This window comes from Miscanthus floridulus, chromosome 5 (genome assembly GCF_019320115.1).
Source record: "Miscanthus floridulus cultivar M001 chromosome 5, ASM1932011v1, whole genome shotgun sequence".
NCBI classification, from domain to species: Eukaryota; Viridiplantae; Streptophyta; class Magnoliopsida; order Poales; family Poaceae; genus Miscanthus; species Miscanthus floridulus.
The window spans coordinates 102,660,403-102,732,491 of record NC_089584.1 but is presented as its reverse complement, the minus strand read 5'-3'; the positions used below and the strand labels follow the sequence as shown (position 1 = coordinate 102,732,491).

General features: G+C 45.7%; 2 protein-coding genes and 1 pseudogene across 3 annotated transcripts; 2 read left to right on the top strand and 1 right to left on the bottom strand.

The window, feature by feature from the left end:
* Positions 1-31,318: 31,318 nt before the first annotated feature.
* LOC136452821 (transcription factor MYB86-like) lies at positions 31,319-33,591 on the top strand. 2 transcript variants are annotated; one of them, XM_066453413.1, is made up of 4 exons: positions 31,319-31,731; positions 31,909-32,038; positions 32,239-32,354; positions 32,656-33,591. In XM_066453413.1, exons 1-4 carry the CDS (start codon positions 31,599-31,601, stop codon positions 33,213-33,215), a joined length of 939 nt encoding a protein of 312 aa, XP_066309510.1. In that variant the 5' UTR covers positions 31,319-31,598; the 3' UTR covers positions 33,216-33,591. The 2 variants fall into 2 exon arrangements, with proteins under 2 accessions (XP_066309510.1, XP_066309509.1); XM_066453412.1 differs by having other exon boundaries at positions 32,650-33,591.
* A 13,166-nt stretch (positions 33,592-46,757) lies between these two features.
* Positions 46,758-50,406, top strand: LOC136452820 (uncharacterized). The gene is made up of 10 exons (XM_066453410.1): positions 46,758-47,225; positions 47,438-47,532; positions 47,635-47,702; positions 47,809-47,852; positions 47,930-48,007; positions 48,111-48,264; positions 48,957-49,109; positions 49,195-49,305; positions 49,466-49,531; positions 49,613-50,406. Exons 1-10 carry the CDS (start codon positions 46,903-46,905, stop codon positions 49,784-49,786), a joined length of 1,266 nt encoding a protein of 421 aa, XP_066309507.1. The 5' UTR covers positions 46,758-46,902; the 3' UTR covers positions 49,787-50,406.
* Positions 50,407-50,661: 255 nt separating this feature from the next.
* On the bottom strand, positions 50,662-67,622 carry LOC136455038 (receptor-like serine/threonine-protein kinase ALE2; annotated as a pseudogene).
* Positions 67,623-72,089: the final 4,467 nt, after the last annotated feature.

Here is a 72,089-nt window from a genome sequence, read left to right as displayed (position 1 = left end):
ATGGCGCCGCCACGGGCCATCATCTCGGCATGATCCCTACCCTCGGTTTGCACCTCAACGTGTTCGCGTGCCTGTAGATCATCCCAGTAGGTTCGGTTTGCTCCGAGGAGGTCTGAAACGCCTCCCCCCATGTTCACCACCGCGCTGCCTCACCGTCAACCATGGCGAGTTTGCCGTAGCCACCATGCTACCGCTGGAGGTTCACCCGCACTCACCTGCGCCACCAGATCCTGGGTGAACGGTGAAGATTAGATCACTGGTTGGATTAAGTGGTTGGTCCACAGCGGGCCATGGACTCGGTCCATAGCGTCGGTCAGCGCATGCCCACGCACGCGCGGTGCACCGCACCAGTCCCCGGCCGCCACGTGGCTGCCCAGTCAGCAGCCACGGGTCAACCCACAGTCAGCCGCACCTAGTTTTGCGTAAAAGCCTCTCAGTTTCTAGTGAATTAACCCATAGTCCGATTCAGTTCAAAATAAATACATTTCAGCCCTATTTTTATTCACTTTAGACCCTGTGTTTTCTAGAATTAGTACCCGCAGTCCAGCAGCCGTGTAATTTCATATTTTAATTATTTTAATTCAAAATTGAGTTCAAATATTTACAGAAATGCCACTGAACCTTATTTCATGCGTAACTTATGCGTTTTAAGTCCGATTTGACCCGTTCGAATTGCGTTAGGACCGTATTTACACTTTCTATGTGTTTATACAACTGTTATGCATGTTTTCAACACTTGAAATTCATGGGTAGATTTAATCTATTATTTAACTAAAGTAAAACTTGTTTAAATCATAACTTATTCATTTTAACTCTGAAATAGTCCGTTCAAGTTGCATTTGTTTCGTAACGACATGACCTACGCATTAGTAGCAATAATTTCTATGTCAAAATCTCTAGAATTTCATGGTTTAAAACCCAACTTAAATAATAATGCCACTAGATTTATAAATAAAATATAATAAATTCCACTTCGATTTTTAGAACCAAATATAAGTTTGCCTTAATTCAACTTTCTCTGAAATATCATATACATGCTTTCATATAATAAAATAAATAAAGCTTATGGTTTCCTGTTTTATAAGTAAATCTTCTGGTAGTTATTACTTTTCAACTGTAGCTCCGATTAGAGTGCCTCTCGCGACTGTGTGTTTGTAGCGATGCGTAGAATCGTATTTCAATCTCTTTTACTTATTTTCTATGATTGGTATACTATTCTAATATAGATGCAATTGTATGCTATGCATGTATGTGTATGGATGTTTGTGTGGTGTTCTACGATTATGTCTAGTCAGTGAGATACACGTGGTGATCCAGAAGAAGAAGAAAGACGTTGAAGATTAAAGCTTATCGAAGGATCGTTGTGTAAGGCAAGTATAGCATAGGACCATCCTTGTTACCTATTCACATTTAATCACTTAATTCATATTGCATGTGTCTACCTTGATGCCAATAAGGATATCCTAGATATTTGATATCTTGTACCTTGAAACCTTTAGGTTATTGCATTGGGTAGTTTTTGCTAGTGCTTAATCAAAACCATAATCTTGTAACTTGACTAATGGTATATGCAATAAACATTAAAACATGACTTTTTAGCAACATGGAAATAGGGGGCTAGAGTATTTAGCTACTTTCTAAATGCTTCAGATTCCTCTCCCTAAGGACTTATCTGTAAGCGATCATCCGGGACTTATAGTACAGTTGTGAGGGCTATATGGCTCTGGCTTTAGCTCAGTATAAGGACCTTTTCTAGCTTGTTAATGGTTACCTTTATGGTGCAAGAGGGTATGTTTCCTTTTCTGCTAGGATGTGTGTACCGTGCTGCGATGCCCACGCATGCCACTCCTAGAGAAGGGCCACATACACCTAGCGGCCCTAACTTGTTAGACGAACCTTTGAAAGGCTTCATATGAACCCTATCGACCTTCCTTGGAAGTGGGTTAAGAGGTTAGCTACCTCAGGCAAAAGGGTAAATCATGACTCATAGTGAAAGTGTACAACCTCTGTAGAGTGTAAAACTATTATAACAGCCGTGCTCACGGACACGAGCAGCCTTGGACCCTTATGGAATAGAGATGATCACTAATAGATAATGATACTAATGATTAATTGTTTATGCTATACATTATTCATGTTTACCTGATCATGTGTTTATGGGAATGATAAATTCTTTGCCACTCAATTACTTAAAAAGATAACCTATTAAAGTTAATCGTAGTTAAACCAGTATCAGCATTTTGAGCCTCATGAACCCCATGATATAATTGTTAAGTATGACATGTACGTATGCTTGCTTTACTTTTCTATACTTTGGATAAAAATCCCGGATGGGTACCAGATTGCTGGTTTAGAGGAGTTAGGCTTCTGGTCAACTAGTCAGTCGTTCCTATGGATTTGGAGCCTTCGCTAGAAGATTGGAGTCAACTTTCCGCTGTCTATACTCTAAGGTTATTTTCCTTTTACTAATACATTATGTAATAAGTATTGTCTCTTGGTATTACCCTTATTGTGGCTATATGTGATATTTGACTTCTTGGGCTCACATATAGTGTGTATCTGGTTCTGTCTTTAAAACCAGGTGCTACAAATACACTAACAGATAGAGCATAATTTTAGGAACTTAATAAAAATTGGTTTCACAATTTTTGGATACCTACATGATTTTATATGATTTATCAAAGATTAGCTCAAAAATACAAATGAAAAGCTATTTCTATTCTCCACGAAAAAGCTAAATTGATTTTGGCCCAACGCGGACCACGTGACACAACGCGCGCGTGCGAGAGCGCATGGCAGCCCACGGTGTGGCCCACACAGCACCAGCCCACGCACGCGAGGCAACCCACAGCGAGGAAGCCCATGCACACTGGCACATTAGCAAAAATGCCCCCGTGTTATTAGAAAATAGCGCAAATACTACACATACTATTTCTAGGGACAGTGACTTAGCAACGGAACCCTTGGATCTTTCTCCTCTTTACAATGGCAGGGTCTTTGACCATCCCCGCACACACCGGCACGGCGAGTAGTGGCACTGGCACTTACGCCGGCCATATGGGACCCACGCTGACCTATCTATGAGGCCGACGCTCACCTAGGGTTCAACGTGAGACGATGGGCGGCGGTTGCACGAGCCAGGACACCATAGAAGGACCTCTCCGCGACGGCAGGCACCCTATGACAATGGCGATGGCATTCTGGTGAGCCATAGTAACAACAAGGCGGTAGGGGTAGTGGGGTGAGCAACGACAACTCACTAGTGACCTTACCGAGAAGTCGGCTTGGTCAGAGATGACACATGCGAGGCTAGCCATGTGCGTGCTATGAGGTGAACATCGGACCGCACAGGCACGGCCATGTCCGCGGTGAGGAGGCGTCACTAGAGTTGTGACTAGCGTGCGCATGATGAAAAGGGAGCCAAGGCGAGCTAGTGGTGTAGAGAAATTAGCGCGGGGTAAAGTGGTGGAGGCTGGCCATAGCGTGGGCGGTGACGGGCCTTAACGGCACGGCAGTGGGCAAAGCTCCAAAATTTGAGCTCGGCATGATGCGAGTCAAGGTGGGGTGGGGGCGGCTAGAGAGGGGGTGTGAAGGCAGAGACACAAGCACAAGGAATTGATGAGAGGTGCTCGCTCTCTGACTCGTCGTGACATGACTCGAAGGCGGCAGAAACTAGAGAGAAATAGAGAAATGGAGCGTGTCGGTGGGCTCGGCTTATCCTTGCCTTGGCTGGACACAAGCGGCGAGCATGGGAGGCCCATGCATCGGTGCTATAGACAACATATGCCCAGGTTCAACCGACGTGGCCCGTGCGCCATAGTGCCATAAATGGCATGGCGATGGTGGCTCGCCCATGTGCGCGCGGTAGAGACAACACGCATAGGACCGGCAACAGCGTAGAGATGCAGTGGACTGGTGTGGGCATGATGATGATGTGATGGCAGTGGCAGCATTGCGATGCGAGGAGTAGTGGCGGATACGACAACAGCGTAGCATAGGACGGGGCAGGTGGCAACAATAGCGGCTCTGCGCTGTGGGCCAGCGGTAGCCGAGCCATGGCTGTGGACCAAAGCAGCAATGCCGAGCGCCCCTAGCTGGGTACCCAAAAAACACACACCCCACTTGCACCCCGAGCACAAGCAGGACCAACCCATCACCCTCTTGTCATGGGGTCTAAGTCCCCGTCTAAACTTGGACTCCAAGCCCCCGCTCCTGAGTCCTAGACTCAATGCAATGAAAGGACCTCCATCCTCACCTCCAATCAACCGGTCTAGAAAGGGCCAGAACCCATGACAAGAGAGCAACAAGTCTTCCAAGCACCCATACCCAAGTATGTGCTCAGAATAATAAGTCTATGACTTGCCTAGAGCCTTATGCAATGACCGGTCCTTAATCGACACAAGCAGGGAAAGCAGTGTAACCAAGCTATGCCCCGCGGCCGTAAGACACAATCTCTTACACCCACCAATACCCAAACCATATCCCTGCCCGGTCACTATTTTTCCTTTCCACCATTTATATTTTCCAAGTCATAATAATACAGTAATATATTTCCTATATCTCGCGAGTGACAGGCAATCACTTGACTTCTACCGGAGTCCTATAGCATAGCAATCTACCCGATCATGTCATACTAGTAAGACTCATAGGATAAAGATATATATATATATATATATATATATATATATATATATATATATATATATATATATATATATATATGCAAGTGGGTTTCATTCCACTCCTTACAACTTAATGCACAAATATAATTTAAAGTGCAGCAAAATAGAGGTTATGCATCGGGGCTTGCCTGGGTAAGATTTAATCAGAGTTTAGCTTTCCATCATGGCGATGATATCTACAAAAGCACTATTTCTCCAGCAACTCCCGATGACTCCACGATCCATCGACGTCCCTATTATGATATGCAATGCGATGCAATGCACAGACATAATTAATCACTGCAATTGTGACTCATAATATACGATTTATACCTCTCATGTTAACGAGCTAGTTCTAACAACGACTGTACTTAGGTTACATATCCATGTTATCGAATAAGGCATTATTTCCCAACAAATGTTTTAGTTATACAAACCCAAGGTGTTTATTTATTCTATTCGGTCGAATTAATTTTTATTCGAAATAGGGCATTATTATCTATCTAGCAAACTAATTATTCTGGAGCTACAAAAATTATAGTGAGCAGCTAATAATATTAGTAATTTACTATAAAATTTTTAGAGTCAACACTATCACCGATTTATCATAGAAATTCCTACAAGTCCACCTTTTATCAATATTAAGCATGTTAAAATAATTAGAGCACCCCTAAAAACATATCGAATCTATGTGAACAAAATATACTATTAGATAGATCATGATTTTAGTAACTCAACAAAACTAGTTTCACCATTTTTGGACACCTACACAATTTTATATTGATTTTATAAGTTTGCTTCAGCATTAAATTAGAAAATACCTCAAAAATGAAAAAAGGACCGGCGGCAACTAAACTGGCCCAGCAGCCCCACGCGGCCCGTGCGGAGTGGCCAGGCGTGCAGCAGGCTAGACCAACGAGCGGCCCAGGCAGGCGAGGTGCACGGCCCAGGTAGGGCGCCGAGTAGGATGGCCTAGCGCGCGGCGTGGGCGGCCTAGGCACGGCGGCCACAGGCCGGCCCAGCGCGTAGGCGCAAGCGGCCCAACAAGCTGGCCCACGCATGGCCTACCCAACTGGCCTAGCGATTTCATGAAAACAACCCTATGTTTGTCCTTATTTAACCCAAGATCTAGAGCACTATTTAAATGAGTCACGTATTTTACACCTAGAACCCTGAACAAAAATTCTACTTCGATTCTTACCCTTCTCCCTCCTACGGTCAAGCAAAGGAGCATCGGCCAATGGTCAATCCTGGTCAGGAAGGACATGACAATGGTAGGAAGCCCGCTGGAGAGCTGCACGGGTGCCCACATGGGGAGGTATGTGGCTATGACCGGCTCACCTACCCATGGCATGGACCGAGGTGGTCCAGCCATGAGCATCAACAATTGGCTAGCCACAACAGCGGCAGTGGGCCATGGCGATGGTGCTCTAGGGGCCTAGTGGTGTGACTAGCTCTAGGATGGCGTCATGTTGCGAGCTCTAGCAATGACTAGCTGAGGGCGACCATTTCGATGGGGAGTGCTCAACGTAGAGGTGTAGAGCCATGCATGGACGACAGCAAGGCGGCCTGGTGCAGCAGCAGTGGCGGTGGCTGCGGAAGGGTAGTGCCCTGGCTAAGGCATGATTGGAGGTGGTAGGGTGCTGCAACACAGGCGCGCAATGTGGGGAAGAAGAGGAGGGGTGGCGCTGCGGCATGGGCGCATCGAGGGCTTAGCTAGGCTAGTAGAGGGATGGACCAGCGACGACAGTGGGTGACCTCGGTGGAGACACGGTAGCAGCGGGCGCGGTCGCATGGGAGGAGTAGCAGTCCAAAGCGGACCGAGGACTCATGCATGGGGAAGCTGTAGGTCCAGCGTGGGTCGAGGGGCTCACGCGCTCAAGGTGTGACTTGGCGGTAGTGGGGACACCAATGCATGGCATAGGAAGAGCCACGGGTGCAAGGATGAGCGAGGCGAGGCAGAGCCGCATGCAGGCTCGATGAGAGGTAGGAGAGCGGCAGTGCTCTAGGGCACGGTGGCTATAGGTGTGCTGGGCAATGGCATCAGCGGTCATGGCCCTATGCGGGTGCTCGCGTGAGGCAGGGAGCTGGGAGCATCGAGAGGGAGAGACCATGAGAGCAGGTGAGCAAGGTGAGCAGCGACTTGATGTCCTCAAGAAACCGAGGGTAGGAGGCAGCAGCAGCATGGAGCTAGACTGGCCTGCCCAGCACGGTCATGTCGATGTAATGGCACTATGCTGGGCGGGAGCTAGACCATGTGTGGCAGCGTGAAAAATGGTAGCAAACGATGAGACAAGCAGTGATAGAGGGAAAACAAGGACCAACTCGACAATCTTCCCAAGCAAGGATGCCAGAAAGCAAGCACACATGGCCACTATGGTTGCTTGGCTCGACAGATGCAGACAGAGGCAATCAAGGCAGAGAGAAGCAAAAGCAAAGGCCAAGTAGGAATGCGGATGGATGAGGAGACTTTGCAAAACAGAGCCATGATAGGAGACGAGACGGTGCATAGTTGCAATGCAAGGTGAAGCGATGGAACTGACAGTTGAACTATGGTGCTTAGCGGGGCATGGGCATGACAGAGCCATGTGCTCCCAAAATAAACATGTGAGTATATATATATTCCTATAGATATTTCTATCGGTTTACTAATTTAGACAATTAGCAACATCTAGGCACAAGGAGATTTTCAACAAAGCTCGAATTTAAATTAGATTCAAAAGCTATATATATCGTTCTATTTATTAATGGATTTTATTTTATTTATAAAAGTTGCTTTTCATGCTTAATCTAATAGAACAAACCATTCACTATCCATTGGCTAGAATTGTCATTCGACATTTCTAAATATCTTTACGCACTGAGTAATTTCACTTAGACGTTCATTTGAGTCCACAACTAAGTCACACATGATTCACTTATCACATCAAGTACACTTTAAATCAAAAATTCAAGAAACTCGTTTCAAAAAAAATCTTAGGCCTAAATCTCGGTGCTAAATGAGCTCGTAACACCAGAGGTGTTACAACCAACCCCCCTAAAAAGAATCTCATCCCGAGATTCCAAGCAAGGATCGGAAAAGGGGGAAAACGCGATTATATTTTGTAGATCAGGGATTACACGAAAGATTATATGACTTTGAATACTAAACCACATGGGGATTTAGGGATACATGGTTAAGAGCAACCTAATACAACTGAGACTTAATCCAAAAATTGAGATAGACGAGTGCAATGGAGAAGCAGTAGGAAGATGATTATCCAAATCATGGCGTAGGTCCAACAGATCCAAAAACAGTCGACTGAGAAGTCAAACATCGTGAACCCTAAGATCGACGAACCAATGGTAGGCTTGAACTTCTTTGATGAAACCAGACCCCTTCTTCTTCTCAGATTACACCATCACCTCAGACTGATGAGCCTAATCCCATGAGTGGTGACTGGGTCTCGTAGCTCTGCTCTAAATGCGAGGGGAATGGGGATGAAGAAGAAGAGCAAGGACCAAGGGTATCTTATAAAGCTAAACGGAGGTAGGGCACAACACACCGGAAGTGGAGAGGGCATGGATGGAATACACAGACTGTTCATGCTGTGGGGATAAAGTCGGATATGGTACGCTCACTACGTGAGCGGGCAGAGGATAAGGGAGAGGAGAGGAGAGAGGGTCCGCTCATCGAGGCAGGTGTGCGGGCAGTCGTGTCCCCAAAAAAAGAAAGAAGGGAGGGAAAGGGGGTTCGGTATGGGGATGAGGCATGAGGTAGAGAGCCAACTAGATGCCAGAGAAAAAGGAAAAGCACACAGTGCACAAGGACGGCAAGTGCGGCACGATATCATGGCCACATGAGAACAAGGTACTAAAGGGCCCAACATAGACGGCGTCCGTAGGGCACGTAGCTCAATATCCCAGCATGTGCAGTGTGGTCAACTAAACATAGGGCTTAGGACATGATATCCACTCGGGCTTTTCCAAGCACTCCCTACTACCCGAGACTAATTTTCCATACTACTCTTCTTTTTCTTTCCCTTCCTTGACCACATCCGTCTTTCATGTAAACTAAGACCATGTCATACATTCTTCCTCCAACACCACCTCCTCTTGTTTACTTTGAGAGAACACTATTACACCAACCCATTGTGGATTTCCCATTTGAACACCCTAATATTTCCAAGAAAAATATTTTGTTGCAAAAGCAGTATGGCAGTGTAACTTGGTAAAGGTACTTGGTCAACAACCTTGATACCAGCGCGTGTCGAGCAGCGTCACCATATGGCAGCTGTTCCATAGGGGGCCCTCAATTTCATCGTGGCACCATAAGCCATTAACCAGGCAACTATTACCAACTTACAGGCCATGAAGGTGGTGGGGTCATAGACCACAGAGTAAGAGGAGTATTGCAAGGGAAGATTCAAACAACAAGGGTTCCCTTCACAACAAGGGACAAGAAATTCAAATCCAATGGCGGATTTGATTTAAAGAGATTCAAGTGTTCTGCTAGGACATCCATAATTAGTTGATACAGTGTCCAATATTATCCAATCATGGCTGTTATGCTAGCATCCAAATGATAACTTCTCTTGTAACCCTCCTAACATTGCCCTTGGAAACTTTAAGCACGTCTAATGAGACCTAAAGGCAAATGGATGCAATACACACAGTGAAATAAATAAAACGTATATTCCAACAGTCTTATATGGGTACATCATACAGGCATCCAGTCTCCCATTCACAACATAGCATTCACCTTCCCTACGGCTGATGATCTCAATAACTACGGACGAAAACAACGGCAAGAGTATAATACTAGAGGACAGCGATGAAAAACACTACTACTATGGGTACAGCATCCTAAGGCAACTAATCTACTCAAGACTACGCATCTTTATTCTCGGGCTCGATGAATTCTTCTACCGCCCTGGCCATGGATCTACATCTTCTCGTGGCAATGGCTGAGTGAGAGGAATCAAGGGTTCTACTTCTAACACTTCTAAGGGTGGGGGTGCTAGTGGCACTGCAACACTAGTTTTTCTTCTTTCTAGCAGATGGACAGGGATCCCCTCCAAGATCGAGGAATCCTGCCCTTCCACCACTAGCGTCCTCTACTTGGCCCTGGTGACAAGGAAGGCCTCACCCAGCTGATGGACATCCAATCTTCAGCCTGCTTTAGAGCTTCCGACATGGCAGTCTCCCAACTTTCTCTGGCTACCACACTAGCATGCGCTTCGATGAGCTGCAACTAGAGTATCCTAGAGAAGATCTCGGCTTCCTTGGCTCGACAGAGGCACGTCCTTAGCTCTAAGGCTTGCCAATCATACTACTCATCCAGAGCAAGCAGGTATGCGGTCAAGTGCACCATGGTGGGGCTATCTTCTTGCGCATCTCACCCTTGCAAAGCCTCCATGTGAGCCCTCCATGCCTACCAATTCTTGTCCAAAGGTGGAAAGAACCTCATGGGGGTACGGGCAATGGGATCTTCATAGATCTAGCAAAGGTACTATAAGGCTTTGCGGGCCACAACCTGGTAGGTGTTAATGAAGCGAGACCCGGTTGCGGTCATATTCTAGGCTTTAGTGAGGTCGAGGAACTCTTCACTCTTCCCAATGTAGATGGTAACCTCACACTTCCTGGTGCCATGCTTCTCATACTCACAACCCTCATACTTAGGATGATCTTTGACTCCAAGCTTTTGAAGGGTGGCATGTAGGATTCTAGAAAAACCCTTAATGTTCAGGCAGTAACTACTAACCTAGGCTCCTACCATTCCTAGCGGTGGTAGCGAGGAAGGACTGAGCAAAAAGCTTGCTCAAAAGGAAAAGCTAAGTGAGCTAAAGTGTGTCGAGTGGTGTTACCAATGGCTAAGCTAGGCTTTGCTTATAAAGACAGAGCGGATAGTGGTCCTAGCGCAGTCCACCATGATTCCTGCGCGGGATCACTATGAATGAACCAACCAAAATTCCACACGTTCAAGGCAAGCAATGTCTAAGGCCATTACTGACTTATACGATTGTAGGGCAAGTGTCCGACAAGAGCATAGAAAAGCATATGGGGAGACATGGGTCACAACCGGCGTTAACCATGGGCAAACGCGGAGCATGAAGCCACAGTGTAGAAATAAATCCAGAACAAGAACGAGTCAGTCATGCACAATACGACACGCGTGACACCTATGGATGGCGTATCTACAAGCAATACGAGCACTACCTTGCATAACAAGATATGCATGAATGCACGTCCTATATATCCTTTCACTGTTGCCAACATATAGGGCAACCGTTCTCAGATTTTTGGCACATCGTTCTCTCCCTGTAGCTAATTGATACTATCGAACTATGCTCGAGGTCAGTGTACCTATAGAAAACTTGATTAAGCCTACCTAAGTCAGCAGAGTGCCATATATCCTGGATACATAACCATAGTAATAGGGCTACTTATATTACTTTGCATAAAACGTCCTATTCTTTGAAAAGAATTTGTTGTCAAATTTTATTTTAGAAAAGGTTTTCTAAGCTTTATTTCCTCATTTATGCTCTGATATCACCTGTGGCAGAATCCCCTAACCTAATGCCTCCTAGGAGTGCTTGTCTTCCATTAGACACTAAGCACCCAAAGGAGAACACTAAATTACATGGTTCCGTTAGGCACACCCCAGGGGAGAACCCGAAAATCCACATTTTTCCATTAGGATCACAAATGAGAGAATAAAGCTTACATCATTTTTAACCATTTCTTACATCACTTTTAATACAATATCAAAGTATAATATTTATTATTATAACAGTGGAATGTAATCATATTATCAGAGTTGTGAATAATTTAATTTAACAGCGGAAGATAAGCATTTGATAAGAATTACAACGGAAATAAATAGTTATTAATGGCATGATAAAGCATTGGTAGATAACTAGGACAACATATTATAAAACTTTCATTTATGAAAACATTTAGTAAGAGTTATAAATAAAAACTACAATCGCAACGTAAAGGAATCATCGCTGAGCCCACTAGGAGGAGTCCACACATAAGAGTCAGCTCTAGCATCCGCCTGTCACCTGCAACAGGGGGAATAAAATCCTAAGTACTCAATTGTACTCAGCAAGACTTACCCAACAGGAGGAAAGAAAAGACTCCAAGGATATACAAGGCTATCTGGCTTGTGGGTTTATTGCATTTACAGGAGCATTACTATAAGTGCGTCCTTATATTTGATTTTTATTAACAGTCGCATCAGTTCATTAACCAACCATTCTATGTAAGCACATGTGTTACTTTCAAGCAGGTGGTAAGCAATTAGATTTTATTTTTCCATCTTTCATCTTCTAGTTCTTACTATGGTGCTAGACTGCAGACAAGCTGTATCGGATCGCCCAGCGATTCGCGAATCAATGCCCCCAGCTGGGTACCCTGAAAACACACGCCCTGCTTGTACCCCAGGCATAAGCAGGACCAACTCATTACCCTCTTGTCATGGGGTCTAGGTCCCCGTCCAAACTTGGACTCCAAGCCCTCGCTCCTGAGTCCTAGACTCAGTGCGGTGCAAGGACCTCCACCATCCCTACCTCCAATCAACCGGTCCGGAAAGAGCCAAAACCCATGACAAGAGAGCAACAAGTCTTCCAAGCGCCCATACCTAAGTATGTGCTTGGGATAATAAGTCTGTGACTTGCCTAGAGCCTTATGCAACGGTCAGTCCTTAATCGACATAGACAGGGAAAGCTATGTAACCAAGCTATGCCCCGCGGCCACAGGACACAACCTCTTACACCCACCAATACCCAAACCATATCCCTGCCCGATCACTATTTTTCCTTTTCACCATTTATATTTTTCAAGTCATAATAATACAGTAATATATTTCCTATATCTCACAAGTGACAGGCAATCACTCGACTTCTACCGGAGTCCTATAGCATAGCAATCTACCTGATCCTGTCATACTTGTAAGACTCATAGGATAAAGATATATATATATGCAAGTGGGTTTCATTCAACTTCTTACAACTTAATGCACAAATATAATTTAAAGTGCAGCAAAATAGGAGATATGCATCGGGGCTTGCCTAGGTAAGATTTAATCAGAAGTTAGCTTTCCATCATGGCAACGAGATCTCCGAAAGCACCATTTCTCTAGCAACTCCTGATAACTCCACGATCCATCGACGTCTCTATTATGATATGCAATGCGATGCAATGCACAGACGTAATTAATCACTACAATTGTGACTCGTAATATACGATTTACACCTCTCAAGTTAATGAGCTAGTTCTAACGATGATCGTACTTAGGCTATATATCCATGTTGTCGAATAAGGCGTTATTTCCCAACAAATGTTTTAGTTATACAAACCCAAGGTGTTTCTTTATTCTATTCGGTCGAATTAATTTTTATTCGAAATAGGGCATCATTATCTATCTAGCAAACTAATTATTTTGGAGCTACAAAAATTACAGTGAGCAGCTAATAATATTAGTAATTTACTAAAAAAATTTAGAGTCAACACTATCACCAATTTATCATAAAAATTCCTACAAGTTCACCTTTTATCAATATTAAGCATGTAAAAATAGGACCGGCGGCAACTAAACTGGCGCAGCAACCCCACACGGCCCGTGCGGAGTGGCCAGGCATGCAGTAGGCCAGACCAATGAGCGGCCCAAGTAGGCAGGGCGTGAGCAGGCTAGCCCAGGATGCGGCGCGGGTGGCCCAAGCACGGTGGCCATAGGCTGGCCCAGCGCGCGGGCGCAAGCGGCCCAACAGGCCGACCCACGCGTGGCCTGCCCATTCGGCCTAGCAATTTCATGAAAATGACCCTATGTTTGTCCTTATTTAACCTGAGATCTAGAGCACTATTTAAATGAGTCATGTATTTTACACCTAAAACCCTGAACAAAAAATCTACTTTGATTCTTACCCTTCTCCCTCCTACGGTGAAGCAAAGGTGCACCAGTCGGCGGTCAATCCCGGTCTAGAAGGACACGGCGATGGCAGGAAGCCCACCGGTGAGCTGCATGGGCACCCACGTGGGGAGGTATGCGGCTACAACCGGCTCGCCTACCCACGGCATGGACCGAGGTGGTCCAGCCATGAGCGTCAACGACCGGCTGGCTGCAACGGCGGTAGTGGGCCATGCTGATGGTGCTCCAGGGGCCTGGTGGTGCGACTAGCTCTGGGACGGCATCATGCTGCGAGCTACAGCAATGACTAGCAGAGCCATGCATGGACGACAGCGGGGCGGCCTGGTGCAGCGGTAGTGGCGGTGGCTATGGAAGGGTAGCACCCTGGCCAAGGCATGATTGGAGGCGGCAGGGTGCTGCGACACACACGCACGATGCGGGGAAGAAGAGGAGGGGCGGCGCTATGGCACGGGCACACCGAGGGCTCGGCTAGGCCAGTAGAGGGAGGGACTAGCGACGGTGGCATGTGACCTTGGCAGATACACAGCGACAACGGGCATGGTTGCACGGGAGGAGCAACAGTCCAGAGCGGACCGGGGACTCGTGCATGGGGAGGTTGTAGGTCCAGCATGGGCTGAGGGGCTCGCGCGCTCAAGGTGCGCCTTGGCAGTGGTGGGGACATCAGCGCGTGGCACAGGAAGAGCCATGGGTGCATGGATGAGCGAGATGAGGTGGAGCCGCATGCAGGCTCAATGAGAGGTAAGACAGCGGCGACGCTCTAGGGCACGGTGGCTGTGGGCGTGCCGGGCAACGATGTTGATGGTCATGGCCCTGTGCGGGTGCTCGTGCGAGGTAGGGAGCAGGGAGCACCAAGAGGGAGAGACCGTGAGAGGGGGTGAGCAAGGTGAGTAGCGGCTTGACGTCCTCAAGAAACCAAGGGTAGGAGGCAGCAGCAGCTTGGAGTTGGACAGACCTACCTGGCACGGGCACGTCAATGTAATGGCACTACGCTGGGCAGGAGCTAGACCACATGCGGCAGCATGAAAAACAGTAGCAAACGACAAGACAAGTAGTGATGGAGGGAAAACAAGGAGCGACTCGGCAATCTTCCCAAGCAAGGACGTGAGAAAAGCAAGCGCACATGGCCACTGTGGTTGCTTGGCTCGGCAGATGCAGACAAAGGCAATCAAGGCAGAGAGAGAAGCAAAAGCAAAGGCCAGGGAGTAGGAATGTGGATGGATGAGGAGATTTTGCAATACAGAGCCATGATGGGAGATGAGACGGTGCATAGTTGCAATGCAAGGTGAAGTGACGGAATTGGCAGTTGAACTATGGCACTTAGTGGGGCATGGGCACGACAGAGCCATGTGCTCCCAAAATAAACACGTGAGTCCATATATATATTCCTATAGACATTTCTATCGGTTTACTAATTTAGACAATTAGCAACATCTAGGCACAAGGAGATTTTCAACAAAGCTCAAATTTAAATCAGATTCAAAAGCTATATATATCGTTCTATTTATTAATGGATTTTATTTTATTTATAAAAGTTGCTTTTCATGCTTAATCTAATAGAACAAACCATTCGCTATTCATTGGCTAGAATTGTCATTCGATATTCCTAAATATCTTTATGCACTGAGTAATTTAACTTGGACATTCATTTGAGTCCACAACTAAGTCACACAGGATTCACTTATCATATCAAGTACGTTTTAAATAAAAAATCCAAGAAACTCATTTCGAAAATTTTTCTTAGGCCTAAATCTCGGTGCTAAACGAGCTCGTAACACCAGAGATGTTACAACACATATGTGTTCTATAGCATTTTTACTTAATAAAAATAGGTTTTCAACCTTAAGTGATATAACATGACTATTGAATCAACTTTTGTTTTGCTTTTTTGTTGATCATTTTGAGTTACAAAAATTGATCTACGTGCTTTATTACATGCATTAACACATAAACATGATGCTCATGACATGTTTTAGTAAATGATTTATGGTGTAACACCAAGGGTGTTACATCTATGTTGAGCAACCACTAGACTTTGAAGATCTCAAGTTCCCAAACCATATCTACAAGCTCCAAAAGGCACTCTATGGGCTTAAGTAAGCACCAAGAGCATGGTATGAATGCCTTAAGGAATTCTTGTTTAAATAAGGCTTTGAAATAGGTGTTTAAACAAGGATTTGAAATAGGCAAAGCCGATCCTACCCTTTTCACTCGTAAAGTTGGTAAAGATATCTTTGTGTGCCAAATATATGCCAATGACATAATATTTGGTAGTAATAATCACACCTTTGGTGAGGAATTTAGTAGGATTATGACCAAGAGATTTGAGATGTCCATGATGGGTGAATTAAAGTTCTTTCTCAGATTTCAAATTAAGCAAATAAAGGATGGAACTTTTATTAGCCAAATGAAGTACACCCATGATGTGCTCAAGAAGTTTGACATGGTGAATGCCAATCCTATCAAAACTTCCATGCCAACCAATGGACATCTAAATCTCAATGATGAAGGGAAAGCCATGGATACCAAGGTATATCGTTCCATGATCGGCTCTCTACTTTATTTGTGCGCATCTAGGCCCGATATTATGCTTAGTGTGTGCATGTGTGCTAGATTTCAAGCTAACCCGAAAGAGTGTCACTTAGTGGTCGTTATGAGAATCTTGAGATATTTAGTACACACTCCTAACATTGGCTTGTGATATCCTAAGGGCTCTAAGTTCGATCTTCTTGGTATTCGAATTTTGATTACGTCGGTTGCAAAGTAGATCGAAAAAGCACTTCGGAGACATGTCAATTCCTTGGACAGTCCCTAGTGTCTTGGAGTTTTAAGAAACAAAATTGTGTAGCCCTTTCCACCATCGAGGCTGAGTATGTTGCAGCCGGTGCATGTTGTGCTCAACTACTTTGGATGAGGCAAACCCTTCAAGATTTCGGATGTCGCTTTACCAAAATCCCATTATTGTGTGGCAATGAAAGTGCCATAAAGCTTGCAAACAATCCCATAAGCCATACAAGAACTAAGCACATAGATATCTGACATCACTTCTTGAGAGACCACGAAGCCAAAAGAGATATCGAAATTCACCATGTGAGCACCGAAAAGCAACTAGCCGATATCTTCACAAAGCCTCTCGATGAGTTAAGGTTTTGTGCTTTGTATCGTGAGCTAAATATACTTTATTCTTGTAATGTGGTTTGAAATGTAGCACACCTTTGTTTGATCAACTAGTATGCATAGGTAAAAAGAATTGCAAAGGTTTAATTCTTGCGCTTCAAATTGTTTTATCAAAAGAAACTAGTCTATTATGATCATTGCTTGTATTGATTATATGTTGCTGATCATAATATACTGGAGATATATATCCATATCCTATATATATGTAGAGCTATTTAGTTTGTAGCTAACCACTTGCTGTTGTGGGTGTGGTAGTATCGCGTTGGTACTGTGGCAATGCCGCTCCACGGTAGTGCCACATATTGGGCATGGCAGTGCCATATTTTGAAATGCGCCTAGCATTTTGGGCCATAATGGCTTGTTACCATGGGGCCCATCTTTTCTTATTATCCCTTCAGGACCTGGCTAGAGCTCCTGTGCTTCGTCAGCCGCCACTGCAGCTCTTGGGTGGAGCAGTTTCATTCCTTTCCTCTCCAATCCATGAGTAACCAAGGTGAAACCCTATTCCTCCCCGATCTATGCAATTGAGTTCAACTTCTATTAGAATATGGTTTCTAGTGACTTCATGATTAGAATGGCAGTAGCTTTGATGAATCGATTGAATCAAAATAGAGGTTCATGGGTGGAGTGTTGCCAATTCATGCGGTAGTGCCATAAATCTGGTGCAGTAGTGCCGCATGCTGCAGCCACTCTCTATAGTATATGATGACATACCATCTATATACTATCTATGTTGATTGAATTTATTCATCAGAACTATTACTGTATAAATCATGAGGTCACTCTACCTATCAATTACTCAACTCTATGTTTTAGCTAGATCTACATCTCTGAGATTGTGTGATGGCTTAGAAGAGTGCTTAAGGAGTGATTTGAGTGAACCAGAAGGAGCATATCATGGGATAGATGATGCACTAGGTGCGGCAGTGCTGCCCTAAGGTGCGGCAGGGTCGCACCACCTGAAACATATCTATTTAGGGTGTTTCCTAACTCAAGATTTGAATCTTCTAACCCATTCAAATCATTTCTCAAGTGTTCTTCTATCCTCCATTTATACAGTTTCTTATTTGGATCTACCTCTTGCATAGATGGCCTCCGAAGGAGATGATGACCGGAGAGAGAAGAGGAAGATGACCAAACCTCATGACAAGCCAACTCCTTGCCGTGGTCATGGACGTACAGTAGTAGTGCAGCCACTGTTCGCATAAACGATTGTTTAGCCCATTTAAACACCGTGTAAACGCTATATGGTGGTGCGTCGTTTCTGTTTAATCACCCGTTTACCCCGTTTAATTGGCTGTTTAGCCCGTTTAATGGGATGTTTTGCCCGAATAATGGCTAAACGGTAGGTGACCGACTGTTTACCGTTTAGCGTTTAGGAAAACACTGGTGCAGCAGTGAGAGATGATGCCAGAGATAGGGGAAGGAGGGATCAGTTAATCCAAGAGGAGGAGAACTTAGAGAGGGCTGGTCGCACCATTCCTCCTGGTGCTTGCACAGCCACTCCTCCTCATCTAGAGGAATTTGATAGAGCATATATCATCGAGTACCCTGAGGAGGTGCTCATGAGGCATCATGTTGATAACCATGCACATTTAGTGATCAACTATGCGGGAAAACAGAGATTGGTGGAAGAAGCGTGTGAGAACAATCCATATGAGCAACCAAAAGATCTAAGGGTTGACTACCGATTTTGGAATGAGTTTCATTCCAACTTTTATGCCTCAATAATCTTTAATTCTAGAAAGTCTGTGATTGTCAAGATGTAGTATGTTGACTGGGATGAGATGAAGGGGAAGAATGAGTCTGAATTCAACAAGGTAATCAAGGCTTGTCAGCACTTTGGTCTCACTGACATCATGAGCTTCCAACACAATTGGAATGAGGAAGTGTTAGCCTAATTCCATGTGACCTTCTACTATGACATTTATGCAAACAAGATACATTGGATGATTTAAGGGTGACACTATCGTATTATCTTTGTGACCTTCAGCAGGATTCTTGGTTTTAGTGAGGAAGAGCGGGGCTTCACATACATTCATGATGAGCCTAGAGCTAATATCAAAGACATTGCTTACATGTGGATTGACAGGAGAAGGGCAGATGGCAAGGTTAGTGGCTTGCAAAGCTACTACTACATTCTAAATAACCTGATCAGGCACACAATAAATCCCAAGGATGGAGCTGCTTCAGATCGTAATGGATATGTGAGAAATGTGCTTGCTAGGTTTGCTCCTGGAGGTGATAGATTCAATGTCCCTCATTTCATGTGGTGTGAGCTGAGGATTGCCATGGATGATGGGAAAAAGGGGTTGCCCTATGCTCCTTATCTCATGTTCATGATTGAGAGGGTCGTCGGTTACAAGTTTGACAAAGATGGTCTCTACACCATCTACAAGATTGAGAAGACCCAAGCCTCATGTGCTAGTAAGGCAGTGAGACGCTCACCTTTAGTTGAGGACGTGCCCGAGTCCTCCCGCTCTAGGTCTCGCAAGGACAAGAAGATGGAGAAATTTGGAAAATGGATCAAGGCCATTTTTACCACTTGCACCTATGCAGCGAGGACCGCCTATGAGGATTGGTTGGAGAACCGTGAGCCAACCGAGGGGCTAGAGAGCATGCAGGGCTGCCACCCCTTCCTCCAACTGAGTCATCGCTGAGGTTTGATGACCTCCTTAGCCTCTCCAACACTGATTTAGAGGATGAGGAGGAGGAGCAGGAGCAGCAGGAGTTTGACTTTCAGTCGACTTTGGGATCAACCTTGGAGTCTTTAAGGACCACCAGACGCACTCGCCATACTTCAACCACCCACTGCCAAGGAAGGGCGGTGGTGTCCTCCGACGACAACGACGATGATGATGGCGGTGATGGTATTGCTACAGGAGGTGGTAGGGTTGCCGGTGAAGAGAATGTTGATTGGGAGGACATCCAAGAAGATGAGAAGTGAGCTAGTTGATCTTTCTTCTTTTCATCTATTTTTGGTGCTTTATGCCAAAGGAGAAGAAAATTAGAGGGGTCAACTTCTTTTTTACGCCATGGTGGAAGTCACTATAGCTAGAGCTTCATGTCTATTCGATGAGAGTAGTTGTTTAGTGTGAGTTTGAGAGTCACTCAAAACTCTACTTGTGTAATAAATGCTACCTAAGTACTCTATATGTATCGGATGTGGACATGTATCGTTTCTGTGTTGTAGCTTGTTATATATTTGTGCTAGAATGCTCTTTGTTTTCTCTATAATCTGTTGTGTGGTGCTTGATTTGATATATGTTGTTGAAGCAAGTGCAGAAGTGTCGCACCTTAGGCCCGGCAGTGCCACACCTAGCTGTCTTAGCAAACCTTTTTGTGCATGAACTGTCATTTGCATCACGATTATATACTTGACATAGTGTGTAGTATCCCACAGGAGCATGGATGTAGGGGGAGCCCCATCACTTTCACTAAAATGTGAATCTTGGACTCTTCTGCCAATTTGAGAATTCAATTCTCCATTCACATATTTTGAGGGAGGCTCTACACCCATGGCTCAAAAAATCTCAATTATATTTCATATCTTTTGTAAGCTCTAATTGGGTTGTCATCAATCACCAAAAAGGGGAAGATTGAAAGTGCAATCAAGCCCTAATTATGGGTTCTGATGATAATGACCACACAATTAGAGGACTAATGAGATTTATCAAGATGACAAGCAGGAAATTTAGAATCGAGGATGTCATACAAAACAGAGGAGCCCCCAATTACAAATGTTGACGGCTTCAAACTCAAAGGAAGTTTATATTATTTTTTATTTCAAATTTGAGTATAGGAAAAGCCATACTATAAAAGGGGACACAATGCTTAAGCCAACTTGTGCTTCTAAGTGCTCAATCTTACACACAAGCATCCTCAAAAGTTCAGCCGTGATAGCTTGCTCAACACTCTTTTATCTCTGTTGTCAGGCTTGGTGCGGCACTGCTGCACTTGAGGCATGGCTATGCCGCAGAGCAACACTACCGTGACTTATCTGACCATTGGGACCTAGAGAGGTATTTATACCTCTTCCCTTCACTCACAACAGTCTTCTTCCTCGCCTAGTCTTTTAGACCGACACTTTTTGGCTTAGCTCTTATTTTCTCTCTCCTTCATTAGTATCCAAAAGCTCACAAGCTTTCCCTTGTGATTTCCTCATCAATCCTTGAGAGAAAAAGGTACCAAACTTGATTAGAGAGCAGATTCACTGATTCCCCAACTCAAAAGAGCACTTGGTTCATGTTTTGGCCGGCGGTTGTGCTTGTTACTCTTGGAACTTGCTCCTAGCTGGCTTGTGTGCCAACTTGTGTGGAGCTTGCCAATTTGTGTGGCAGTCCTAGAAGATTTTTAACCATCTCTTGAAGTTAGTAAACTCACCCCTCATCTTAAGAGTTAACCCTCTTGACTTGAGAAAGAGGAAGGGTTGCAAATCCCTAAGCCTTAGTGGCTAACCTCAACAACATAGACTTAGGCAAGCCTTGGTGGCGAGCTGAACCATATAATAAATCCTTGTGTCACCATGTGCTTGATTTACTTCACTTGTATGTCATATTGTTGTTGAGATGATTTTTAGGGTTTGTGGCCGATCTACTTGTGTATGATGTTTCTACCACTTCTAGTCGTCGATCTGTGAACTACATACCTGTAGGAACCTCAGTAATTTATCTTATCTAAGTTTCCATACATAGATTTTGAATTGTGCCTCGAAGTTGTCTATAGGTGCGGCAGTGCTGCGGGCTCAGAGCGACAGTGTTGCGAGGTGGAATTTAATATTTTCCTAAGTTTGTTTTAACTGGCCTATTCACCCCCCCCCCCACTCTAGACTAACCGGAGATCCTACACATTTAAACACATTAATCGACCTAGGTTGTCACTCAATTACCAAAACTAAACTAGGAACCTTTCAAACTTCTGCAGTGAGATGGGGGAGAGGAGAAGAGAGGGTGAAGCACACTACACGAAGAAGGCGTGCGGTAGGAGCCGAAGCCTTATGGCAGGCCATTGTCCGCCAGCCACCGGCGTCATTGCAACATATGCAATATCCGATCTACTTTTGAAACATCCAGATGAAACATTTGTAACATACATCTAAAGATAGATAAAACATTTGAAACATGCGTCTAAAACAATTGCAAAAAACTAAAACACTTGAAAAGCCATTGCAAAATATATGCAACTTCCACATAAAACAGTTGTAATATATGTGTGAAAACATATACAACATCTAAATAAACACACTTGCAACATACTTCTAAAACAACTCGCAAAAAACATACTTTTGAAATAGATAAAACATTTGGAATAGATGCTTGTAACATATGTGTATAGCCATTGCAACATATGAAATATCCCGATCTACTTCACATGAAACATACTCTTGCAACTTGTGCTTTCAGCACAACTTGGTCGATGGGTGGACGAAGCACTGCATAGCAGGATCTGGATGTGCGGTCATGGTGGAGAAGAAGGATGGCAATGGGTGGGTGGCTACATGGCCCCCAGTGAGCGGCTGCACTGCACCCGGCGAGCAGCACTCGCAGTGGAAGCGGTAGCGCTCAATCGGGCAGGTGCGGCCTCACACGGCGAGGTCAGTGGCTGTGTGGGCACGGGGGAACAAGACATGGCAGTGTGGGCATGGCGATGCAGTCGCGGTGCCACATGCCGCAGCGGTGTGGACACGACGGCGCAGTTGCGGTGGATGGATTCAAGAATGAAGACTAGTGAGCAGAGAATATCGTTTTTAAGCAACTCGAGTAGGCCAGTTGGGTGAGAACATTGAGCTGTTCGGGCGAACGTCGAGGCCCACCAAGGGAAGCATTCGGGCGGCAGGAAGGTCTTCTTCCCAGCATTACTGCTAGTACATCGAGGGTGGATGAAAAAGTGTGACAAGAAAAGCTTTAAAACACAATCTTTGACTAGTTTTGACTTATTTTGGGCCATGTATACCCTAGTTATTTTTTAGACAAGTTCATATTTTAGCCAAGTAGGATCCAACTAGCAAAAGCATCTCGCTTATGAACCGCGAGTCACGCCGCTGCACGTCGCCTCTGCCAGTGCCAAGTGGCCACCGCGCTGCTCGCTAGCACACTCGTCTATGCACCTAGGCCACTGCCCGCCACGCTTGCCACGCCACTCGCTGGTCTGCTCGGCTGTGCGTCCACACTGTCACTTGCCGCCCTGCTCGGCCGTGTCGTCACCCGCCGACCGTCGTCTACCCGTCTAGCTAGGCGTCCACCAGTCCAACTGTCCAAGACTTGAGATTGAGACTTCCAAATCACAATCCTTTGTCGACTGCTGGAGAGCTCGGCTTGGCATCCCCACGCCCCGGCATGGTGGGATTTGCACATGCGACAACGCATGGGCTGATGGGCGCGCAGCCACATAGGCCCTAGAGCATGGAGCAAGAGGCAAGACCAACCCCCTCTAGCGGTTATCTATCCTACTAATTCATCTACCCTACTAATTCACCAACATTTTTTTGCTAAACCCACCAAAAAAACAACCTCCGCTGAGAAGTCCCCCGTACATCCACCCATAAAACTGTACACACAAAAACTCCCACCTTTAAAACGAACTGTCCAGATTTACTCTAACCCTTCTCTCTCCTTACTCACTCAAATCGAATGGTCCAGATCGTGTGTGTCAACCTCCTCATCCCTCACGTCTCCCACGCCCGCGCCCAGCCGCCGCCCCCGCGCCGCGCGATGCTCGGGCGGCTAGGGTTTTGAATCCCACCCTGCGTCCAATTTTATTCTCTTCTGAAAAAGGAAACGTCTGGTTGCCACCGACTCCACCTTGCACGTGGAGTCCTTCCCCGACGCGGGCTGCCACGTCCGCTGGCCGCTGCGGCCCTCGCCGCGTGCCACCGGTGCCGACACCCGCAGTCTCGCCTTCACCCGCACCGGCGCCGGTGATCCCCCACTCATCTCCTCTCCATCCTAAGCGGCGCCCCTCCCACACGAGATCTGCGACGGACGGTGGCGGTGGCCCATGACCCCAGAAGGAGGCATACGCAGTTTTGGCGATGGCGGTCTGGCTCAGTACCTCCCCCACCTACGGTCTGTTCCTATACGTCCACCACCGAAGCTGATCCAGCACGCAGCCAGCCAGGCTTCTCTTTTTTTTCCTTCCGATTGACCTTGATCATGTTTTATTTTTTGTTTCATTAATTTTGGTATTGATTTCTCAGTGATGGAACGTCTATATGATGATACACTGCTAGTCTGCTAGGTAAATTCAAGCCCCTCAGATCTGTACAGAATTGGTGAAAAGAAGCTATGGACTGAGATGAATCTTTTTACAGCATATATTTTGTAAGGTTCATGTACTTGTCACTGCCTAGGTTAGATGATTCCATATGTTTGATTATTGATTGATATATTCGGTTTCATTTTTAAAAAAAATCTCATTTCGTTAAGGTTGGGATATAGATTGTTGTTATGCTCATTTGGGTTACGGTTGTTGGGCTTCTTCATCTGATTTTAGCATGTTGATGATGTCAATGTGCTATATTCAATTTCGGCACTAGGAGACTACACGTACGCATGGATGGTGGCTGCAGGTACAGGGATGCAAGAGGCAGCAACAGGTTTGAGTCAACCTCATTTTATTTTCCTTCCATCAGTTAAGCAATTAATGTGTCCATATTTTATGACATACTATTTGCCCATCATATAAAAACATTGGTTGCTTCTGTTGAATGAATGGTTCTCTGATGCAATAATTATCTGATAGGGTGGAGAGGGCACTAAAATTAACTGTAGGGTTTACTTTTCTTAGAGAATCTTCCATATTATAAAGTTGAAATAACAGAGCAGCTGCATGAAAAGGTTTACTTTCTCTTCTAATTGTTTCTGGGTCTTTTAACATAACACAGTTCAAAATATATTTTTGTCAGTTATGTGAACTTGAATATCGCAATTATAAGACCACTCAGAGACATGTTTACGGTGCTTTGACAGAGTCTGTTAACAAAGTATTTGATCATTTGGAATGTTTCGGGTTTGTTTTGCGAGTATTTGTGCTGACATGTGGTTTAAATGGGGATTTTTGTTTGCATTGTGCTGTGGTCCAAACGAGATGATGCAGGCCGAGCTATCCTTGTAGTTGGGGCTCACAGATAGGCAACTGTAGATGTGGTTCTGCCATTGCCGGCTCAAGGACTGCAAAAATCTGCTGGCCAAGATTTCTCAGCCGGCTGAATGGCTACAGATGTGTTACTGGCAAACATACATGTATGCTTTCTTCCTTCTTAAGCTGCATATCTTTTATGTTGTGGCTGATAAGCTTTGCTGAAGTGCAAGATATAGTACTGTTTCTATTTAATACTCTTGCCGAGCATAATATTTTATTTTATTTATTAATGAGTTAGCAGTATATGACATTATTTGATATTTACACTCAATGTGTTTTTTTTGTTGTCTCCTTCTCTTTCTATCTTTCTATATCAAATTTCATGGTTGCTGAGTGGGCATACACAAACTTAGGAATGCAAGGGTTACCAATCCGTGAGGGTGCAACATGTAAATTCTTGGAGTTCGCCAAACTATTTTTGTTGTATGTAAAAAACTGGAAGGTTGTGTATTTATGCACTATATTATGGTATCATTGTTGTCACGTAAGTAATCTTTATTTGGTATATCAGGTTGTCATCAGAGTCATGTTTTTAATTCTAATAGTAATATTATAATATGTGATTGACGATTTTCAAAAACACCAAAGCATATCCGTCATTTTGGTGGTTAATATGTGTTGTCTTAAATGTCATCGTAGCGTTAGCACGGGCAATATACTAGTTCCACTAGTCCTCTCCTAATTTTTAACCCTTTGTAGAGCGTTAGTTGTATATGTCATTGTATTAAACACTAAAGTTATAGTATAAAATTATAGATTTCTTAATTAGTTGGTTGCTACAAAATATATGATGAAGAGGACCAAGACGTATTTCTCTCGAGTTCCTATTTCATAACTCAGTAAAGAACTTATGGATTTGAAATTTCCTTCAAAATAGCTATTTTTCTATATGTGACACAATAGCTATTTTTTCTATATAGATTATGGTGTAGTTTTTGGCTTTTTGTTACTAGAATTTGGTCCTAGTTAAACCCGGTAATGATGTGAAAACCAATCTAAACCTACAGCATCCATTCGTTATGAGCTCAACCAAAACTCATCCAGCCCACCAACTGGCCGGGTCGTTCCATTCACACCAACCTAGTCCACTATATTGTCAAAAAAAAAAAAAACCTAGTCCACTATGCTATTTGAATCTAAACCAGTCCAAAACCAATTTAAAACTTTGGCTTCAGACCATTCGAATCCATTTGGTCAAACCTAAACCTGCGTGTAGGCTGAGTGTCGTGCGTGCTGTTCTTCGTTCCTAGCTTGTCGACATCAGTATGACGTCATGCTACGCTTTGGCCCAGTTCGGTTTACCCCATATTCGGCTTGTTCGGCTTCTTTTTTTCAGCCGGAGCCGTGTTTTCTCGCACAACAATTCAGCCGAAACAGTATTTTTTAGCCAGTTTCAGTTCAGACCAGCGAACGGGGCCTTTATGGTCGTTTTCCTATAGAAAAACAAATCCAGAATACAATAGAAATACTAGTATATAGATCTCACCTGCAGCCTACACTAACCGTCCATCACTAGATCTGTGGCCCGGATTTAATCATCCATACCCCTTCATATCATGGACTTGGTCCACTGTGGACCGCGCACAAACCACACCTCCGGTCCCTTTTAAGGATGCGGTCTCAAACCATTATAGCCCATTCACGGTCTTAAACCGTTCCCAAGGCCAAAAATCAGAAACCGATTCCAAACCCAACCAGCCTTTTATAGCCACTATCCACACCCAACCAGCCCATTATACTCGGCAGCCCATTCCTACCCAAACCATGCAAGGCCAAATAAGAAACCAAACCAAAAAAAAAATCCTGTTTGGGACCAAACTGTTACCAGGTTTAGTCCTAGTCTTTGCAAAATCCTGGGCTGCCACTGATTTTGACTGTATAATGATAAAGCTGTATATTTTAATGGTAAACAGATTATGAGCGGTACGAAACAGAACAGTGGCCATCCGCGTGGCGACGCGAGCGGCGGTATCGGCGAGGGGATTCGGCTTGTCCTGTTCCCGGCGCCGGGTAGCCGGCTAACGGCAGCGACGACGTCCCTGGGCCCCTCAAAAGCGACGTGCGCGCACGGGCGCTCGGGGAGGACGGGAGATGACGATCCACCCACCGTGCCGCTCTAGCTCGGATGGTCAACCGATCGGGAAAACTTGGCGGGCGGAAAACGACCCGATCCGTCGCATTGTCTGCGAGTTCCTTTTGGCTTTTGGCCGACGGCGTGGCTGGGTGAGCTTGGCACGGAGGCGAGGCGAGGGTTTCGCGGATTAGCCAACTCGCATGCATGCGTGTCTCCAGACCGGCAGTATCACTATCAGATCATGCGCTGATGAGCAGGTAGGTCGCCGGCTGACAGGACGAGGCTCCACAAGTCGAGTTAGTTGAAGCCGTGCTCCACCGCTCTCCCTCCAAAAAGGTTCTCCGCCGTGCTACTACTACTACGACATGTGGAAGTTAAAATCGGAAAGCACAGTGGCATGCACGCACGCCTGGATTTGAATGGAAGCTGATTTGAAGCGAAAGCACTTGGGAGACATTCCTGCAGCAGGTTGCATTGCATGGTTTCTGTGAGTCGTAACGGAACCGGTCAAGACGCCTTTTGCAATTCCATGGGTAAATTAAAGTTGCCGCGAAGGGTAGCCATAGACAGACGGCGGAAACGAAATTATGCGGCGCTGTATCTTTCGGTATCAACTCCACTGACTCCGGCGCCCGATCGATCCATCTTGACTATGTCGACTTGTTGTTGCATATGAGTAGTTAGTTGTTCGAGTGAGTCCCAGCACTGAACAACTTTTTCCTGCATGCATGCATGGTCAGCTCCCCAACGGCACGGCACACGAGCACAGATGATAGATGCTGTACGTACGTATAACTCGAGGTAGAGTGAATCACACACTTGAAGTTGTACACCCGGCCATGCTGACATGCACATAACAAATTAAACAGCTACGTTATGTTCATGTGCCCATGCGTATGTACACTTTTACTATTTTGTATTGGGCGTATATAGTAGCTATCAGCATTCATTTCGTAGCTTCGCTTACAAGTGCAGCAAAAACTCCGCGCCCTACGTTCGCCGGTACGGTACTTTCTCTGCACATGGAGCGGTTTCTACGTACTGCCGTTTCTGAGGACCGGACGTTTGTTTGTCACTCGATGGAGGAGCACTATGAGTACGTACCGGATATGCTTGTATACCTAGCTAGCTGCTCTAGCCTCGATCGCCTACGTGGCTCGTATCAAACTTCATGTCTCACACGTACGTACAGTTATCGTCTCTCCCTCCTTTTGCATGCTAGCTTCCAACGCAAGTCACACGATAACAAAGCAGACTATTAGAGAGTCTATAAGTAACCACCAAATAAGAAGCATGTACAGTACCTTCTTGTGTGTGTATGTGTGTGTGTGTGTGTGTGAGAGAGAGAGAGAGAGAGAGAGAGAGTAGCAGCGGAGTGTACATGCATGTACACACACGACACACGGCTGACATGCAAGAAGGATCGGTGCATGGGATGGGAGGCTTGCCCTTGAAACAATCGATCGATGGGCAGTTGGGGAATCACATCGCTTCGTCTTTGCCCTTTAGTACGCACGGACGCGCGTTAGAGGAGGAACAGCGCCAAGTAGAGAGTAGAGACTACTAGAGAGAGACGCAATGCATGATGAGGTGCTGCCGCTACCTCTGCCTGCGTGGCCACAGGCCACACACAGCTAGCGCTTATATTCGATGTACACAGGAGGAAAATCATCGCTAGCCAATGCAACTCGTGAATCGCCGGTGCTATGATCGATCGAGGATGGCGTTTCGCGCTAAGCTCATGATCGATCGATGGCGTTTCGCGCTAAGCTCACTACACCACGAGCGAGGCTCCGTGGAAAGAGCCGGTACAGCTTTCTGTTTTGTCGTTACGCCTTTTGTTTTGTTTCTCTCTGGCACATATATTTTTGTAGGACATGGCACACGTGCACGTACGGGCCGGGCCAGCTGCAAGGACGTGTACTCGTACGTACGTACGCGGTACACAGGAGGAGTGTTCTCCCGGCCCTTTTCGATGGCGGCATGCAGTGGAAGTGGAAGTGGAAGTGGAAGTGGAAGTGGAAGGAGCAGTGGTCGATGGTACGCGTACTTGCCATGACATGTCCGGATAGGAATGGGTTCGGACGTGTGGTGCACGCCTCGCTGGGTTGATCTTGATCCGGGGAGATCAACGTACGGCAAATGCTACGTTCCGCGTGTTGTCGCGTTTCCTATACAGATACAGAGTCGATCTGCGTGGCCCACCATGCATGCATGCATGTGTGTGCGTCCGTCCGTTGTTGCAGGCCCGGCCGGCGCTAGGTACGGTGTGCTCCGGCCTGTCCGGTCCGGAAAACCACTCCCCTCCCCCGAGGCCCCGACCATGCATTTCCTCGATCTGCGTCAATCGTTTAATTTGGCTTGGCCATTATTTAGTTTTCCAAAAGTGCGCTATGTAAAAAAGAAGATTTTCCGTCACATCAAATTTACGGTACATGCATGGAATACTAAATGTAGACAAAATAAAAAACTAATTGCACAGTTTGCTTTAACTTTGCGAGACGAATCTTTTGAGCCTAATTAGTCAATGTTTGGACAATAATTCACAAATACAAACGAAATGCTACAGTGGAGAATCGTGTACTATGCAAAGTTTGCAGGTTCAGCTAGCTAGCTTTCATCTTCGGTATGGATCGAGTGATCGAGTCAGTCAAGCGTGATGGCACGCTGAGGGACGTGTGCAGTGTGTCCTAGCTACAAAAGATTAATTAACAATCGTCATGAAGTTATACCACCAGATTTGCATATGTTTTTATATGTTGTGCCTGTGCAAACTCGCTTATACTTTGACTTTTGTTTCAGATACTAGCTAACTAAGGTACTAGATTTTTCGAACGAAACGGTGCATAGAAGAGCCACGCTGGGGGCCAATGCAAGAACTGGCTGCAAATAAACATGACATCATTAAGATCAACCACGCAGCAGCATTCTCGTCTTCCATATATATATATATGTATATATATAGCTCTGCGTTTATCCTTAATTATTTTCCACAAAACTTTGCTGAATACGTACGGAAGGCCACCCACTTACTCGACTTAATTGCTACACAATCTTTTTAAGGAAGCTACCCGATTAGGTCCTCGGATACGTACGTCGGTACGTGCATATATATATGACCTCTGCAGTTATTGTTTCTTGTTTTTGTCTCCGGCAATACTATAGCTAGTACGTCACCGGAAAACGTACGTGGTCTCTTTTGTCAACAAAAGGGAACACGAGTGTGGAACGATTTTCATATGCCGCTTATGCTGAAATTTAGCTTATACTGATATTTATGCTAAAATATTGCGAGAGGAAAATAATGTTCTATAGTTGAAAAGTAGAGTTGAATAAGCTCAAGCGAATAGGGCACTACCGCACTACGACATACCACGTGGACATACTCATATATATGTAGGCACCAATATTCTACATACCTTATTTCTCATAGTCATCTGTTCTTTGTGATGCAAATCATCGGCCTGTTCGCTGGTTGGTTTCTGAGCTGGTTTGGGCTGGCTGGTGCTGGTTTTATGTGAGAGGAAAACACTGTTGGTTAGCTGGTTTGGGCTGGTTGAAACCAACAAGCGAACAGGGTGCATGCATTGTGATCGAACGGCTGCGGTGGTGGACAGGGTGCTCCCGGTCCCGGCCCATAGAAAGTCCTCCTTCCTAACTCGTTCGGGTTCATTCTTTTTGTAGGAATCGAGTAGATGGTATGCATGGTAAGTAAGAGCAATAAATGTGCTAAAGCATCTGCACTATCTAGGGCTTAGAGCCCATTCGCTGGTCTGAAACTTGACTGAAACTGGCTGAAAAAATACTGTTTCGACTGAATTGTTGTGAGAGAAAAACACTATTCCAGCTGAAAAAAAAATCAAACAAGCCATTTTTAAGATAAGCGAACAAGGGCAATAGATCACCCATTAGGTCTACGAATTGATAGAGTCTAAATGGTAGCTGCACTGACATGTACTAGTACTAGTACTACTAGTGTGAAGAAAGTTGCATTGCAAGCAGCAGTTACGCGGCCGTGCTGGCAAACAAAGCAGTAGTAGTGAAATTTCTCGCGCCCGCACACCGCGGCGCGCGCATGCATGCACATAGCAAGGCATCAGATGCGCGCGCGGCCCCTCTCTCACACACGCACACACCCAGCACAGGAATACAGGATGGGCGGGTACGTTTCCTAGTGCTGAGCCGCGTCCCACAAGTCTTGTCCCAATAAACGCCGCGGCGCGAACTGAGATTAATTACCGGAGTGCCCTCCGGCCACCGGCCTCCCTCCTCCGTCCCTCCCTTAGCCATGAAGCCCTCGGTTGAGCCACTCACATTTGAGGCAACCTAGAGCGTGTGCGTAACATGCCTGCTCACACGACTAGGTTTATAGCTAGCTAGGCTTAGGGCTCCAACTGCATGCGCAGGTTTGGGCCGACTTTTCCTTGGCATGCTGCAGTACTGCTCGCCCTTTCCTGGCCCTCGCTCGTCTTCTTTATAACCATGCGCCACAGCGCCACACTAAAAAGCTCAAGCGGTTCTCGCACTCCAATTCGTTTTCGTTCCAGTGTGCAGTGCAGGCCGGTGAGAAGAGGTCGAGCTAGCTAGCTGTCCTTCAGTGCGAGCGAGGGCAGGGCCCGGACGGGTCAGGAGAGATACCATGGGGCACCACTCCTGCTGCAACAAGCAGAAGGTCCGGCGGGGCCTGTGGTCGCCGGAGGAGGACGAGAAGCTCATCAAGTACATCACCACGCACGGCCATGGCTGCTGGAGCTCAGTCCCGAGACAAGCAGGTAGTGTACATTACACACGCGCGTGTTCATGAATAGGATATGCATATGATACATTTGTGTGGTGGTTGTTTCACACGTACGTACGGAGTACTCCGTAGCTAGCAGCGGAAGAAAAGCAGTTCACCGTGTGCTTCTCTTCTCACTTGATTCTGTGTAATTACGTGTGCTTTCATGCAGGGCTGCAGCGGTGCGGCAAGAGCTGCAGGCTGAGGTGGATCAACTACCTGAGGCCGGACCTGAAGAGGGGAAGCTTCTCGCAGCAGGAGGAGGCCCTCATCGTTGAGCTCCACAGGGTGCTTGGGAACAGGTAATCCTATCCTACAGGCTGCACGCAGATCAGATACGTACGCATACATGTGAACCTGCTGCTTAGGCAGTTCCTTTATCCGTGCATGCAACTGCCCATATACGAGTAATGCACGCATTAACTTGCTTGGGACAAAGGAAAAGGGACGCAAATGGAAAATGTAGTAGATAGCTAAACGCATGTGTGCCACTGCACTGCAGGTGGGCCCAGATCGCCAAGCACCTGCCTGGTAGAACGGACAACGAGGTGAAGAACTTCTGGAACTCCACCATCAAGAAGAAGCTCATCTCCCAGGCTGTGGGCAGCCTCCACCCCGGTAATAATAATAATAACACGTCCCTTCTTCACCCACACCGCAGGTAAATCCTGTGCGGTAGTACATTTTACAGTTCCTCCCACCCTCTTGCTTCGTCCCTTCGCTTTGTATGTGGACTGTGGTGTCAAATTCTTTGGCTTCTATTATTGTGTCAAAATACACGCCTTCCTCTTCGGACAGAACAAGTTAATCTGGGAAACCGACACCGATGTTTTTCTGAAGAAACACAGACTGACACAAATCGAGCATGTGGCGGATGCAGCACAATTCTAACATGGTTTCACTGCAATGCTAGCTGCAGACCTGTACTACAACATTCTGGATGGAGCAGGGCAGGGCCTCGCGGCCGCCGGATGCGCGCCGCTGAACGGGGCGGCGGACAGAGCGTCAGCTCAAGCAGCGGTGGGCGTCACGCAGTCTCCTCCTCCTCCCATGCTGCACAACAACCCCGCTGCGTGGGCGGATTTCGGCTCCCAGCCGCTCTTCCTCCCCGGCCACGACGGCGGCGGCGATCTCCAGTACGCCGCCGTCGACGGGGAGTTCGTCAAGCAGTGCGGCCGCGCGGCGGACGTCTACCCGTCGGAGGACGGCGGCGGCGGCGGCGCGAGCCAGTGCAAGCCGCCAGCTGCCGATCTCGTGCCACAACAGGAAGAAGGCGCCACGGCGCGGAGCCTGATCCCGGTGTTTCTTGAACCCAAGTGCGCCGCCGGCGATTTCATGCCCGAACCGTCTATGGCTCCAGTGATGGACTTCATGGAAGCCATCCTGGCGGGGTCGTCGTCGACGTCGGCTGCCAGCGCTTCATCTCTCAACAGCTTCTCGGCGAACGCCGGCATGCAGTCTCATTGTTGGATTCCCTGAATTCATCTTATCACCTTACTTCAATTCGATAGATGGATGATTCATCATCAAGCACCAAGTATTATATCAGATATAATTAAGTATAGAATTTATGAAATAATTAATATAGATTTAGGTTTCTCTCAGGGGTAGTAACAACATAAGTTACATGTAAATATGTTTACGTATATAACGTTAATGTGTAGTGAAGGTAAGCATATATATAAGTGGGTGTCGATCACGTGCCAAGAAGGAATAGTACTTGAAACTCCTTTACAGCTATTTGTAGTGTGCAAGTTATTGAACATGGATGCGCGGCTAGAGATTCTTATATTATTCATGACAATGTACCTCTTTTTTACATGCATATGAATGGTGCACACACTATATACATTCTTTTTAGAGAGCTGTTATATATTTCAGGTTCTTTAATTTTTCTAGGAACAATTTTATACGATCAACTTGTATAATTAAAAGGACAACTAACAAGAGACAATCCACAATTTTCTTCCATATATCTACATATGTTAACTGAACAACAACAAAAAATCAGGCACCTAAGAAGTGTTATCTTTACTTGCCTAGTGGCATACTTCGGCTGTAATCTGAAAATTGTTGCAACTAGTTTGGATAGCGATGGCTAAATCGAAATTTACATCAGGCAATGATTTTTTTTCGCGGCCATGCTGAGGCACATTTTTCATTAAGCAGAAGTAGAGTTTAACAATACAAAGCTTGGACTGTAATTGGTGATCATTACCTAGCCAAGACATCCCCTGAGATCCCTTGGTTGTGATTACAAATAAACTACTAGGCGATAACGTTAAGCTACTAGCACGACAACAAACAACAAAGTAGGCCCTAAACCAAGCGAGCTAAAGGGCATTGTCCTCCAACCCAGTGAAATCTAGCTCCATGGCCACACGATCAGAAAATAGCGCCTGAAGGGCCTCATGCTTGGAGGCCCACAACAGAGCAACCAAGATGACCTTAAACCTGTCAAAAGACTTTTGTGTCCAGTCTCTACGTGCGCATGCAAGAGTTAGGCCCCGTTTGGCCGGGCTCCGGCGGCTCCGGCTCTTGTAGGCACCTGTCGGCCTCGGGCGGCCGACACCCGGCTACAGTGCAGGAGCCGGAGCCCGCGGGAGCCCGGCCAAACAGGGCCTTAGAAAAAGCAGTTAGGACTAAATTTATCCAGGCATATAAAAAAAAGGGTGGATGCATTTTTTGTAGGAAATGGAAAACTAGAGGGTTTCTCTAACCCCTTCTTCCACGCAAGGTTTGCCAAGTCAAACAAATATCTCAACCTTTGTCGCCAAACTAGAGGGGCAATCGCATCTTTTCCACCGCCTACGCGCGTCTGTTTTAGGTAATAGCAAAGAGTCAGGAAACTTCCGCGTCTGTAGAAATTTCATCAATGGAGATGGGACAGCCGACAACATGTCTGTCCTTGAGAAAAGTGGGAGCCCACATGCACGCCACGAGTCTACGTGTCCAGCGACAGAGAGCAACAGGTCGATCACGAGATCAAATCACCCCTTGCACAGAAGCTCAGAGGCCGCCTCAAATCGTGAAGCTTGCACTGCTTGCGTTGCGAGCAGAAAGTTAGCGCGTCATTGAGTTCGGCCTTCCTGTTTTCGTTACGCACGTCCGGGTCTCTCGCGTCACCATCACTGCACGAACGCAGCCGTTCGGCGTGGCGCGGCTACGGCGCTACGCGCCTCGTGTGCCCCCGTGACGCGCCCTGCGACCACACCCAGATAGGCGGACCGCGGACACCAGTGGGCAGGCCGCCACACCCGTGCGGGCGTGCGGCCGTGCCGTCCAGATTTCCCCAACAAACCTTTGTTCTCGGGACGGGACAGGCGCCCGTGTTGCCACTGGCAAAGCCCGCCACGGCCCAGCCGCCGACGGGCTACCCGAACCAGATGCGATATGCACGCAAAGGGGAAAAAAGTTCAATTTACATCCTCAACTATCGTGGTCCTCCGATTTTTCCTCACTAATCTACCAAACCATTTTTTTAATCTCCTCAACTTTTTAAAACCATTCGCTTTTGCACCTTAAGCGCTTTTGATGGTGATTTTGCTGATGTGGCGTCACGTCAAATGAGGAAAATCGGACTAAATTGAATGTTGAAGGAGACAAATTGAACTAGAATTTTTTATAAAAGATATCTAAAATTTTATTTTTTTAAATAGAAATTGTACCAATATATTTTTGCATGAAAATATAATGCAATTAAAAATCCTAAAATCTGGTTGAATGAATTTTTGAATTATTTATAAAAATATTTCTAGTCCAATTTACCTTCTTGAACTTTCACCTTCTGATTTACCTCTTTTAACGTGGCGCCACATCAGCAAAGCCGCCATCAAAATTGCCAAGGTGCAAAAGTAAACGGTTTTCAAAAGTTGAGAAAAAATAAAAAAAATTAGTTGAGAAAAAATAAAAAATATTTTTTTTAATTCAAGGTGCTCTTTATTACTCATTAGTGCCAGCCAAATCGCTGGTCACCATAGTCTCAATCTCATGAGGGAGATCACGATAGTTTTTAAATTGGACTTTTTTCCTTATCCAAATGACACGGCCGCCGCCCGGTGGTTGTGGTTTGGCCCCATGGGGCCGCGAGGAGGAGAGGCTGCTGGCAGCAAGAGGGCGACTCATTTTCTGAGCCGATTTTGCTTGGTTTTGATGTTACGGGCCCAAAAAACAGTTTTTCGGACATTGGGGCCTGGGCTATACTTGTTTGTTTTCATAATACGGCCAGGAGCACATGACAATTGACACACGTGACAGCAGCTTGCAGCTGAGAGCATGTGTGTGTTGGGGACAACCGGGCCAACGAATGTCGGGAACATGGAGCGGTACAGAGCCATGCATATGCATTGAGAACGGGCGGGGCACGTACATACCACGTACCAAAGAAAACAGCGTGAAATTCATGCACAACGGCAGCACAGATCACGGCCGGGCCGACCGGTAAACAGTAGGCTCCGGTCACATCGCTCGCACCACGGACACAAAATGATCGAAGAACAAGTGGTCAGTGGTGGCGCCGGCCCGTGGTTCGTTCAGTGCAGCATGTGCACCTCGTCGGGGGTGAGCGGCTCCACCTCGCAGGCCGAAATGCCCTCGCTGGGCAGCTTGGGGAAGCCCTTGAGCGTGCAAGCCTCCTCGCAGCTCTTGGTGCAGGCGTTCTCCCGGCACTTGCCCGCGCACTGGCCCATGCTCGGGACCCGCGTCCGCATGCACAGCTTCATGCACTCGCAGATGCAGTTCTGCCCGGCCTCGGCGCGCGGCACCGCGGCCAGCGCCAGCGTCAGCGCCACCACGGCGAGCACCATCATCGCCGCCGCCGCCGCTGCCCTCGCCATGTCGGCCGCGCCCGCGCGCGTTTTTCCTCGGGCAATAATTTCCGACGACGTGCGTACGCAACGCACGCGGCTCCCGGCCGGCCCCTGTAGGTCAGGTCTGGGCGTTGGCTTTCAAGGGTCGATGTGATGTGTGCATGCGAGATGTCTCGGATCCGTAGCCAGCTAGGTTCCACTGTTTAATTGGCTATAGTTGCACCGGTCGGCCTTGAAACCAGGCAACCCCGTTGGTTAATCATGGGATCACTAATAATAGCTTGTGTTTCTGGGGTAAAAATGATGAAATACCGTACGTACGGTGCGATCACTGTAGCAACCTTCGTGATGCTCTTGCTAGAGCACAGTATTAATTCTCAGCTGTACGTACCATACATGAGAGGAGTACAGACTGCAGTACGGACATAATAATAAGAGTTAAATGCATGTGCCCTTGAACTTTTAAGCGTGTATACATGAACTTTGAAAATGCATTTCTAAACCCTCTAAATTTATTAAGTAGTACACCGCAGGCCCATGTCAGGTATATGGACATTTTTACTGACGTGGCATTAATAGAGCGGCATGTATTTTTTATTTAACCCCTCAGTTTTATTTTTCTTTTAAAAAAGAGACGCCTTTCTCCTCTCTCACCTTCCATGTCCAGCGCCAGCTCCACGCACGTCGACGTGCACGTTCGCGGCCCCCAGCCCGAGGTCGGCCATCAACCGCAGCGCCGCCTCGGGAACAACCTCTCGTCCAGGAAGTAGAGCACGCCAGCACCGTCGGCACCCTGTCGTGGTGAGCAGGGAGCGAGCTAGAGCGCATCGCCGCGGGCGTCACGCAGAGGCAGTATAGCGGAGCCGGATCTGCGTCGAGTCGCCGGCATATAGTCACGGCCGTGTCGCTGCCGCGCTCGGAGCCGGAGGAAGGCGCGGGCGTGCGCCTGGCGATGGTCCATGCTGGCCTGTGTGGCTGTGCACGCCAGTCTGCCTCGTTTTGCCCGGCCTCAGCGGTAATGACGGGGCACTGAAGGCGACGCCAGAGACATGTTGAAAATAAGTGCCTAATATACATTCCAGATTTTGTTTGGAGGAAAAACTCATATATAAAAAATGATGCAAGCACATAACACAAGTAAACAGGCAACATATTGACTAGAACAGGATTGCGCAAGGAAATTACTCAATGATCCCACGCAAAACGTAGTCGAACGTGTTGAAGTAGATGTTGCAGATCACCAAGCGGTCGCGTGTAGACGCTGCCCAAAAACCTGATTGCCGCCCCGTGCAGGAGTCTCGCGGCAGTGGTTTCGGAGATCCCGCTCTCTTCAAGTCCGGTGCACGCCGAACTCAAAGGTCGACGAGGCGCAGCAGCGAGAATCTCAGCACAGCGAGTGGGAAAGTGAGCGTGTGAATCCGTACCCTTCAACCAGGACGTCTCCTGGTTTTATAGGCCTTCATAGTGCATCAATTCCCTTCATCAAGCAGTAAAAACTGCCCAATTTAATGACAGAAAATGCTGCAATCAAACAGCAGAAACTGACACACCTTATTACTGTTTAAAACGGCAGTTTCAATCACATTGAAGCGCCATTACGCTCAGCATAAAAAATAGAAACTGCACAAATAATAGCATGCTGTACACGTACGCAAGTCACAAGTCACAAGTCACGCGATTTTTCACGCGAAAAATGCGCGCGAGCTGCGCGTGCGTGTAGCAACAGTCTCATTCTCTCTCATTTTCACCTATTTTGCATAGAGAGGAGACTCCCATATTTAAGCAAGGCAACCTCTCCTTGAATTAGCAATATGGGACTATAGGTTGTGCATGCTTTGGAATTTTCAGATTAGGCCAAACATGAGCCTAAATCCAACAAGACAAACCCAGAGCCCCCTCTTGCGTGTCCAGGCCTCATCATGCGTGCTGCGTGTTCACGTCCCGCCGCGGCCCGGACCGGGCCCCGTCCGCGCGCCTCGTGTAGCACATGTGCGTACTGAAATATTCGGCCGTTGTTGTTCACGCACGCTACACACGGATGCTAGCTGCAGGCAAGGTTGAGGAATGGCAAGCCTTTCATGGGTTCCGGCTGACGGCGGCGGAGGTGTTGTCGGCCGTCCCGTCGTCGGCCCGTTAAGCTATTGCTGTTTGCGCCAGCTGCTCCTTCCCTACGGCGACACCAATCGCGGACGGAGGTACAGGTGCTTGCCTGCCGCCAGCATCTCCACCGTTTGCCGCGGCGTCAGGATCTCCGTCGTCAACGCCCACGTCGTCGCCATCCTCAGCTCGTCGGCCTCCACCAGCAGCCGCGACAGCGCGGCCTTGTAGCTGTCCAGCGCCGCGTCCACCTCGGCATCCGCGCCGGGGCAGGTTCCGCGAGCAGCGTCGAGCGGTGCCACCGCAGCCGCTGCCGCCGTGGCAAGCTAGCCGCGCTGCCTCACGATGGGCAGGAGCGTGCGGTTGGCGATGTCCTCCTGCAGGGTGGCGAGCTGATCCGACAGGGCGCTCTCCGGTGCCCTGTCCTCCCGCAACAGCACGCGCCTGCGGGTGGCATAGTGCTGTTACGCGAGCATGCACCGCTCCACCACGGTCCGCAGCTCAGCCTTTGCTCGCTCGCAGTCACAGCGACGACGGCGGACGGCGCTCTACGCTTCCTCTGGTATGCCGTCTAGCGCAGGCAGCCAGTCGCCGCGCCGCGCTACGCCCACGCCCTCCCTCGACTCCGAGCGTGGGCGGCTAATGGACGACCTGGGGCTTGGGGCCGTCTACGTGCACGTTGACAACTCGACATAGAGCTAGCGCTGGACCACATGGCGTTAGCCATATGAGGTGGGAGAGGAGAAGGTAGTGGCCTTGATCTGCTTATTTTTTTATTCAGAACAATGTTTTTCTCTCACAAATTCATCCAGCATTCCTCCAAACCATCCAGATTCCTCCAGAATTCTGACAAGCGAACAGACCCAATGTCTCTTATTTAGGAGAAAAATAAAACTAAGGGGTTAAATAAAAAAATACATGTCACTCTAGCATGCCACATTAGTAAAAAAATATATCCACATGGCTAGTATGGACCTGCAGTATATCACTTAACAAGTTTAAGAACCTAGAAATATATTTTCAAAGCTCATGTACCTATATGACACACGTTTACAAGTTCGAGGACCTCTGATGCATTTAACTCTAATAATAATGCTGGCCAAGTCTCATTATTGAACGTGGCACCAGCAGGACTGGACCATCCTGCAGGCTTCTGACACGATAGCTGCGAAAATAAAATGTACAGTAAGATGGCTCCAATGGAACGTTTGAATGTGGTAAAGTTTTGTCAAATTAATCTCATCCGATCAGCATGTAACTGTCATCAGCGCTAGTCTACGGCAGCTCGCTCTTTACGCGCGCGCTAACTCGACACCTTTTGATGCCATGTCAGCTTTTGAGCGCTAGTGCTGTATGCTACAGTGCTACTACTGTACAGATCGGCAGAACCGCGTGGGCGTGGATTAGGTCCGGGACCGGGCGTGCCCGGCCAAGGCCAAAAGCCGCCGACCGTGCATGCATGGTCCTGGTCTTGGTCCTACAGGCGTCGGCGGCGGCTCGGCGCCATTGAGACGCGCCAACGTCGCGCCCGACGCGAACGCGATCGACAGGCTTCATCAGCTCTGCCTCTAGCGCCCGCGCCGCGCTGCCCTGCCGGCCGAATTTTTTACATTGTAACTCTTTTGTTTTTTTTAAAGAAAGTTTCTCATAAATAGATCTCTGACGAAAAAATTTAGAAAATAGATTCTTAGCTCGGCGTCATTGGTGCTGGTGCCGAGCTAACACGTCTCGGCGCCAGCGTCTCTGTCGCCAAGCTCCTGGGCACGATAGATAACATGGCAGTGAGCTCGGCGCCAGTCACTCTGGCGCCGAGCTAACTGGCACCGAGCTCCCTGCCATTTAACCCCGGCCAACCTTTCTGCCCGAGCGTTCTTCCTCTTCTTTCTCCTCCCTCTCGGGTTTTTTCTCTCTCCACTTCATCATACCTCATGAATCGACATATTGGACCTGGAAAACTTTGTTTTGATCCGTAAATCTTCGAGAGCAAGGTATCCTCGCTCCCCTCCTAATTTTTTTCGCATCGATTCGGTATGTATTAGTCGGATTTTTGAACGTAATAATCGTCATCACTTAGGGTTTCATTGTATCCATCAATATATGTATTATACAACCGTAGGATGATGCTAAGACGTGAAAAAGCTAGTAAACCTAGGAGCATGTAGTTATGTTATGAGTTCATTATTGTGCATCAAATGGGAAACTCTACGTATATGGTTTAATGTTAACTGCTTTGGGTTCCTATAACAAAATTGGTTGTATTATAGTTATGGTTCTTATTGACATTTATTTATGATGTTTTGATTTATGTTTGTTAAATTACATCTATTTTGTTAGATGCAAGAAATATTTTGTGAGGAGTTTTGGCGAAAACAGGGTCGTCCTCGCGAATTATACTCCAACGCGTCTAGCAAAGATGCCTCGTCCCTCCTGACCTCCATGTCCCTAATTGTGACTGTGGTTTCTCGGCCCATGTTTTTCAATCGAAACATCCAGACACAGCGGCGCGTTGCTTCTACACATGCAGTCGTTTTAATGTAAGAAATTATTTCCACTATCATTTTTCTTTATTTGTGTAAGTATGCTAATAATATTTTGTTGGAATCTCGTTGTGTAGGACCATGAGAGGTGCTTTTTCTTTCAGTGGATCGACGGTGCAGACAAGTTTGATCCTAGGTACCTCCTTTTCAACGATTGGTTTAGAGGGAGACATCCACGTGAGCACTTCAAGCGGTGGGTTCCACCCTCCCTAACTCTCCGCCAATGACGACTAAGGAGAAGCACCTTGCCACAGTTAGACGACTCGAGGAATCTCCTCTGTGCGATTGCGGAGATCGAGCTCTGATAAACCCTGAGAATACGTTGAAGTTTGTGTGTCTAAACAAGCATGAAGTAAGTACAAAGTGTATGTGTTGAAATGTTGAGCTATATATGTTCATGTACTAATGTCTACTTATTTAGGTGTTTTCAATGGCGAAGTGTCGTTTCAAGGAGTGGTTGTATGGTCCTAAGAATCAATGGTTGGAAGAACCGCGAAAGGTTAAGAAAAAGAAGAAAGAAAGGGTAATTTACAAAGCACCTCATGTCATGTGTGAATGTGGTGTTAAATCTAACTATGGTCTAGTCCCTTCAGAGCTTAGAATAGGCTATTATTGCGACCATATGGTTGAGTATGATGAGGTTGGTTATTTTTGTGGTAAACATGAAATCGTATTTTGTTTCTTTTGCTAAGACATATATGATAGAATTTATCGTTTAAACAGAGCACTAGGAAATGCAGGTGGGAATGTTATGATGGTCAAGCTAAGTTCTTGGATGAACTGAAGAAGAGGCAAGTAATTGCACAGAAGAGGAGATATACACCTGACTACATCAACCAATTCATTAAACATCATAAAGAAAAGATGCGTGAGTTTGCTAGACAGCGCGGTATATGTAACCCGATCGATGTTGGGCTTAACAAATGGGGATTGGAGAGGCGGATGACGTTAGAGGAGGAGAGGGCAAGGAATGAGGCAAGGGAGGAGACAAGAGTACAGATACAGGTCTTGAACGAGCATGTTGTTGCATTATGTGGCAGTGAGTGCTTGAAAAGCATTTTTTCGTTGCATGATTTTAAATGAAATATAATCGCGTTGCTAACTGATTGCATTTTATACATGAAGGGATTGGTTGCAATGAGGAACATGCCGCAGAGCTGGCTCGTGCAAGGTATGAGGAGAAGAAGTTATATGAGCATAGATCTCGAGTTGGTCGCACCGTTCAATCACCGATTGTGTTGTCTGATGAGTTGGTCGCACCGTTCAATCACCGGATCAAATCAAAGTTTCTAAGGTTTAATATGCCGATTCGTGAGGTAGGGTGAAGTGGGGAGAGAGAAAACCCGAGAGGAAGGAAAAAGAAGAGGAAGAACGCTTGGGCAGAAAGGTTGGCCGGGGTTAAATGGCAGGGAGCTCGACGTTAGTCACTCTGGCGCTGAGCTCGGCGTCAGAGTGACTGGCGCCGAGCTCACTGCCATATCATCTACCGTGCCCAGGAGCTCGCGCGCTAGAGACGCTGACGCCGAGACGTGTTAGCTCGGCGCCAGCACCAATGGCGCTGAGCTAATGTTCCATTTTCTAAATTCTTTCCGCCAGAGATCTATTTGTGAGAAACTTTTAAAAAAGGCTAAAATGTAAAAAATTCTCCCCTGCCGGCTGCCACTCGGACCGACATTTCAAAATAGCCTTTTTAATTTTCGTCGCGCGCGGCACGCCGGTGTATCTGACGCCAACGCCACAGCTGCGTCGTCGATCCGTTCATCTGGAGTCCGGACCCCTGCCCTGCCGCCTGCCGCCTACCACGGACCGATCGATATGCTCCTACTCACCGGCCCCGGTCTCACATGAGGTCTGAAAAGGGATCACATGGCGCTGCACTGGGCCGGCGCGACCACTGCCATGCACATCGAGATTTTTTTTAATTTTAACACTTTTTAAAAACTAATTCTAAATCTAACACTGTCGATTTTTTTAAACTAACACTTTTGGCCGCGCCTATTGCCCTGGCACGGCCAAATGCCTGTGTCGCGTCATGCATGATGGCGCGGCAACGAGCTGACGTGGCGGCGACCGGAATCGTTGACCGCTGACGTGGCAGGACCTGCTGCACCACCGATCTTGGCGCGACAGTGCCGCGCCCTGATCCGTGACGCGGCAGAGCCCATGACGCCTACTGTGAGATTGCAGGGCACCGCGCGGGCGATGGAGTGGGCACACCTACTGCAGGAGCTGACACCTTTCCGCGGCGTGCACAGTGCCGCACGCTAGACGTGAGCAGTAGCGCATGGGCTGAGCCAGGGCAACGTCGGCACGTGTCTCCTACACTGCATGCGGCACGCTGACGCCTGCGTGACTCCAGAAAGGGTCACGTCAGAAGGCAGTCCGTGGCACGGTCAGGCGCGTGCGATGGCATGGTCAGTGCTACAGTGCGCATAGAGGCGTGGGCGATGGAGTGGGCAGCGATGGGACGAGGCGGGACGACGTGCAGGGCTCAGGCACTTGAAAGAAATAAAAAACAGCAGCCCATCGTTTCATGCTTCACGCACTGTCAATCGTGCTCGTATCGTGCCTGTTTGATAGGAGTACTAGTAGGAGGAGTACATGTCAGGCTATTAGCTCAGCTGCTGCAGTCAGCGGGGCACATTTGTCAGCATAGTGGTAGGTGGCACCAACAGTTGTGCTTTTAAGCTGCAGTTCAGTGCGCAGGCATGCCTTCTCCCATGGCTGAGAAGAAATAAATGATAAGAGAACTACTCCGATACTTTTCTTTTATAAAATTAGGGGGTGTTTGGTTCTTTAGTCGCTCATAAAATTCATGTCACATTGAATGTTTAGATACTAATAAGAAGCATTAAATATAGATTAATTATAAACCCGATTAGGAGGCTAATTTCTGAGATGAATTTTTTAAGGCTAATTAATCTGTCGTTAGCATATGTTACTGTAGCACCATGTTGTCAAATCATGGGCTAATTAGGCTTAAAAGATTCGTCTCGCAAACTAGTCGTAAGTTGTACAATTAGTTTCGTAATTAGTCTATATTTAATACTCTATGCATGTGTTCAAACATTTGATGTGACAGGAATTTTAGAAGGTCCTGTAGAACCAAACAGGGCCTTATACACGCGATGCCGCAACAAATATTATGATTATATATAACACTTTGTCGGTCCTCGTATTTGTCGGGCCAGACTGACCCTTTCTTTCTCACCGTCGGCGCGGCACTTTTCTTTTATAAAATTATACACGTGATGTTGTATGGGCAAAAGACAAGTTGTTTGCGCTCGTAACTTTTCATGTGTTAATTTTACTTCTTTATCTCCACACGTATTTGTATTGCATCTCAAGTTTTGCATGTATACGTAGATGTTTGCATTCTCTACCCATTTGTATTTTTGTTGCAACTTTTTGTGTAACTATGTTAGGTGCTACATTATTTGGTGACACGGTAACACCGTAGGGGCCGGTAACGCATGATATGTTTTCGTATTCGTGCAGTGCAACGCATAGACCATTGCTCACCGTGTACTGAACAGTTGTTTTTTTACTGCTCACTGGTACTAGCAAGGAGCAGCAAGTAGGGAGGACGGTGGGATCAATCAACGATGGATCCCACTCTTGCCGTTCTGAGGTCTCAGTGTTCATTGTCCAGCTACACCGCAGCTAGGCTAGTGGCAGGACCGATGCATCGCAGTCAGTCAGCACTCGTACCAGGGGATTGCCTTCTGACGTGACCCTTTCTAGAGTCGCACAGGCGTCAGCGCGCCGCACGCGGTGCAGGAGACACGTACCGACGATGCCTGGGCTTAGCCCATATGCTACTGCTCACCTCTGGCGTTGGACGCGATGCTCTCTAAGGCGGCACTGTGCACGCTGCGGAAAGGTGTTAGCTCCTGCAGAGTAGGCGTGCCCACTCCATCGCCCGTGTGGTGCCCTGCAGTCTCACAGTGGGCGTTGTGGGCTCTACCGCGCCACCGATCTTAGCACGGCACTGCCGCGCCAAGATCCGTGGCGCGGCAGGCCCTGCCACGTCAGCGGTCAGCTATTTCAGTCGTCGCCACGTCAGCTCGTTGCCGCGCCACCATGCATGGTATGGCACAGGCATTTGGCCACACCAGGGCAATAGACGTGACCAAAAGTGTTAGTTTAAAAAAAACCGATAATGTTAAATTTAGAATTAGTTTTCAAAAAGTGTTAAAATTAAAAAAAAATCCACATCGATCGGCTGGCCTCCGAATCCCAATTATGCGATCCGCACGTACAACCGATCGGCGCTACATACATGCGTTATGCGTGCGCCCCCACTCAGACCACGTACTGCTCCATTATTCTGCCATCGAGCGCAGTAAACGATACCGTCCTCTTCGTGCCTGTCGTCGTCTCTCGCCTCATGGGCAATACTCCTGTACTTGAATAAAAAAGGGTAACACTCCTATCCTATACTTTAATTAGTTTGACAAACGAATACACAAATCACAAATGTATTTTTTGGATGCTGCATCAACGTTGCCGTCCTGCCGACGAACTAACGTACGGTAGCCCCACTCGCGCGCAGAGTGTCGTAAATGCCGGAACGGGGACACTTCTCTCCTTTTTTTTTTAAAAAAAAAAGTGGGACACTTCTTTTAACATATTTGTAAATGCAAGTTGAGTTTTGGTCTTAAGACTTTTGTGCATGCCCACAGCACCATGTCCCTACCTACTATATACATGTATATATTTTTAACTTTTTCCAAGCATTTTGAGCATTATGGATTTCACAGTTTGTAAAACACATTTTCGGTTTTGATATGACTTGTCCCAACCGTGATGTGCCGCAAGTTCTACCGCTCACTCTGTTTCAAACTACAATTCACTAAGTCATACTATATTTCTCTCACAACAAATCAGCTTCAGCTTATCAGCCATAGAACAGTGTTTCTCTCTCACAACAAATCAGCTTCAACTAGCTTATCAGCCACAGAAAACATTAGCCGGTTATGTATACTAAGTCAAACTTTTCCAATCTAGATAAGTTTATAGAAATATTTACTACACGTTAATGAAACATACAAATGTCTTGATACTATACTAATTTGAACTTGTAAATATTAATGTATTCTTCTATACACTTGGTTAAAGTCAAAGTAATCTAACTTAAAATAAATTGAAGTAAATTATAATTTGGATTGGAAAGAGTAGTATCATCGATGTGTGCTCTGTACTCTACATTGTTATTCGAACCTAAGGTACGACTCTTTAGTCAACCAAACCGACACATTGGCTGGTGGTAAAAAGTGTGTCCACATATAAAAAAGCGAAGACCCTGAGTCTACTGAACAGGCATCGGTCAAAGAAAGGCTCTCTCTCTCTCTCTCTAGTTTTAAAAAATGGCTCTCTAGCTAATCCCAAAGTTAACAAATCATTGGATGCATTCAGTGGTTTAGGTTTCGTTCCAAATGGACGATTTAATCATCAAATGACGACACAACCGCATTTGGCTCACCCTACACGTAAAGCGGGCCCGGCCTTGGAATCCATAAAGAACGCGCGCCCAGCCCATTTGGCTATTTCAGTCCATTTCCACCTCCCTCCCCAAGTCCCCATCCCCCTCCCCGTCACCACCGCCGCTTCCTTCCTTCCTTCCTTCGTCCGTACACCTCTCTCTCCCTCTTCCCCTCTTCGCCGCTCCTCCCGCACGCCATCCCCGGGACAAGGCGGCAGGCAAATAACCTCTCTCCGGCGATGAGGCCGATGGAGTCGACCTCCGGCGAGGACGCTCCGAAGCGCAACCCGCTCCCGGCCGCGCTCGTCTCCAACCTCCAGTCCGTGCTCGCCGCACGCCGCACGCCCGCGGCCGAGGTCAGCACCGCCGCCGCAGCCGGCGAGGCTGAGGCCTCGTCTCCGGAGGCGGAGGCTTCCGATGCCCCCGCGGGAGATGGTGCGCCGGCGAGGCCCATCGTGCTGCTGACCTGTGCCGGGGGGATCCGGTCGGCGGGTCTCGCAGCGCTCGTCGACGCCCTCGTTGCCGGCGGCCGCTGCGACGTCCACGTGTGTGCCCCCGAATCGTACGTGCTGCTATCCGAAAATCCAGGCGTCTTAATTTCCCCTTACATTGCTCTCATGATCGCAAAATATTGTTTGCTTCCATTGGATTTGTTGGGAGATTAAGTAGTCCCGATTTGGGACGCCCTGTTTGCTGCCATTACATAGTGATTTTGTTGCCATTTGCCTGTGATTGTGTAGCTGAACTGATATGCGACCCTTTGTTTATTTGAAGGGACAAGCCAGCCTGCGGCCACTCAATTACCATCCGTGAAACCATCACCGCGACATCCGTGGATTTCACAGGTGCTAAAGCTTTTGAGATATCAGGTGAGGGCCGTTCATTTAATTGTGCGCAATTTGGGTCACGCATTCCTGAGCCCGGTGATCCCAATATTTTATCTTTGCTGACTTTGATCGTTGCAAACTTAGGCACGCCGGTTGACTGTGTCTCACTGGCCTTATCTGGGAGGCTGTTTCCATGGTCGTCTCCTGCTTTGGTACCGTGCTTGTTTATTCTTTCGGAATTGGATTTCCAAATGTTACTATCATGATGGTAATTTGATTTGTGGTTTTAAAAATAACAACTTAAATTTGTTTATACAGGTGATCAGCGGTATCAACACAGGACCAAATTGTGGATATGAGATGTATGCTCTTATTTCAGAAATGGTTTATTTACTGTCCATTTTCTATTTTATTATTGATTCATTTTAGAACTCTATAGGTTCCACTCTTCTGCCATTGCTGCTGCAAGGGAGGCCTTAGCGTATGGGGTACCTTCAATTGCAATCTCATTGAATTGGTGAGATGCTCCCACCTGTATTGAATTTATATTTCAAATTTTCTACATGATTAATGTGGCTGGTCCATGATAATAACAATACGTGATGGGTATATGTGACTAGGAAGAAGGATGAAACCAAAGACAGTGACTTCAAGGATGCAGCTCAGGCCTGTTTACCATTGATAAATGCTGCCTTGGATGACATTGTGAAAGGAATTTTCCTCAGAGGATGCCTACTGAATATTGGAGTTCCAAGTGCACCATCTGCAAATAAGGTCATTTTCTCAATGATACTCTGAATCTTAAACTCCACTTTTGAGGGAATGGTTACACCAAAGCTCTAGGATTACGTGAACTCATTTGGTTATTGTACTTTGGCACTTAGTTAAAATCATATCTTGGGCCCACCATTGTGACCGGCTAGAGCAAGAAGTTGCAATTATAAGATCGGCTAAGCATCATATACTGCTTCAATTTCCTCACTATTACTTAGGACTTACCTCACTTGTTATATCGACTTAAAACATTATAATAATCATGTGGATCTATCTGACATCTTGGGTCTGAACTTCCTTGAGTACCATGTTGCCATGTATGCTGTAGCCTAGTGCGGCACTGTCTCAATTTGTGTCCCAGTGGGTTAATTGCTGCTTTCATCCATTATAAGTTCATAGCTTGACTTTGACTGCTGAGCTGTGACAGAATGCTAAGCCTGTAGGCATTACCTTAGTGGTTCATCCACAAGCGCACCAATATTCCTCAAGCTTTCTTCATAAGAATATGCTAATCATATGGTTTATTCAATTATCTGCAAAGCGTGTCAACCTTTTGCTAAGTAGAAGCCAATTATGATCTGTGGACATAATGATAATGGCGAAGCACATCACTTGAATTTATCTTGAGTTGATTTGCATTCTTCCCCTTTAAATCTAATTACTATTTAATTTTATATCTCTTCTGATGCCAGGGTTTCAAGTTGACCAAACAGAGTGGATACAGTCCTGCTCAAAGTTGGCAAGCTGTGTCAGCAAGCAGGCCCTCATCTGCTACTCACTTCATGGGCATGCATCAAAGCCTCGGTATTCAGCTGGCGCAGCTTGGGAAGGATGCATCTGCAGCAGTAAGATGATATCTCTTTATGGCACAGAAAATTTTTCATGTCCTGGCCAGCACATTATTGAACTGATTGTGGCCTTCATCTTTAGGGAGCTGCACGTAGAGCTAGTGCTCAACGAAAGACGGTCGAGGTTGAGTCTGTTGCAGCTGCTGGTAAACAAGAGATTCGAGAAGTAGTGAAGAAGTTATTCCGTGCTGAGGTGATTACACTTTCTAGTCAATTTGACATAGAAATTAATCACATTGTTGGTTGTTGTACAAACTGCTTCTTTGACTTGAGCTATTCTACTGTTATTTATATTTACGAGTCTAGAAGGCATACTGAGAACTGTTTTCTTCTCTTGTTACATCAAAATGCAGTTTGTCGAGAAGCGACATGAAGATTTAGATGAGGATGTCGATTTGAGAGCTTTGGAGAATGGATTTGTGAGCTCCCATCTCCCTCCCTCCCTCCCTCTCTCTCCTCTTTCAAATGGCCAAGTATTCACCCCACTTTACAACCTACAGATATCTGTCACCCCTCTGAATGTTCATGGGCAAGTGGAGCCTGAAATGGGACCCCCAGCTTCAGATTGGCTCTCAGCAGCTGTATCTCTAGACAAAGAAAAGGACGCTGCTCCAGCTGCAGCTGACCAACAAGATGTTGCAGCTGAGGAAAAGGAAGCTCCTTTAGCAGCCTAACACGCAGACATGTACACACTTCCGTAGGTGTCTTAGTTCTTGCGGTGACGACGATCTTTTCTCTCCTGTTTACCAGTTTGGTTTGTTTAGTATTTTGCCCTCAATATTTGTTTGGTGCAATGTCTATTTTTTGTTCATCTTCTCTGCCGATTACCAGCTTCCTTGGCCGTGCAAATGATTTGATGCAGGCGGCCCTACATTTTGGATGTAACGATGTAGGCTACGGCAACTACCAGATGAATACTTCCCAGCCCCCACTATTTTTTCAGTGTGGTTTGTTCTAGGAAGGTGTTGTATTCAGCATGGGATATGTGATTGATTTTGTCTTGCTCCAGTCTGAACTATGGCCACCAAATGTATTTTGACCGCTTGTAACCTGGAATGCAATTGCAGCCATTTAATTTTGACCGCTTGTAACCTGGAATGCAATTGCAGCCATTTAATGTGGTAGTGTCATCTTGACTTCTGTAATTTTTCTTTTGCTATCAGGTCGGGGTTTTTTATGCTTGTGTCTGGACATGCCTGAAATCACAAAATTTACCAGGCACAAGTTTTCGGGCCCATGTAAGCTCACTTCGTTTGTGACATTGCCTTGCCTGTACACCAAAACTATCCAGTTTTGTCACATTCGTAGTGACCAAAGAACCATCTTTCGTTGTCTGACATTAATTAACAAATAACAAGTCCAGCATCAGTGACAATATATGGGCAACAGATAAATGTGCAAAGGTTGCAGGATGACTTTTCCCCCCATTGAACTCAAAAATGGTGACACTGTGTGCACGAGCACCCTTTAGTTGATTTTGCACGTGCTGCAACGGCGAAACCTGTTACGGTACATGGCGAATTACAGCTGAAAAACTCGTTTGCGTACACCTCTTTTTCCTAAAAGCATCTATACATCTCTAGAACTGTACAAAAATCTGTGTGAAGTCTTGTTTCAGCTTCCAAAGAAGTCGACGGGAGCAGTAGACAGCAGCAGTAACTGTTCAGTTCTGCACTGCCTCCATTGCCAAGCCACCCAGACCCAGGAGGTAACTCCCGGTCACAGGTGAAGCTGGCACACTGATGTTTACACCTTTCGCCATTTTTCACATATATTCACGATATATAAGTACGAAATCTGGCTTGGAAAAAATTGTCCAATGCGTATTTCTTCGATGCGCACATCATCTCATGAGCTGCTTGCAGGCTGACTATTCTGAATCAATCCTAAACCTTTGTAGCCCAACGTGTTCACTTGAGCTGCCTGTTGACAGGCCCCTCTCTTTGTTGAATCCAGCTCTCCCTACTCTTAGAGGACCTGAACTTGAGTATCTTCGGAAAGAACCAGACGCATCCGTAGCATCATAACGCGCTGATGAAGTGAACAGCTCGGCAGATAGCGTTGGGTCAATGTCTATATCCATACTTGCTCTACTCATAGCCTCAACATCTTGGATATGAAAATCTTGGCTAAAGCTTGTGGATTCATTGAACTCGCTGCCTTCATTGCATACCAACTTTAGAGCTTGAACTACTTCACCCATGAATGGGCGCTGATCCACCTCAGGCTGAACACACATAAAAGCAATGGCTGCTACTTTTGCGATGCTGTCAAACGGAATGCTGCTCCCAAGTGAAGGATCTATGATTGATTCCAGACCATCCCTGCTTGTCAGAAGAGAACCAGCCCATGCGACTAAGTTTTCTTGTCCAGCAGGTCTTAACATATCTACCGGTTTCCTCCCTGTAAGGAGCTCAAGAAGAACAACACCGTAGCTGTAAACATCACTCTTTACAAGAAGATGCCCAGTCATTGCATATTCAGGAGCAACATACCTAAAAGAAATTGACAATAAATTTGTAATCTAAGTTGATGATATTGAATCAACTATGAAAAAGTAAAGATAGTAAGTTCAGATTCAGCATACCCAAAAGTTCCCATAACACGAGTTGAAATATGTTCGTTTCCCTCACCCAAAGCTGTCCTTGCTAAGCCAAAGTCTGACACCTTTGGGGTGAAGTCATGTTCCAATAAGATGTTACTGGACTTGAAATCACGGTGTATGACACGTGGACTTGAATCTTCATGCAAATATGCAAGTGCACGGGCTGCACCAAGTGCAATTTTGAGCCTAGCGTCCCAATCAAACCGAGCAGCTCCCTTATCTGATCCTGATTAGAATCATAATAATATTCGATTTCAGATGTCCAAGAAAATATAGTGTACAAGTAAGTTAACTAAGAGTAGATTGAAGTCTTGAAGATAGATACTACACAACCATGATTCCATGAACCATACCAAGAATTCTAATTCACTGGCTTATATTTTGTTGGTATAAAGTATCAACAAATTGAAACAATGCAATTCAAACTAGCACTGATAGGTATCGTGTGAGTAACAGTCATAACAGCTCTATTCCATTCCACTACAGAATATAATCTGCCTTTTCTTGTGTTAAGTGTTTGGCTCATCTACTACACCTCTAGCCAATAAAATGACTAAATTAAGTGATGAAAGAGAAGTTATATGATGAAATGAAGAAAGTCTTAGAAAGTGAAGTTACGGCAGAGAAGAAATTTTACCATGCAAGTGAGATTCCACACTGCCATTTGGGACAAGCTCATATACCAAACATCGGCTATGCCCCTCTGTGCATATACCTATCAGCTTAACCAAGTTCCTATGATGCAATCGGCTAAGCATCTCAACCTCAGCCAAAAACTCCCGGGTACCTTGCTGATCGTCCCGCTTTAAAACCTTGATAGCAATCCGTTCTCCATCTTCAAGAATACCTTCATAGACACGCCCAAAACCACCCTCACCAATAATTCTGGACTCATCAAATCCTAGTGTAGCTCTCTCCATCTCAACCAGGTTAAACGTTTTGGCAGATCCTTTATATGACACCAAACTTGAGCTGAAGGATGGTGATGCCGAAATAGGTCTGCTTTCTAGCCTGCTCCCCACCATTGCAGAACCAGGACCTGCATTTCCAATGCAATCATTGAGGGGGGGGGGGGGGGGGGGGGGGGGGGGTACAACCAGCATCATGATTAATGATTTGATAAAATTGTAACTGTAAGTCTTAAAATTTCTCAAAGATGGTCCAAGTACTTTACCAATGAAGCATGAAATTGAGTACTTAATCGAATATGCAAACATTTGTTTTGGCTATAAAAACAACATTTTTCGCTTTCTCAATGCCCTTGAAAGCTTAAAACAGGATAAGCATATTAGTGCACTAATTTTCCGCACCTAAGGTAAGGAAAGTATGACCATTGAAGTCTGGTTGTTCTATATAATATACTACCTCTGGTCAACTTGTTATCTACGACATGATTTTATGAAACCATAAAAATTATAAACACAAATAATTATTACATTATTTAGTTTGGGAACGTGTAAGTTATATGTGTTGATTTGTGTTCAAAATACTTGCAGAATCTCTTATATTTGAAGAATTTTAAAACTATATTCTAGAAGAAAATAGTGGTCAAATATACACATCGAAACCGTGAAAGTCAAATGTGTCAAGTATTTGTGACCGGAGGGAATAACTATTAAAGATGTATTACTATCTGCTGCCACATGGACATGACTCATGTATTCATAGAAAAAAAAGGGTGGCAACTTATGTTTTTAGAAAAAAAAGGGGTGGCAACTAAGCTGCATTTTGCTGCCTTTTGAAGATGTCACACAAAGGCACGGACTAAAAAGTTAATGATAATCCACCGATAGAACTACCTGCAGGTTTTGTTGGCACAAGTGATGCTTCAGCTGCGGTTTCTAAGCTTGAAATAAACCACCAGTGCAGCTCCAGCACATAAAATAAAAGCAAAAACACTTGATAGAATAATTATTATAATTATGCCTCTGCCATTTCTTTCTCTATGATTTCCCACACCAGCAGCAAGTGGATGTAACTTGGACCATTGTTCATGCTTGCTGCCGGTGGTGACGGAGGAAGACCTGCATGAGTAAATGATACCGTGCATATCACAACCATGCTTTGTAAGGGAGAAAAGAGCAAAACTGAACTAATGACCTGAATAATACAAAATGAATTGTGTTTCAAATCAAATACTGGAATATTAGCAAGAAAGGTTGAAGAGGCAAAAATAATTAGAAAATTGATATTCAGTGGAACAGCGTGAAGTTGTGGAGAACTCTCACCTTGGTAAAGAACATACAAGACGTCATACTTTCCAAAATGCGCAGGGTTTATGATGACCTGCTTATTACAAAACCTTTCAAATACTAAAAATGCTGTCGTGTTGTCAAATTTTGGTCCCAGTGGCACAAGATCAATAAAGACGATTGCCTTTTCAGGGTCATCAGGTGCAGCATTTGCTCCCATAACACGAACTTGACTTTGATTCATGAACACTCCAGATGCAATATCTTGTGCAAGTTCAGGGACAAGTGTAAAGTACGTGTACAATGCTATACCAAAGCGAAGCTCAACTTTTATTGGCAACACGCAGAGGCATGCCATTCCTGGAGGACTATTGGTCAGAGGATCTGAGCAGGTGCAGTCTAGCAAAATCAAAACGAAGATGAATGGACCAAAGCTAAGCAATCAGCAGCTGATTTTTTGAATTTATGAACGCAAATGGCACAAAAGTATACTCAGCATACATGAATTTGTCGGTGGAGGTAGCAGCGATTGACTAGGCGCTGGTGCCAAAGCCTTGGGCTTTCTAAATGCAGGAGTGTCAGGTGGATGCGCAGGCGGTAGAGCTGATCCTGCATAGGTGTAATGGTAGCAATGGAAGCCTAAATTACTTCTCGCAAAACAAGATGTAATCCATTTTGATATAGGTTGGAAACTTATTTGAGGCATGTGTGACCAATATTTCAAACACATTAAAAAGTGCATAGTAGTGCAAGACAAGAAGTCTTGATCAATTTTGTGGATTAAATGTTGAATCTGAATCAAGTGCATGATTATTGTTGCAAACGTCTTTCGCTTATTCATATGCATGAGATGTCTCATAACTTTCATGTTTCAATTCAACGCTCAATGTTGGCAGCATGCATGCTCAAACATAACCAAACTTCAACATGTTAGTATGAGCACAAAATGGTGATGCTTGTTCAGTGCTGTTCCTAGGGGGCATGGCTGGAACATTTGTTGCAGCTAGAACAAATGGCAATGTAATGAGCAAGAGATAACCTGGAGAATATGGTGGTGAATGGTATTGATTGGGATGACGTGGAGCATGAGCAGAATTTCCTTGTCCCCTTCCTTTTGACGGAGGCAAACGTACAGGTGCAGGTGCAGGACTACCAGGATATCCATGGCTTGGTGCAGAAGTATTGTTACTTTTACGCGGAGCAGGACGAGGAGAACCTGCATCAAACATCACTTTACTGAGATGAACATATAATTTTCATTAGTATTTTTAGTACGTACATACCTTTGTGGTGTCTATGATTTGCAGGTGGTAAATAGCTCGAATGTTCCTTTGGAGGTGCAGCAATGCCATGTCCTTTCCTGTGGATGATGGGAGACTTTGAGGGAGAAACAGCAGGTCCTGCACGACATTAACTTCATGAATCATCAACAATAGGTTCATAATGGGACTAGGTGTGGTTGGTGCCTGGTAGTATACCTTTCACATACGAATTATTTGCAGGCAAGTGGCGATGCCTTCTCTTTACTGGTGCCACAACTGGAGGTCCATGAGTTTTTCCATGTGTATTATTCGCAGGCATGGAATGGTGATGACTAACATTTGAAGGTGATGTAACTGAAGCTCCATGATCCTTGCCATGTTTCTAGAGAAGCTGCTGGACCTGCACAATGTAGCAGAATAAATAGTATGTTGTGTTAGCCCCTCGATCTCCGGTACGGAGGTATCCGACTACTCTCTAGTGTTGCCGAGCACACACTAGCGATGTCGATCCCGAATTGTCGTTGCCGACCACACACTATGGCTAGAGGTAAAAGAAGGGAGGGAGAATAGTTCGTGGTCGGCATCGCTACTGTGTGCTCGGCGACACTAGAGAGTGGTCGGATATCTCTGTACCGGAGATCGAGGGGCTAACAAGTGATATCGGAGCCGTACAAGCGCCGTCGCCGGACTAACCGCTGGCGATGACGAGCGGTTCAGAGATGGGCGACAACAGTGGCACTGCTGTGGCTGCCCAGCCACAACAGGAGGTCGTTGTTCGCACGGTTTCGGAAGGTCAGCGGCACCAGTTGGCCGACGCTGACTCGCACCAACTATGGAGAGTGGTCGGTGACCATAAAGGTCAAGCTCAGAGCCCGACGGCTCTGGAATGCTATTGACAAAGACATCGAAAATGAAGAAGATGACATGTCAGCGTTGGAGGCCATCCTCGCTGCTGTACCGGCGGAGTACAGGGAGCCGTTGGGGGCGAAAAGCTCTGCTAAGGAGGCGTGGGAGGCTATTGCGGCGATGCGCGTCGGTTCCGACCGGGCAAAGAAGGCGACGACCCAGCTTCTAAAGCAAGAGTATGCCAACCTCAAGTTTAAGGATGGTGAATCGGTGGAGGACTTCTCCCTCTGCCCGTAGACGCTCATCAGCAAGCTGAAGAGCCACGGCGTCACCATCGACGAAAAGGAGGCGGTCTCCAAATACCTCCACTCCGTATCGGCAAAGTACATCTAGATCGCTCTCTCCATAAAGACGATGCCCTCACCATTGAGGATGTGATAGGCCGTCTACGGACGGTGGACGAGCACTTAGAGCAGGCGACAGCAACGAAGGATATGACAGAGGAGGAGTGGGCTGCTCGGAGGAACTTCCTCCATCCGCGGTGGCGATGGCAAGCGCCGCGGCAAGGCTTCTTCTCACGCCTGCCAGTGCTGCAGGAAGACGGGTCATTGGGCACGGGAGTGCCCAAATCGCAAGCAGGAGAAGAAGGCTGAGGCTCATCTGGCGCAAGCTGATGATGATGATGAGGCCACTATCCTGATGGCGATGTTCTGTGCATTGCATGACGTCGAGGCCGAGGAGAAGGGAGAGAGATCAGAGCACACACACACAACAGAGATACCAGCGTTGGCCGGAGCTCTATATAGGAGATGACAAATATGAACTCTCTCTTTACTGAGTTACAGTGGCAAACTATATATACAACTGTAAGGTCGAGATGGCGGACTAGAAGGGGAGAGAGGTGAATAGTCCTTTCTAAAAATTAATCGCGTCGGCTAACCGAAACAAGTACGGAATTAAAACTATCGGTCTAGCCAAGGCTACAACCCTTTATTTATATTCTCTAGCACCTTCCAAAGATACTAATTAAGCAACAAAGGTGCCGGGCTAGCTAGAGCTCACCTAACCAATTCTAGAATCAAGGTCACACAAACCTATGCTACTAGTACTTTAAGCAAAAAGGGAGCTCCTACACATGCTAGTAAGCAAAAGCACAAAGTCACTTAAGCTCACTAGCAATGCTCAATAACAAGGCAACCAATACTAAATTAGAGAGCGCAAATACTTAGCTACACAAACTAAGCAATGTGACTAACAAGATTACACAAATCAAATTAACCACGCAAGGGAGCTATTTCTATCCTACACAAGCAAGAAGGTAACTAGTGAGCTACACAAGCTAACTAATTACAAGAGCAACTACACAAGCATAATGTATATATAAAAGAAATCACAAGCTTGTGTAAAGGGATTCCAAACCAACGGGAAGAACAAGGTTGACACGGTGATTTTTCTCCCGAGGTTCACGTGCTTACCAACACGCTAGTCCCTGTTGTGTCGACCGCTCACTTGGTGGTTCGGTGGCTAATTGACATCACTCGCCAAGCCCGCACGTCGGACACCGCAAGAACCTACCCTAAAAGTGAGGGTAGCTCAATGACACGCTCAACTAGAGTTGCTCTTCGTGGCTCCCGCGGGGCGAGCACAATGCCCCTCACAAAGCTATTCTCCGGAGCACTGCACAAGCTTCTTGCGGGCTTCAACGGAGACCACCACCAAGCCGTCTAAGAGGTGGCAACCTCCAAGAGTAACAAGCACCACCGGTTTGCAACTCGATCACCTAGTGCCACTTGATGCAATCTCACGATGCAATCACATTAGAATCGCTCTCTCACACAATCGGATGATCACTATCAAGCATATGTAAGATGGAGGGCTCCCAAGCACTACTACACAAGCCACCAAGGCTCTCGTGTGCTCAACTACAAGCCCAAGGCCGGCCACACACTCCTTTTATAGCCCTAAGGGATAAAATAGCCGTTACTCCTTCACTGGGCAAAACTTAGGATGACCGGACGCTTCGGTCGTATCGACCGGACGCAGGAACTCAGCGTCCGGTCAACGGATGCTCGCCACGTGTTGCCTCCATTCAACCTCAGTCACTTGATGTCAACGGTCAAGTGATGACCGGACGTAGCTGGTCAAACTGACCAGACGCAGCAACCCCAGCGTCTGGTCGTTTTCAGTAAGGTACCAGTCGCGACCGGACGCATCCGGTCGGTCATGATCAGACGCAGCATCAGCATCCGGTCCTTCTCCAACTTTTTTGTGTCGCCTACGTCATCGTACGTCAGCTTGACCAGACGCTGCGTCAGCGTCCGGTAACTTCCAGCACCAGCGTCCAGTCGAAGACCGACGCCTGCACTCTCTCTACAACCACTGACCGGACGCAGGACCCCAGCGTCCGGTTACCACGTGACCAGCGTCCGGTCCACTCTGTGAGACCTTGTCTTTTCTGTATAGGGCGCCGGTGGCACCGTCGGACTGTCTGCACTCCACCGGTGGAGTTTTGAACCCTTCTCGTCTCTGTTCCATCGTCAAGTTGATCCACATCAACTCCAACTTCATCTCCTTTATAAATGTGCCAACACCGCCAAGTGTACACCACCATATGTATGTGTGTTAGCATTTTCATAATCATTTTCCAAAGGATTAGCCACTCAATCCTAGCGACGATACAGAGTTAGATCACTCGAGTGGCACTAGATGACCGATATACAAACAAGTTTGTCCCTCTTGATAGTATGGCTATCTATCCTAAACTCGGTCATCAATTTATCTACACACCTATGACCGGTGAAATGAAATACCCTAGGTTATACCTTTGCCTTGCGCATTCCATTCCATCTCCTCCAATGTCGATGCAACATATGCACCAACATGATCAACAATGATATGATCCACTTCATATCATCATGTGATCATATTGGTTCATCAATTTTGACTTCACTTGCTTTTCACCGTTGCCTTCGTCCATCGGCGCCAAGTCTTGCTCAAGCTTCACCGCCACGCGGTCCATCGCTCCAAAGCCTCCGACTTGCCCTTCATGCTTGCAACCGGTCTATCAAGCCAAGTCTTGTCTTGATCTTCTCTACCTTGATCACATGACTCAATGTCATGTCTCATGTGCAATAAGCTCCTTCATCATCACATGCGTGAGCTTTGCAACATCTCCAAGCCATTTTCACCTTCATGGCATATGTTGCTCACACATATGTTCCTGTGGACTAATCACCTGTGTATCTCACATAAACACAATTAATCCACCTAGGTTATCACTCAATTACCAAAGCCACACAAGGACCTTTCAACAATTCTATCCATCTAGTCCTAGTACAGCTGTCATGCTGCTACAGTTACTAGATATGACAGTAGGACTGACTTTGGCGCCTGCCCCTGCTGTGGCTACGGTGCGGCAGGTGAGCTGTTCGGCGCCTGCCCCTGCAGCTGCCACAGTGCACAGCAGGGTGCCCTTTTCGACGCCGCCTTCCCCTGTTACGCATTCATATAAGGGATGCAGAGAAGATTATCTAACATGTTGATCATACTCTAGAAGATAAAATATACTTGTACGAGTACTGCTTGAGAAACATACTTTGCATTCGTCGGCCAATTGCAGGCAATGGAGGTGAAGTCCCTGATAGTGGGGGAACAGCTGGTCAGACATCAGCACATTGTTGGAACTGACTCAGAAATGAGCCGATATAATTTTCATGAACTCTCAAACACATATGGTACACTTTTGCTACGTGGAAAATTTAAAAACACTAAATGCTTTGGGGGCCAGCAATCTGAACATCGTGCACCTTATATGATCTGTGGGTGGAGCACTTTGTGATCGTGAAGGAAGTGAGCCTGACTACCATATTGTTATCAAGTCTTGAGTTTTAGGAGAAGGCAGCCTTCTATATGTGCATAATGTGAAGAGGATGAAGGGACAGAGGATTTCCCTGGAGTGACGAGGTGCAGCAACATGTGTACCATACTATGGATGGCAGGAGAAGTGATCGGTAATGAAGAGAGCAGATATTTGTACATCATCTGGATATTACTATTCCATTATCTAAAAAGATATTGTATATCGTACGGTCGGAATGTGTAAATGCAAATGATAAAATCACAGCATGGCCTAGTTGAGTCCAGTACAATTTGAATGTGAAGTTGAACTCTGTTGTGGGGGGTGCGGGCGGAATAGCACGATGTATAGGTGGTGGAGCAACAGGAACCTTGTCTCTGTTCACATCAATTGGTGTAAAGATAGCTGGGTTTGAAGGGAAAGGATGATCAGTCTCTCTTGAGGCTATTCCCAAACAGATACACCTCTTTAAAAAAAAACATAGATTCTTTACACACTGCATTAAGTTGACTCTACCTTTTGGAGGTGATATGCTGTGCACTAGTAAAGTTATTTGGAGGTCTGGCAACTGATACACCATCCTTATCTTGACTACAAGGGGGACTAATGGATGGAATAATTTCTTCCCTGCTATTCCAATTTTCAACAATTCCTTATTTGCTGTAGTCAGTGACAAGTATAATTGGCCAGCTCCAGCCACCAAGCGATCAATACCTCCTAGTGGTGGCTTTCTTTGATTCGAAAATTCTGCAGGTGGTGAAGCAACACATACTTTAGATGTCTCCTGGCTTGTTGGAGTAGGAGATGGTTGAGGATCTGCTTCCATGCAAATGATAGGTAGTGACAGATTCAGGTTAGCAAGTATGAGAAACGCTGCCATTTCATTAGCTCATAGAGTCTTACCGTCTGTGACCGGAAGATCCCGGGTTCGAGTCGCGGTCTCCTCGCATTGCACATGCGAGGGTAAGGCTTGTCACTAACACCCTTCCCCAGACCTCGCACAGAGCAGAAACTCTCTGCACTGGGTACGCCTTTTTTTTATATAGTTTATGGCATGGTATATCCTTATATCAAACAGTCTTACAGTGTTCAATAAGGAGTGAAGGAGCTGACGGTGTTGATTGACTTCTGATAGAAGGAAGATATGGATAAGGTTGAGATGCTGGTCTCAGATAAAATTTAAAAAATGAAATTAGAGAATGTAAAGACTGATCGACTGTGATGAACAGTTACGAGTTACAACATGTGCCAGAACTTATATAGTACTTACACCAGGGCATCTTTTGAAAAGAAGGTGCAACAGTTGGAGTGTGTTGACGTTGAGGATGACCCCAAACCAACACAGTAGGAAACCTCTCCAAACCTTATTTTCTAAGTTTTTCACGAGTTTGGAACAGGTCGGATCGGAATCCAAAAGGTCAGATTCGAACAGGATTTTCTGTCAGGTATGTCGAAAATCCCGACTTGTGTCGGAACTCCCGACAATCGAAACTTCCGACTTTTATCGGAACTCCCGACGTAGGGATAACCCCAGACACCCGAGCAAATTTCTTCAGGCTTCCCGAAAGTCCCGACACCCGTCGGAACTTCCGACAGTCAGAAGTCCCGACTTGGGTCGGAACTCCCGACAACGAGACATCTTTCCAAGGGCATAACTTCTTCATCCGGACTTCGAATTAGACGTTCTATATATGTTTTTTGACCGTCTCGACGAGAGGAACACAATGGTGAAGTCCATTTCACATTTTGACAACTTCACAAAATGAACATTTTTTGTTGTCAACATATGCCCCCCTGTTTTCAGGTGAATGGTGCATGAACCTGAAAACACTTATTCAAAACCAAACAGCGACGATACCCATCTCATCGGTTACTTAGTAACTAAGGGCGATATATACATCGGCCATTTTTTCTAAGGACGATACATGTATCAGCCATTATTTGGAGAGCACTTAGACTTCTTGCCAAACACTTACAAAGTACCCTTTCAAGTACCTCTCGTTGAATGCACTCGTGAGACGTTTACCTTGCAATGTCTCTAGCACATATGAATTTCCGAATATAACTTTGACCACTTTGTAAGGACCTTCCCAATTCGGTGACCACTTGCCAAACTGATTGTTCTTCGATCCAATTGGTAGTATGGTTTTCCACACCAATTCTCCCACTTGGAAGGATTTGCTCCTGACTTTCTTGTTGTATACTTTGGCAACTCGAGCTTTATCTTTCTCTATTTCCTTGAGAGCTTTCAATCTCACATCAGTCACCTCATCGATATTATCCATCATCAAATCATGATACACAACAGCTGATAATCATTTTGTTTAGCAAGCCTGTATGCATCCAAATTCACTTCGATAGGCAACACGGCCTCTTAGCCATATACTAACTCAAAAGGAGTAACCTTTGTAGCACCATGCCTTGAAATGTGATGTGCCCATAGAGTCTCAGACAAAACTTCATGCCATCTCCTTGGATTCTTCTCAATTTTCTTTTTGATGAGCTTGATCAAAGTCTTATTACTAGACTCAGCTTGACCATTGGCTTGAGCATAGTATGGAGATGAATTGAACAACTTGATCTTATATAATTCGGCAAATTCCCTCACCTCTTTAGACACAAACGATGTCCCTTGATCTGTAGTTAATGTTTGAGGGATGCTGAATCTATGAATAATATGCTCAGTAATGAACTCAATTACTTCCTTGTGTGTCATATCCTTCAAAGGAACTCCCTCAGTCCACTTAGTAAAGTAATCCGTAGCAACTAACACAAATTGGTGTCCCTTCGAAGATGGGGGATATATTTGGCCAATGAAGTCTAACCCCCAACCACGAAAAAGCCATGGTTTGATGATAGGATGAAGCACAGCAGCAGGCACAAGCTGAATATTTTCAAACTTCTGGCACTCTTCGCAACCTTTGTAGTAGTGAAAACAATCAGCCATTATAGTAGGCCAATAGAAACCGGCTCTACGCAATAACCACTTCATCTTTGGGGCCGATTGATGCATACCACAGATACTTTCATGGACTTCTCCCATAGCCACTCTTGCCTGATCTGATCCCAAGCACTTAAGCAGTAAATCTTCGGCGGTTCTTCGATAGAGCTCATCATTGTACGTTCTTGCCTTGGGCTTTATCGGCTTGCTCTGGACGAATCAAAATAGCTGACGCCCCTGCTTCATCCATGTGCATGGGAAAAGGGGTCTTGTCAACTTGCATTTCAGTAAGGCTCAATTGTCCCTCATTAAGGGTCGATTGGACCTGCCGACGAAAAACATTGCAATCATTAGTGGCATGAGAAAAAGAATTATGATATTTGCAATAAGCCCTTCTCTTTAACTCATCAACTGAAGGTAATGTATAATTGATTCTAATATAACTGAATTTCAACAATTCATCAAAGATTCGATCACATTTAGAGAGATCAAAAGTAAATTTCATTTTCTCATTCCGATTTTTATGAATTGGCTTGAGAGAAGGACAAGTAACCAATTTATTCTCTGCTAGCCATTTAATTTCAGCAGCTAGACATTTTTTATTATCATCATCAGAATCATCTGAACAATCACCAACAAAATGCACATTCTAACGATAAGATTTATAAGCATCACGAGACTCTTTAAAGCGCGATTCAATTGAAACGGCCTTTTGCATAAGTTAATTAACATTGTGAAACTCATAATGCTCAAGCTTTTCTCTAATACTAGAATGTAAACCAGCAAAGCATAAATCAGTTAAATCTCTTTCAGAAATATTTAAATGGAAACATCGGTTCTTAATCTCTCTAAATTGTTTAAAAAAATCATGGACGGACTCATCACGCCCTTGATGAACCGATGTAAGATGAGACAATCTTGTTTCATGAGCACCGCTATAAAAGTGATTATGAAATTTCTCTTCTAATTCAGTCCATGAACCAATAGAACAAGATGGTAATGAAGTAAACCATGCAAAAGTTGTGCCAGTAAGAGATAAAGGAAAATTACGAACTTTCATAAAATCATAAGCACTAGCTTCACCCAATTGTGCAAGAAACATGCTAGTATGCTCCATGGTTGATTTACTATCATCACCACTAAATTTCTGAAAGTCAGGTACCCTTCACCCATCAGGTGCTTTCATGAAATCATAAGTAGAAGGGTATGGCTTTTGATAAGTATTCCTACTAGATTTAAGTTGCACTCCTAAAGTACTCTCAAGAGATTTAGCCAATTCATCCTTAAACCGATTCAAAGCATCATCAAAATCGGTAGTAGGAGCATTAGGAGTAACATTAAATGTAGGAATTTGACTAGGTGGGTTTGGTAAAACATTATGCCCCACTGAAGCTCTATTTGTTGATGCTCCATAATCGGTTCGGAGAGCTCGACCCGAACTTTGTGCACCAACACCTGTACGTGTAGATGTGCTAGCACCAGGTTGACTGGCCTTATCAGTTTCAGATGCCGAAGGGCCCGATTGAAATTGGCTAGCGGAAGCATGAGAGGTTTAATTTTCATAAAAATTCAAAGGCATACCGAATTGAGGCTGCTACACGGCACCCGATTGATCACAATCGGTTGTCTTGCCCTCTAACTTATCCATACGTGCTTGGAGTAGATTAGAAAGATGCTGAAGGTTATTACTATGCAATTTTCTTTCATCTATCAACATCTGAGCAAAATTGGCATGAGTAGGATAAGCATCAGTATTTACCTCCTCGTCATACTTAGCTTTTCCGTTGCCCTTCTCCTCGGCGCCTGAAGATTCGGAAACGGTAGCATCGTCGTAGGAGGGTTCACGGAACTAAGTGACCTTGTCGTGCCGATTCTTGGTGCAGCTCTCCAAGAAAGCCTTGACATCGGCATCGAGCTTGGCCTGAAGCTTCTGGCGTAACTCATCTGAAAGCTCATCCATGGATTGAGGAAAGATCATGTTAGCCTCATTGAAGGGGCTGGTCTTGTCACCCTTGTCGGTGGCAGCACCATTGTTGCCTCCCATGTTGCTAGTAGATTGATTTTTTATTTGCTTCGCTGTCCCCAGCGGAGTCGTCAAAAAGTATGTTGACGTTTAGGATGACCCCAAACCAACACACCTGCAGGGCCTTGGATGCCCAAAGAGGTTGCACACAACCTGCAACGCAGCAAGAACGCGGTGTAATCGATCAAACCAATCTAAAGACCGATGAGACCGATGTAGAGCCTGTTCTTAGCTAGAAAGCTTCCGAACTTCTCCTGGGAAGATCCGTCAGGGAGGAGCACGTGGAGGATCTTCTAGGACCAGCAAGGCCGTCTAGGATGCCGCTGAATCTCACAGGGAAACTCAACGAATAGCAAGAGGGGTTGAGAGAGGGGAATTAGGGCGTAAGGAGTTGATAGATTGATTTGTATGACGATTGGATAGATGAGAACTCAATTGGCCATGATCCTCTCATATATATAGAGGGGGGTGGTCTTATCCCAGTAGGAAACCTCTCCAAACCTTATTTTCTAAGTTTCTCACGAGTTTGGAATAGTTCGAATTGGAATCCAAAAGGCCAGATCCGAACAGGATTTTCTATCAGGTATGTCGGAAGTCCCGACTTGTGTCGGAACTTCCGACTTTTATCGTAACTCCCGACGTAGGGATAACCCCAAACACCCAAGCAGATTTCTTCAGGCTTCCCGGAAGTCCCGACACCCGTCGGAACTCCCGACAATGAGACATCTTTCCGAGGGCATAACTTCTTCATCCGGGCTTCGAATTAGACGTTCCATATATGTTTTTTGACCGTCTCGACGAGAGGAACGCAATGGTGAAGTCCATTTCACATTTTGACAACTTCACAAAATGAACATTTTTTGTTGTCAACAGTGTCAGCAGAAATTTTAGGATGAGGCGCATGTGGTTGAACTGGAAGAGATGGCAAAGCAGCAGTCACTTGATGGAGATGAGGATTTGGAAGTTCATTGCCAGTTTGAAATGATGGGACATCTTGGCCTGTGAATAATGTAAAAATAAGAAACCATCATACCAACTGATTCTAAAGGTTAAGATGCAGATAGAGTTCAACAAACTCATCAACAATTGGCTCTGGGCTCTGCATAGATGGGGACGTTTTTCTCTTTGGTTACTGATAAAAATGGTCAAGAGCACTAGGTTCCACTGCAGTCAGTACTGATTGTTTAGGTGGTGAAACAGTTTCACCTGTGGAAGGCAACTTATTAGAAGTGTGCAACCATTTCCAAGCAGATAAAAAAGAGGAAAAATCATCCGTTTTTCAGTCACAAAGTAGAACTTCATGGTCGTCTGGTTGATTGATGGGTTGCATATTGATCCTACCATTTATTAACATGTACAACAAATAGTAGTTCTTGCGGGTGGTTTTGCGGTTAATCCTAACAAAGAAACAATTTGGACGATTGTTTCTACCTCAGAAACACCCATCACGATATATAATAAAAGTGAAAATTGCAAAACATTAATTATACAGTTTTGTGGTTATAGACCTAAGCGTTCGAGTCTTTGATCTTGTACTTGTGATGGATGAAGTACATCATCCAAGTAATTTTGTGGATTCCAATTCGTAATGGATAGAAGAACTTTGCGAGCAACAGCGGGTGCATGAGATTGCTTCAACCCTTCAAAAAAATAGATGTCAAATAGAATGTTCAATGATTTTTACCAGCATTGACGAACTTGTTTGTCTCCTAGTGGGACAGAGTAAAATTCAGTACAATAGCTTTTTCATCTTTCTTTACCATCAAGAAAATTTCTAGGATTGAAGAACCTATGGTGAAAATAAGCTGACAGTGTACTTCGTAAACTATCACAACACAGTGTTAAACTAAAAGATATGATTAACTGAAGCAGTTATTGAGGTATGTGGTCATTATATGATCAGGTACGGCTAAACACTAATCTAGATGCTGGTTTGAACTAAAGAACCAGTGCTTTATATCTAAAATGTAGAGCCTCGTCTCTTGCCCCTCAAACACTACTGGTATGCCCTGCAATCATTGTAAACTAGTACGTAGTAATTTCATCCAAAGTTGCCATTGCGCACTGTCTTAGGTCTATAACAGAGTTAAGCACTAACATTGCCACATTCACTCGTTAAAATAAAACCAATAGGCATCCTACACGACGGATATCGAATCGATCATGCCAAATTTCAGGTGCATAAACTTCTTTTCTTGTAACCAAGTAAACTTCAAGATCTGTATCTAGAATTTGAATTTAAGTGGATACTCTTCATCGCTTAAGCATGGGCCGTTTATGACATTATTAGGACAAACGACAAATCACAAACAGTACCACCTAGACCTAGAATTAGTCTGCGGTCCAAACAGATCAAAGGTTCGAATAAAGTTAAGTCTAAAGTGGAACACATGATTCAGCCATCAATTTATAACTGTAAAAAATGAGGGAAGTGCAAACTAGGTAACGCTCCACTCTCCTGTTTGGACAACTCGGACCACCAAAATTGTCAGGAGTAACTAAATAAGCTGTAAACTACACGAGCACCCAAGCACGCGTGGTCCTGATAAAACTAGCCACAGGAAAGAGGAAACCACCAAACTCCCCTAGACCAACCCCAGAGGTGACTCGTGTACGTACGTACCTCCAGCACCCTGGATCACGAGCGTCGAGACAACCAAGGCGGCGGCGAGGAGAGCACAGCCGCCCAAGGCTCCCCCTCCTGCTCCTCTTCCTCCTCCGCGCCGACCCATCCCACCGCCAGCTTGCCTCCTCCCCGCGCCACGGTCCAGAGGCAAACAAAAACTCGGACCGACAGCCGGGCTCCCATCACATCTCCGACACGCTGCACGCGCGAGCTGCGCGAGCAGGCAGCAGAGCACGCGCGCACAAAGCCGACTAGTAACGGCGCAGCCCAGCCTCCTCTCTGGATCTCTGCTGCGCGCTTCGCCTTCATTGATCGGGCGCCAGTTTTTTTTATAGTTTTTTCGATGAGATTTGCGGCGGCAAACGGCAGGCTGGACTGGACGGGCAGCGTTCGCCGTTCGGGGGACGTCGGGGAGCGGTGGCTACAGCGGAGAGGGGTCAGGGGGAGGGGAGGTTTCTTGTTGTTTGGTTTGGGTTTGCATGGCGTGCTGGGTTTTTGCTGTTAGGTAGGGTCGCAATTAGCTAGGTGGCCGTGGGGACGGACGGGCAGCAGTGGCACTGCGCTGGACCGACAGGACTGATCCTGAGCCGGTTCGATTTTATAATAAAAAAAGAGCGTATGATTCACCAATTTCCCGTATTTTAAAGAGGACGTAGACTTGTTTGAACGGTGGCCTCACTTGACAGAGACTTCAGGTTAGAGGCGACGAGGTTCATATGCGGATTTAAATTTCTCATGAGCGAGCTAAACTCCAATACAATAAGGAGGAAGCTTAATCTAAACAACAGTACCTAAACATTCATAACAAGGTACTTTCTCGTATCAAAGTGTATGACGGCATTGCCTAGTAAAAATGTCTTAGAGCATCTCTCCGTGAGTCTTTTTGAAATTCACTCTTCGATTCATCGTCTGGATAGTTATTTGAAAGTTGATATTTATATTCGTCTTCCAACAACTTCTCAATATCTTATGCGCATTTTAGAAAAACAAACTTGCTCTCCATCTTCGGCTAGCGTGAAATCTGGAATGTATAATGGCTATATTTAGATATCTAATTAAAGAATTTGTTGGAGGTTATTTTTTCATAAAAATCTCTATTTCTATCAATTAACAAGAATACAAAGAGGATCTTTGAGTTACTCTTAGAGCTAAGAGGTTTTCTATAGCAGCTTCGCATGCGTACTAAAATTTCTTAGGATATACTTTGAATACAATATGATCTGGTATCCATCCAATAGAAGCCAATATTTTAACAAGCTTAAAAAAGTCATCTTGGGGGATATAGCAATTGTTGTGCAAAAAATAATCAAGCTCCCAGAAGCAACTCCACCTTAAAAAAAGTCCTTATGTTTAATTTGGGGCTCCACCAATCTTTATGACCTACATCCTCTATTCCAAATTAGATCGTTTTGACTTTTAGGTACTAGCTTTTGCTATACACTGAGATATACTATATGTCTAACTATGTAATAAAGTTGTGTATCTAGAAATGCCAAAACGACCGGATGGAGTATTTTGTAGACTTAACTCCAGCAATAATTCCCAAATCAAAAACCATACTTTCTACCTTCCTCGGCCCAAGCAAAGCCAAGAAGTCATCCAGGAGGCTAAGCTCGAGCGAAGGCGCATCATTGAGGCCGAGCTTGGGCAAGAGCTCGACCTCAGGCAAGAGGGCGCCAGGATGGAAGCCCAAGTGTTGAAGGCAGGGTGGCGACAAGGGACTGCAAGCTCGAGTGGACCGAAACTATGAAGGTTCAGCCTCTAGTGAACTGGCGCTGGGATCAACATGCAGGGGTGGTTGGGCTTGACAACCAAAGTTGGGTTCTGCCTAGCCTCTTCAATCTACCAAGACAAGTGGGGAAGAATTTATGAGGAAGGGGCAGGGACAAAGGCTGGATTTGAGGCCTGCGGCAGTAGAGGCAACACATGGTTGAGAGGAAGAATGGGCATTATTATGAGCGCCAGTGGGAAAACGGAACAAAGAAAAGTCAGTGTGTGAGTTGACCCCCGAGAATGAGGCGTGAAGGGGGGAAAGTAAGCGGGCTCTGACTTTTGGGTGCGACGGATTTGCTGGGCTCTCCAACGGCTGTGATTTATTATTAGAGACAGGTGTTGCTACGTATCTATGAAAAATTTGATTAACAGAGACCATGTATTAGAGGCAGAGGTGCTACCCGTCGTTGTCTCTTGTTTCACAAACAAGTCTCCTCTCGAGCTCATCGATCAAGTACATATGCACTCGCGCTGTCGTATTCAACTTTTGCCCCACAAAATGAACACGCAAAATTAAAAGCTACTCCATCTGTTCTTTTTACATGTCATATTAGTTTTATCTTAAGTTAAACATCACTAACTTTGACAATCACTTTCAGGAAAAAAAAACATATCAACAACATGATATTTATGTTTTAGATTCACTGTAACAAATACTTTCATACTGGGATATCTCAAAATTGATGGTTGAAAATACAAATTTTTGATGTAGGATAAACCTAATACGACATATAAAAAATCATGGAGGGAGTACTGGCTAATTAACTAAGCATCATGATGGCGAGTGGCATGGTCTGATGTGTTGGATCAGTCAGGGTTGGCAACAACTAACCAAATCAAATACACTCACTACTCGTACACAGCTTGATGTCATGCTACATCTCGCCGAGATCATGTGTGCTCTACACTGTTATATGCTCAAAGCAAAACGGGGGACACATAAAAAGGCACCCATAATGCGGTCCGTTGCGTTGAGCATTCTCGAAAGCAGAACGACCCATCAGTTGATCCAATGATAAAGCGCCCCACAACACAAGTTGTCTATTCTTAAATTTCTGTGCTGTTCTTAAAGGGCAAACAAGCAAAATAATTGAAGATAGCAAAGCAAGCCGGCTGTGGTCGAAGGAATGATTGTATGGCGATCCATTTAGTGGTGATATGATAGGCAAAGCAACTGCCAACCAAGCATCAGAAAGAGTAAGCAGAGCTTTATAGAGCTTTAGTATACTTTATTTATGGCACGCGTGATACATGTTTTGTTTGTAAGTAATTAATAGCATGTGCTCGTGTCCATGGACCAAATAAAGTAGACTGTGCTCCAGATAAAGTAGACTGCATCGCCAACACGACACAGCTAAAACTAATATTTCTTAGGAGTCAAACAATTTTAAATTTAATTAATTACTACATCTATCTCTATCCAGAAAAGGACACGGTTCTACGTGCATTCTGGGTTAAAGTGTCGAATATTTGACCACATAAATAGATAAAAATATTAACATTTATGAAGTCAAATAAATATATTATAAAAATATATCTGATGTCAAATCCAATGATACTTATTTGATATCATAAATATTTTTATTTTTTATATATAGTTAGTCAAATTTAAGATACTTTAACTTCGTACTATGTTATAATTGCATTTATTTGTGGAGGAGGGAGTGTATAAAACTACTAATATTTAGATGCATAGAAAATACCACTAAATTAAGTAGAGTACAAAAGAAATGGTAATTGTTGCAGTTGCAACCACCACATTTACCAAGTTCAGCACAACAAATCAGCAATGGTCCAGGCTCAAAAAAAACAACAACAATGGTCCGACAAGTTGACGCAGCACCCGCATGCTGCATTCGGCTTCTGCAGCATAGCCAGTGCAACAGTGGTAGCAGTACCAGGCTAGGGCTGGGTGCCGCCCTCCTGACAGCGCTTTCGGCAGCAAAGCAGAGCGGCGTGGCTCTGCCAGCAGCATGTTGGTTTCGGCTTAGGGGGTGTTTGGTTCTTTAGTTGCTCATAAAATTCATGTCACATCGAATGTTTAGATACTAATAAAGAGCATTAAATATAGACTAATTACAAAACCAATTACATAGATAGAGACTAATTTACGAGACGATTTTTTAAAGCCTAATTAATCTATCATCAGTACATGTTTACTATAGCACCACATTGTCAAATCATGAACTAATTAGGTTTAAAAAATTCGTCTCATAAATTAGTCGCAAGTTATGGAACCTAAAACCGAAATGGCCTCAAGTGTGGAAGGAGCGGACGGCGTCGCTGCTGTTCCCCGTGGCCTGTGGGGCCAAGAGAACGTGACGCTGCAGGCCCCACGGCTTCAATCTACTGCGTGTGTGCCTGCCTGCCTGGTGTATACGTCGGTCGTCTCGATGGAGCCATGCGTGCGGTCCGGGGCCGCATCCTAGGATAGACCATTGATTCCGCGGTTCAATGCGACCCTGGCTAGGCTACCCCATACGGGTCAGGGATTCAGATCAGGCGGGCCGGCCGCTATGCTCCCATCACCCGCCCCCGGTGCAACAGTGCCAAGCAGCAGCCTTCCTTGGAGGGATGAAAACGGTACGGATATTTTCCGACAGTATTCGAAACCGAATCCGTTTAGAGGGGTTGAGATCTGTCCGTATCCGAGTCCGGATATCCAACATCTGATACTGTATCCGTATCCGAATACTCAAATCGCATATTTATGATATCGATATCCAATCGTATCCTATCCGACATAGTTGACACTATCCGTATTCGAATCCAAGTCTGGACAAAAATATGAAAACAAATGTAATATCGGTGATATCCGTCCGTATCCGATCCGTTTTCATCCCTAGTGTTTTC

Coding starts and splice junctions, on each gene's coding strand:
- LOC136452821 (XM_066453412.1), top strand. CDS start 31,599: ATGGGGCACCACTCCTGCTGCAACAAGCAGAAGGTCCGGCGGGGCCTG. Junction 32,039..32,238: donor CACAGGGTGCTTGGGAACAG/GTAATCCTATCC, acceptor ACTGCACTGCAG/GTGGGCCCAGATCGCCAAGC. Junction 32,355..32,649: donor TGTGGGCAGCCTCCACCCCG/GTAATAATAATA, acceptor CTGCAATGCTAG/CTGCAGACCTGTACTACAAC.
- LOC136452820 (XM_066453410.1), top strand. CDS start 46,903: ATGAGGCCGATGGAGTCGACCTCCGGCGAGGACGCTCCGAAGCGCAAC. Junction 47,853..47,929: donor CCAAATTGTGGATATGAGAT/GTATGCTCTTAT, acceptor AGAACTCTATAG/GTTCCACTCTTCTGCCATTG. Junction 49,110..49,194: donor GGAAGGATGCATCTGCAGCA/GTAAGATGATAT, acceptor CTTCATCTTTAG/GGAGCTGCACGTAGAGCTAG.